Raw genomic sequence first — 68,791 nt, forward strand, 5'->3', positions numbered from 1 at the left:
AAAATGTTTGTCACAAACTATTCTGTTGATGACATTATACATTCATTTATAAAATGTAAGGATAAAACTAATACAAAATTCATAAGAAAGACAAAATATAGATGAAAACTGAGAGTAAAATAACATAATTAAGCCATTGTTTGATAGAGGGTTGTTCTTTTTAACTGGCTTCAACTTAAGGGTGAAAAGCACAAACCGTACACAATAAAGAGAGAAACTAATGGACTGTTTGCTCACTGGATTTGGACATGCTTCAACCATAAAACATTTTTGCTTCGATTTGAGGGGAAAGGGACTCACTTTCTCTTTGATCACCTCTGAGCTTTGAATCAAAAGATGAACAGATGGCCTATTAATTACTTGCTAAAGAGCTTTGTGATTTTGTTCTTTTTCCAGTCCTCTTGCAATGCAAGTGGGTCACGTTTTGAAGAGATATATGTACTATACCTAATCAAAGGTAACAAATCATAAAGACACGAAACTGAGGAGCAGCATATCCAAAAGAAGACTTAGTGTGAAATTAAAAAACAAAAATTCCTGGGTGGGTCAAAGCATAAATCTGATAATTATTGCTTTTGTCTAACTTATCTATAAGCCTAAAAAAACCAAACGAAATTATAATTTCCACCGAAATACAAACATTTTGACTCAATGTTTACACCTCCAATGAGACTTTTTTTCAGGAGTGTAGCCATATATTTCTAGTATATTATTTTTATTATTGATTCAAATTCACATACCTATTGATAGATAAAGTAGTATGACATAATTCAGAATTAACTATATTTTTATATATCCGCTTAGAACATTTTCTTAATTATATTTCTGTATATGAAATAATAATTTTGAGAGATATATCACACACTCTTAGATAAATTTAAATAGTTTAAGAGATTTAATCCTTATATATACTTTCCACTTGAATAGGATTAAAAGATAGCAATTAATAAAAAGGTATTAGAGTCATGTATTTAACATATTGTTTCCTATATCATTTATGTGTTTTGAATCTTCCATAGTATTAATATTTTAAGGGTTATATTATAAATTTTAGAACTTTTATTATTTAAAATTGTTGATTGATTATATCTACAAACAAGAATACTCCATGCGTTATCCATACCCAAAGCAAAAATTGGCAGACTCACACGTCCACATCTCTCCTTTTTCATTCATTCAAAAATCAAAATCAAAATCATTGAACAAACAAAGTTCATATTTCTTCTCTCTATAAAACGTGTTAAAAGTGACCTAGTTCCCTACCAAATCCAAGTCAAGTTCCACTACCTCTCACCTCACCACTGCAACAACACCCTTGTAGCAGAAGCAATGGATTACACTCACCCTGCTTCATCTGATGCAGGATCCTCTTCAAAGACAAACAGAAGCAAGGAGAAAAAGGGTGCTAAGAAATGCAAAGGAGTGAGGCTCTCCACCGATCCTCAGAGCGTGGCAGCAAGAGAACGAAGGCACAGAATCAGTGACAGGTTCAAGATCTTGCAGAGCATGGTCCCTGGTGGAAGCAAGATGGACACAGTGTCCATGTTGGAGGAAGCCATTCAGTATGTGAAGTACCTCAAAACTCAGATTTGGCTCCACCAAACCATGATCAATTTCTTAGATGATAACGACTCACTCTCCCCTATGTACCTTACTGATTTCTACTTCCCTTCTGACCCTTCTGAACAGTTCATTTTCCCTCAGCAAAATCCACCACTTGATCATAACATGCACAACTTTCCTCATCTTCCACCACCACAATGCAGCTTCCATGGTGAAGACACCACCTACTTCGATGCCTCTTTCAAATATTGGCCAGCTTAATTAGTCTCTTACTTTCTCAACCCTCTTTGCTTCTATGTGTTTTACTTTTATATGGGCTATGCCCATAGTTGATAGTATGAAATTATCAAGTTCTTATAATTTTTAATACGTTTATGACATCTCTCTCTCTCTCTCTCTCTCTCTCTCTCTCTCTCTCTCTCTATATATATATATATATATATATATATATATATATATATATATATATATATATATATATATATGATAACTTGGGAAAGCTTAGTGTAGACATTACATTTAATGTAATGTGTAATGTTACGTGGTGAATTCTTAATTAATGTTAGGGTAATATATGCAACAAACACTTTGTTCTTGATGCATTCATGTGAAATGGTTGTGGCTGTTTCACTATTAGTCTATGTGGAACTCTTTCTTTGAGAATAGGGTTCTTGCTTGTGGTATAAATAACTTTTTTAATATTTTAAGTAACAATCGATTTTCTTTCTACCTCTCTTCAGTGTACTCACTTTTTTCTTTCCAATTTCCTCTTCTGTTTCTGTTGCAATTGTTTATAGCAAATTTATTTTACGATTACAATATCTTATTTCTTATGGGTCTGTGTTGTTTTGGCAAGTACCAGTTTAATAATAATATCTGACATGCTTTGTTAATATTTTGGATTATTATATGTAAAGTTGCATTAAGTGCTTGAATTTCACTGTTATAATCTTTTTTAACTCGTATAATGTTTTTTTATTGAATAATGAGAACTTGAAATGATAGCTTCCATTTTGTAAAGCTTTATTATTTCTCTGTACTAAAACGCGTGATATGCTTTTGGTTCGGATTTTGTAATTTTGCTTCTAACGAAAAGGGTGGCTAAATTTCATGTGTTTCTGAAATAAATATGATAAAAGGAATCCAAAATTTGTAACGAACATAGCCAAGTAGAAAGAAATTATACAATATATTGAGAGTCGTTGCGGGGACAAAGGTTAAAACACAAGTAAAAAATTTTTTAACTCACGCATTTGCATTCGGTTTAGTTGTAACCGAAACAAAAAATGATGCGATGACATTTTTGTAATTATCGTAAGTGTATATACCTAGGTTCACAAAGAATCGATGCCTTAAACTGACTAGTGATATTTTTGTAATTACCACAAATGTATATGCCTCGGTTGTTTAAAGAACCAAGACATAAAATAGCTGAAATTTTTATTTTTTATTTTTTGAGAGGGTTTAGGCATCCGTTCTTTATAGAACTGAGGCCGTAGACCCTTATTGCCTCGGTTAAAAAAACCCGAGGTAATAACATGTGTTTAGGGTTAAATTTCCCGAACAGAGCCATTTTCAGACAGAAGTTGCGCCGCTCCTCTCTTTTCTCCCATTTTCTTTCGTTGGCGAGAGCGAGGCGCAGCGGAGACGCGACAGAGACGTGGCGGGGCGCAAGGGCACGGTGGCCGTTCTTGTTCTTGTTCTTCTTCTTCTTCTTATTTTCTCAGTTCTGACCCTCCCTTTTCTTCTGATTTCGATTGGGTTGTTTTATATTTGATTGATTCTCTGTAGGAGTAGTGGTGTTTGATTGATTCTCTACAGATGGTGGTGGGAGCGCGCCGTCCTCGTTCTTTGTTCTTCGCAATTAGGAATCTTTGATGATGGTGGTGTGAGATGGAGCGGTAGGCGTTGATTTTGCCTCTACTGACCTAACGAATGGTGAAAACAAAAAAAAAACACAAAAAAAGAAGAAAAAACCCCTCTACTGCCTCGGTTCAATCCAACCGAGGCAAAAGCACACACCTTTTTTCCTCGGTTCAGAACCGATGCAAAAAGCCTACCCCTTTTTGCCTCGCCTGTATATGCCTCAATTGTGAAACCACTACCTATAAACGAAAATAACCGATGTTGTTTTTCTTTACTATACTAGTGAAATTAGTTACATTTAATTGATCAAAGATAAAACCTTATGTGGCTCAATCGATTGAGTATCAAGCTCTACGAAGAATGAAGAATGAAGGGTCATAGCACATAAAAGCTTACATGGATGGTGTGAGGGAAGGACAATAGTCCCTTCAAGAATTATCAGGGATTTGTTTTGTGCTTCCCGAACTTCACTAGTTGTAAACCAAAGATAATTAATTATATTCTATAGAGATGGAGTGAGCAAATTCAGTGTTTCTTTATGAGATGGATGTCATAAGACGAATATATAACTCGTTAGAAGTCAGCTATTTATTCCTTGTTAGAATGTCAATTGAGGGAGAAAGTAAATCAAGAACAACTATTGATGAAAACCAAGAAGCAAATAAAGAAGAAAGCCATAACTATAATGGAAACTTAGTGGATATCAACTATTTAAGCCATGTGGACCATGAAACTGCTAAGAGTAGTTTTAGGGCGGTTATAGGTTTATAATGTAACTTGTTCAAATTTTGAATTCAAATCTTGTAACTGTCCAAAGAGACTTAAAAAATATAAATAGGTTTATTTTGTATTTTAAAATGGTGTCAAATTGTGGAACAATACATACATTCTAAAACATTGCAAACGGAAAAAAATGGTTAATCTAGTGTTGATTATTGTAATTTGGGTCACCACTTTTATTGATTTATGTTACAATAAGTTCCTTTACTTTCCATGATAATTTACTTTTTGCAATTTACTTTATCGTTCTTGCCATTTTATTGCAACTTCTTCTATCTCCACACCTACCACTTCGAGTTTCACCACTTTTACATTACACTTCATCCATTGTTGTTGTACTTCCATTTTCATATTTATCAAAAAAATAAAAAGAAACAAAAATGTAAACTATTTATGTACAAGATTCTCATTGAAATCCAAGTAAGAAAGATATCAAATTTATTAAGTGTTTGGGTGAAATAGGTTCACAAAAATCAACAATCCTTTTCATTGACATTGAGATGTGAAAACACTTCATTTAGATTTAAAAATGAGTGTATGCTTCCACTGTGAAAAATAACTCATATCAAGTTGATTTAGTTTTGAACAATAATAGGAAATTAATCAAGACTAAATCCTTAAGAAACAAATTGGCATGCCCGATGGGACATACTTTTGTATCAAAAGAGGGTTAGTTCAAAATTGAGTAGTGTATCAAGTTGAGAATCAAACGAAAAAAATGTCGCAAAACACACAAAGTTCCAATATGTCCACTAATACAAGACATCCTACGACTAGTGTGTAGAAATACGCAGTAGAATGTTCGTGGGTAGATACAAACAAAGAGGGGATGAATTAGTTTCTTTAATAAAAGTTATGCCTTTTAAAAGTTGTCCCTTTTTTTATAAATTGATTTTATAAGCAAAATAGTTTACTTCAAACAAGAACAACAAGTTAAAAAAAGTAGGGATAGAAAAACTTCCATAAGTGATTTTATACTAGTTTAGATAAAAAGATCCTATGTCAAGTTGTTCATCTGTCTAAAAGAGTGATTACTAATAACTAATAAATACCCATAACTTACAAATGACTGAGTAAAGTAAAGGTTAGAGTTCACCTCTCTTTAAAGTACAAGAGAGGGCCAACAGTTCCTTTTGACACACAAAAGGGTGAAAAGCTTAAGCATGCAACAATAAATGTGAACTCACTTAAACAGACTAATGGAAGCACTTATTTCTACCAACACAAAGATTTACAAGCTCATACTTGAAGCACAAATAGTTTCTTAAGATAAACACTAAACTTCTCAGAAATATTAAGTAACTTCGAAATTTCTCATAAACGAGGTATTTATAGGCCCAAGTTTGAAATTAGGTAAGAAGTTGAAGAGTTTTTTCATAACTATAGATAATCGATTATTCCAAGTAATAATCAATTATTTATGAACCTTTTCAAAAGTAATTTTTCCTAAGATAATTGATTATTCCAAGTGATAATCGATTATCTGCTAGCCTTTTTAAAAGTTATTTTTTTTAGATAATTGAGTATCCTATGTGATAATCGATTATTCAGATGCATTTTTGAAATATGCCTTTTCTTTAAGGTCTCTTAAAGTTGTAATGCATTGTTCTATGCTAAGTCTAGTAAACTTCTACAATTGGCTTATTACAAAAGCTTTAATTTGATCAATATATTGAGGAATAGTTTCTTCTAATCTTCAAATACTTCATCAAAACTTCTTTACACTAGTGGAAAAATCGCATTTTATGATTGGTAAAATTGACCTATTATGACTGGTGGCCTTACATCATAGTTCTGGGCATCATAATATGTTTGGGCATTTTATTACGTAGTAGAAAATTACTTCATAATAGGTTCAACATATTATGAAGTACTTTTTGTCACCTATCATAATAGGTTCAGTGTATTATGATAGGTTTTCACTTATCAGTCATAATACAACGAATATTTTATGATGTAGCTGGATCTACCTATCATAATATGTAGTGTTTTATGACGTGGATCTTTTCACCTATCATAATATGTTGAATATATTATGACAAGTAATTGTTCACCCATCATAATATATGTTTTCAGAATTAACTTTTTATTACATACATTGTTCACCTACCATAAAAACTTGTTTTGTTTAAAAAAAATTCATTATTACATTTGACATATCCAATCAATTTACAATCAATTTCCAGTATTATCATCTCATGAATCAATTTATAATCAATATAACATGAAATAAACATATTCAATTAAACTAACATAATGAAATTCATTTCAAACATTAAAATATCTAATAATATTTAATAGATAATTTGTACATCAAACCATATATTAAATCCAAATATCACATTAACCTACACTACATTGTAGTTAAGTTTCTACAATTTACTAACACTTAAAATAAAAGAAGCTCACTTGGTTTTAATGTCTTCAATGTCTTCAATGTCTGGAGCTTCCACTGGAGATGAATCATTAAAGATCTACAAAAAAAATAATTAAGTTAGAATAATTTTGTAATGAACAGTTAGATAAGTATTTAGTTAGTTCTTTCTCTCGATGCAGAGGTGATGCAAATACCTTCAATATGAACAAATAATGTTAGAATCAATACATGAATGCAATATGAGAGTATTTTCATGGTTTGTGAAGGTTGAACTTACAAATTCCAAACTTGTAAAACTGTTGTAGAGAAAAAATCATTACGAATGACAATTTCACAAATATCCCTATAATATACAAACAAAATGGTGGTAGCAGTCAAAACCATGTTGTTTCGAAACTACCTACACATGAAAGTAGACAAATTCATATCTCAAATTCGGTAATGAGATATAATATGACTAGGTGAGATTGTGGCATATGTATGGCAATTATCTCATCTAATATTCAAATGTATAAGCAACATAATATTCAAATGTATAATTATGTAGAAAGTGGTTATATAGTATTTAAAGATTGAATCACACGCATTTAGGACAACTAAATGTGTACAAGTGCAAATGCATGTTTGGCATATGATATTTGGTTGTACTTTCCTTAAAAAGGAAGAGCTTACACATGTCATATGATATACAGTCATTCCTTATATTATATAGTAAATCCAATAGTAAGTTGATCTTTACTTATTCATTCACGATATAATATTCATGTCACATACAAATTATAAGGTTTCAGACTTGGAACATTCTACTTGTTAATCATACATTAGCTATCAAAATAAACTTAACCAATTAAGACAACCAATTATGTTATGTACCTTCTAAGTCCTTATGGTATAAACATCAAATTTATTTTACAACAAAAGAATTGCCATATAATAAACCCTTTTCCAGATTCAATACTTCATATTATGTGTCCATTATTTTATACATTCCAGCAGCTTAACACCATATTTACCATTTGAGTCATTCTCCCTGCACCTCACCACCCTCATCCTGCACCTCCAAAAAAAATTATAATTCCAAGTGTGCCCTTTCGCAGTCAACGAGGAGAGAGAAAAAAATTGTTTAAAAAGGTTAATAAAATTTGAAACCCTAACACTTTAACTCTTCTTCTTCTTCCCCTGCCGCATCTCACTCCCTGCCGCATCTCAGTAAAACCCTAGACCTACACCCCCTCCTTCCTCCCTCTTTTTCTCTCCGTCCTCTGTCTCTGGCATCCGACGCTGCTTTGCTCGCGTTCCTCACTGGCGTCCAGGTTAGTAGCTTCCATCATGTAATATATTTGTTTCCTATTATGTGCTTGGTTGGGTTCGTGGGTCGTGATTGGGTTCGTGGGTCGTGATCGGATCGGAGGTCGCTGGAGGTGATCGCCGCAGTTGGAAGTGCGGAAAGGATCAGAGCCGCAGTTGGAAGTGCGGCAAGGATTAACGCAGTTCGAACTGCGGTCAGCAGAAACCGCAGTTCGATCTGCGGCAAACGTATAACTGGAGCACAGAACCGGACTTCGATCTGCGGCAAGGAGAAAACAGAGAGCGGATTTAAAAAATGGCGTTTTCAGACTTAGTTTTTTTAATTAAATATAGATAATATATGTGATCTCCAGTTTGACACTGTTTCTTCATTTGAATTTGACTGTTTCTTCATTTGAATTTGAATTGAATCTGTGGTTGAAAAAATCTTTTGATATGTTCGTCTTGTTGCGATATATATTGGTTATGATATTTTTTTTGAATTGTTTATATTTTTTTTGAAATGTTTTCTTCGCCGGCGCACAGTGTCTTCTTCCTCTTCCTCCTGCCGTGACGATGTATCTCCAAATCTTACAATTCAATCCAATTACAATGTAGTAAACCAAAAATTACTTGCTGCCACAGTGCAAAACCAAGAACAGTGCACCTAAGGGACCTCAGGGTTTATAAAGAAGGAATATTTTTGTGCTTGTGGTTGGGAGTTAGAAAAATGGTTGGGGGTTAAAAAAATTTAATTTATTAATTACCGTTTTGACTTTTTATTAAATGAAGGGTAAATAGGTAAATTTGGGGGTGCAGGATGAGGTGAGGGAGGTGTAGGAAGATTCACTCTTACCATTTTGTTTATCTTTCATGTTTATTTAAAAGAAACTTTTAGAAGTTCATATTCATACAAATCACGGAATTACTCACATTTGCTATACCGAGTCAAATCAATCAAAAGTATGCCCATTTAAGACTTAACCTATAATTCTACCTTAATTCATAGATTACAATTTATTTAAACTTATACAAATGACTTATGATTTTCTTGCATTACGTTTCGTAAAGTTTAGTTAAATAAAACCATTTTATTTTGTTTTCTAATATTACCTTATAATTTATAATTAATTCTCACATGATTGATCGTTTTAATTCATTCATAAATAATTAAGCTAGAAAGGTTATAATTAATAACACACAACACGATAATATGTAGTAGTATTTAAGTTTTAAAAAAATTATAATTATAAAATTATACAAGATTTGAGCTCTATAACGTCTTGATTCATTCTATAAATATAAAAAAAAAAATAGCATTCGGTTGGGTATCCTAAGCATTGTGAGTTGGATAAAGAAAACAATAATTGAAGCAAGGTTTAAAGTATCTTTTCATTATATTTTACGATTCAAAATAAAATTAGGATAACCATGATTGAAAGCATAATAAGAAAGAAATGTTGAAAAATCAAAGATGATTATAAACATTCACGAGGGCTAAAAGTTAGTATCTGATGTGGAGATAGATGACGCTTGTATTCAAATCTATTTCTAAACAATACACATATGCATTGTTAATCTTAGATTCTGCACAATGACTCACCTTAACAACAACATAAACACCAAAGAAACTTGTATCCCCTATAATTAGTATCGAAGGCCATCATGCTTTCCGCAACTTCAATAATATGCCAACTTGTTGTGCCAACGCAGAACTGTAACAAGTAAAATTTACTTTGTTATGTGATCATGAGGAGGCAGAGCAACTAGTTTTTTATTTTAGGGTTTGAAAAAGTGCTCAAGTGGTGTACCCCATGTGCTTATATGTATGCTTACAATAACTAAGATTTCAACAATGCTTATAATACATGCATGAGTTGGTCTTCAGTTATAGCTCATAAGCTAGCTAAGATTGGAAACCAATGACAGATGTTAAATGACAGAACAAACAAGAAACAAATGACATATGTTAAACTTTCCAAGACAAGATACCTGTATGTTATCACCCCATGGATGCTTCCTTGCTCCTTTCTCAGGGAAGTTTACTATCTAGACAATAAGAAAGCCTTCCAAGTTCAGGATACTATCTATTAGAATGGTACTATCCCACAACTAATTATTTTTTTCAGAAACAGTTCATACCACAATTGATGGATTTCTAAGAAATGACATTGACAATGTTGCAAGAAACAGACAGGTGATCGATGCTATAGAAAAACTTTTTTTTAAAAGAACTTAAAACAGAAGTAACCAGTACAAAGAGAAAAGGATGTAACAGTGTGAATAACATGAGCCATTGAATAATATGTTTCTTGGACTTCCTTCTATAGGATCCAATAATATTTAAGTTCATAAAAGACTAGCTTAACAACAGTTCATTAACTTCAGACCCAATTTGACCCCAATAAAACCAATTGTGTCAGTTGTTATGCCTAAAACAGTTCATTGGATGCATCCTACTCTGCAATTCTATAGCACCAATAGCAACAACACAAGTAATAATGCAAGAGGGTACAGAGAAGGTTCAATCTGAACCTACTACACCTGCACATACTTCTAAAAGTTTTGCCTTCCCTTATTGCTATGAAACTAAAACCTCTTGCAGCTTCTATTAATTAGAGGTTCCATAATTTAATCCAAAATATAGGTACTAAAATATTAAACTAGCCACAAGTGACAGGAAACTCTGAATTTAATCCTACATATTGTCAAAAAATGGAAATGGGTTATTTTTTTTATAACGTAAAATAGTATTAGGTGTTTTTCCAGAACAGTAGCTGCAAATCAATTATGGCTTGAGTGTTGCGTTCTAATTCAATGACCAAGAGACTATCAACAAAAATGTTTAGTTTCACCCACAATCCGGATTCAGTGACAAAGACAACATCAATTCCTAGTTCACATTCCAAAATTCCCATTTTACTACTCTACTAAAACAAACCAAAAAACTACAATTATACAAGACAGAAAAAATAGAGACCAACCGTGATTCTGGAAGGGAAAGGCACACTTGTGAATTGAAGCAATTGTTAATAAAAGGTTTGACGAATAATTCTGATGTATTATTTCAAAGAGTAGAGTACCATATATATACATTCAAAGATCCTATAATTCTTTATCTATTAAAGGAATGACAGGTGCACAAATTATAATAATATCTAAATTATAACTAACACAATATTTGATTATCTAATATCCTTTAATAGAATATTTGGCATATCTTAACAATCGTGAACCTTCGAAAACCTTTCAAGTGGCCATAAACATGAGAGAGTGAAAATTCTCAAAACAGAACAAGCTTATAGAAGTGAGTAGTGAGTGAAGAGACGTACCTGAGAGAAACCACCTGGAAGAAACCCTACTCTTGTGAAGCCCTAGCAATATGCGACTTGCACTCTTCTCTCACAGTCTTGTCACTCTCCTCTAAGGGCTGAGATCGATGACCGGAAGCTCGCATTCCTCGACGGCCACCAGGAGATGGCGTGGAGGCTCCAACGAGTGTGCCCAACGTGGAGGCTACGAGACGTGTAAGGTTTCCAGATGTGTGCGTATGTTCTGTGCTCTGGGATGAGAGAAAAAAATGTTGTGCGGGACGAAATTGGAAGAAATGAAATGGGGACGAGAAAGAAAAGTTGTGCGGGACGAGATTGGAAGAAATGAAATGGGGAATGTTGTGCGCTCTAGGACGGCGAGATTGAAAGAAAGAGGGTTTTGCACTTGTTATGATAGGTGTTTTAATATCTATCATAATATGTTTTTCTCATAATTTTCATTTTGCCACCACGCCCAACATATTATGATAGGCAGGCTTTTACCTGTCATAATGTATGTAACTTTTATTACGAAAATGTCACTACTATTCCCATTATGATAGGTTTCTTAAAATACGTCATAATATATCTTAGTTTTATTACAAAATTGTCACTGGTCAATGTATTATGATAGGTGGATTTCACCTATCATAATAGCCTGTCATGGAGTCCTCTTTTTCCACTAATTTTGACTTCAATTCTTCCTTGTTGCTAACATTACGAACTCGAATACTAAAGGATAGGCCACAACTGTTCTGGCTAGTCAAACAGTTTGCTAGAATGTATCTTCAATGCCAATGCAAAGTTGTCCTCTCATTACTTAAGTCGATCCACGTATGAGTACAAGAGGAGAACATGTACCCTTAGGGGGAAATTTTAATGGAGTAAGAATTATTATGCGTGTACCTAATGAAAGGTATCCTCGGGGTATGTCGACATCATCACCAGTGTTAGGATCCAGTAAGATGCTTAATCTAGGTGGAAACAATGATTTTTATACTATAAGAATAAGAATATCCAATGCGTCGTTGGAATTATTGAGGAAGTATATAAACAATAGCAATTATGATATGGTCAATGTGTTATCAAGCCAGATGACTATTATCCTAAATCCTTTTGGTTCAAATAATAGTCGATAGTTTTCAAAGGTTGGTCGATCAAATGGCTTAAATAGAGGATGACTTGGAAATCGCATGAGAAAATAATGTTGAGAAGCATAATGTTAATCAAAATTATATAAATCGACAATAGATTGCTAATTAAAGCATACAATAGCTAAACAATAATAATATTGACAATTTCATCAAAATAATTTTCATCAAAATCCAGGTAAGAATTTTCAATTGCTTAGGCAAGGTCAGAATCCCAATAATTTATTAAACAACTTGAGACTTTGGAGGAGGAATGTCGATAATATAAGGGATAACTTTGGTTATAACTATAATCAGAATAATGTTCACTAATGAAAAATCTGAATTTTAAATCATCTGAAGCATATTAAAACGTGGTGACAAAGCTGTAATTTTTGAGACACTATATGCCTCGATTCTAAGACAATCATTGCCTAAGGGAATATACTTCCTCGGTTACTCAGGGGACCGAGGAAGAAAACCCTGTTGCACTGCAAATTAAGCTTTTGACCTACAATGACAAACCGAGGCAGAAACCTCTGCAAACTTCGTGTTTACTACAAACTCGGTTCTCTTACAAGATCCTTCACCCACTCAAACTTGGCGTACTCGAACACAACCCCTTCCAAAAACCTAACCACTCCCTCAAGCCCAATCTTGCGCTCGAACTGTAACGGATTCCCCTTCGACGTAGCCTTCACAATCTCCCGCGCCAGATCCAACGTCGTTCTTCCACGGTCATCCGTCACCTTAGGATCCGCGCTCAGATCCAGCACCACCTTCACAACATCGGGCCGTACATACCGCGCCGCCATGTGTAGCGCAGCGAGACCGCCACTATGGTTGGGGTGGTCCAAGTTCGCACTAGTTTCCGCCAACAGCTTCACGCACGATTCCGAGCCAAGTTCGGCCACGAAGAGAAGCGTGGTACGACCTTTAGCGTCCACAGCATCGACATCACGATCGTTGCTGGATTCGATGAGGTTCCTCAGCGCAGGCTCATCGACCTTCTTCATGGGGGTCCACCACAGGGTTTCGTACTCGACGATGACGTCTTTGGCTATGAAGTCTGTAGGAACCTAAGACGGCTTGTGGTCGTCTTTCCACTCAATGAGGTACTCCATTCCGGCGACAGCGTCAAGGGCTCTACTATCGATGTTTCCTTTGACTTCACCATAGGACTCCTCTTTGGTGTCTTTGGAAGCTGCTTGTTGTATGTTTTGGAGTATGGCGATGACAAGGCGGAAGCGCGAGGGGTTTTGGCGGATCGGGAGAAATGGTTGTTGTTTAAGGAAGTGTTTAGGGTTTGAAGTGAATTTAGTTTTGAAGTGAGAAAGAGAAGCTGGTTTGGGGATGAAAATAGCTTCCATTAATAATCTGATGTAATGGTTTTGCTATGGTGTGTTTGGAAGGGTTGAAGATGAACATTTGGCAGTGGGAGTGACGATGGCTTGATTATTTTTTAGGTGGGCATCTATCCAACTGTTAAAGCACCTATGGAGTTTTCAGCTCAGGTATATATATATTTACCAGATTTGTTTTGTTTATGTAGAATCATTGATTCATACTTTAACTGAACCCACTGAATATGATAAATGATAAATCTCCCAAAACTTTCTGCTCCTTTCGGTGAGTGATATCTATTCATGTCTTTTATCATTTATGGTCACCGAAAGATGTCTAAATGATGTGGAACCGTGAAATTTGCAAACATTTGCATATATTTCATTTGTTGTGAGTTTACCACAAAAGTTAGCATTTTTTTATCCCCTATTAACTATAATTTGGGAGACATAATATTGTTGGATTATAAAACAGGAAAATCAAAGAAAGTGAAGGAAATGAGGAAAACAGATGAGAGATAAAATTGAGTGAAAAATATCACTTAATTTAGAAGAAAACTAAAATTATTTCATTTTTTTTCAAAAAGAGACAAGAGGGTACAAATCATAATTGCCAAACTGGAAAAGGCCAACATACTGCCTTAGTTCAAAGAGAACCAAGGCGAAAAGTCCTTTTAAAAAAAAGAAAAAAAAAAGAAAATTGTACTGCTTTAGTTACCTTTGAATTGAGGCAAAGAGTCCATTCCTTTTGCCTCGGTCCACAACCGAGGCAAAATGGGTAGACTTTTTGCCTTGCCTGTATATGTCTCGGTTCCGGAATCGCTGCCTATGTGCGAAAATAACCACTATCATTTTCCTTGATTGCATTAGTGATTGGAAATCAATATTGGCATCAAGAATAATAAATCTTAAGATTTATAATCAACCCTATTTACCAAGGGGATATAAAGTACCTAAATTCTTTAAATTCACTAGGTAGATAGGTGAATGAATTATAGAACATCTTACTAGGTACCAAATCAAGTGTGGTGATTCAACCATGAGCGGGAGTTTGAAAATGAAATACTTTCCTAGTTCCCTAATAAAGAATGTGTTCACTTGGTTCACAACTTTTCCCCCAAATTCAATTCATAGTTAGTATTAGTTGGAAAGGAATTTCCATGAACAAATTTTCATGGGAGAAACCCAAGGGAGCCTAATTAATTTGATGAATGTTAAAAGGTATAATAATGAAGTTATAGACTATTATTTGAATCAATTCCAACATTTGAGTTAGTAAGAATGACTACATCAAGCCTAGAATTCTCGATAAGGAAAAGATTGGTAAATACACCTTTGAGATACATGGTTCACTTAGCAGATCGAGTAAGGAGAATTGGGCAAATTAAATATGAAAAAGAGAAACATAAAAAAACTCACAAAACAATAAGAAAAGAACAAATATTTTATATGGATACTTTTCTAAATAATTCAGATGAAGAGAATATGAGTCATACTGAGGAAGTTCACTTAGCCAAACTTAAAGTAGCACGACTATATATATGCAAGTTATTGGGAAAAGGTAAGGTAGATGATAAAATAAATAAAAATAAAGAGAACTTATATGCTAAAAAGATGATCAAATATTAGATGTTTTGTTAAAAGATTAAAAACTTAAATTCAACAATTGTCATAAATTTCCTTTGCTTGAAGAAATATGAGGAAATAAATATTGTAAATTTAATAATGATTATAGGAATATGACTAATAGTTGTGTACTTTTCAAGGATATGATACAAGATGCTATCGAATAAAGTTGGTTGAAATTTAAATTAAAATTCACGAAAATGGATACTGACCCCTTTTAAAACCAAATGGGTTATGTGGAGCCAATACTCGACACTACTGATGGTTTTAGGATGAATGTGGAGTGATTATGAGGATGGTTGACATTACTAAAGATGTTAACCCAAGAAATGTAAGGGTATTTGAATTTGAAGATAATTTCAAATTCAAGTTAAAGGAATTTGAACTCGAGAATGATATTTACTCGAAATCTGGAGAGTCATTGGTAGAATACTTGACTCGGAAGAAAGAAAAAGATGAAGACATACGATTATGCCCAAGGTGCAATGTAGTGTTTGACAACGTACCCCCTAACCATGGTCAAGAACATATAAGAGAGTTGGCTTCATATGTAGAAGGTGGGCCCAAGCTCTTATCCTCATGGGTCATCAATGAGTTCTTAGTAGATTAGGTTTCTTTTTAGGCCTAGTAGTATAGGGTTTTCATTTTGGCCTTGTATAAAGGGCTACATACTTTAGGTTTTCATTTGGGCCATGTAGTGTAGGGCTTGGAGAGGACCTAGAGGTGGGGCACATTTCGTGGTTGACTACCAATTAAAGATATGCCTAAGAGAGAAGGCTTGTTCTCCAAGGTTGAGGACTTCTTGGTCTTTAATCCTTGAGAGAGTAGTGACCACTTGGCATGCTCCTAATGAAGATGATTAATGGTCATGTGTCATTCTACTAATGAAGAGGACATTACCTTAGTAGTGACCATGTGTCCTTCTCCTAATGGAAAAGATTTTTACCTTGGTCTCCAAGTTAGAATATTAGGGTTTTGGTTCTACAATTTGAGACACCTTTAAGGTTACCTAAGCTTGCAAATAGATGTATCTCCCCTATGTAAATTCACCTTTGATTTGAGTAAAGTTATACTGTTAACTTTGTGTCATACTACCTACTTAGGTCACTAGAGTTAGATTACTCCTTCCTCTAGCCACCCTTCCTTGAGAGTTGACCCAACCTCTCTTGAGAGCACCTAAACACCAAACCATCTACACCATAAGCTCACCAAAACCGAGACAATACCCAACCATACCCATAGCATGCGCACATCATCTCACATTGGGCTCACTTGCCTTGCTTCAGTCATATAGCTTAGAGGGGAGCCTATCATTATCAAGAGCTTTGGTTCTACAAGTTCTTGGTCCTTAATTATTTTATTGAATTTTCGTGTTGTTATATGTTGTTCATTACTTGTCTTGCTTTTCCACAATTTCATCTTTTACATTTTCATGGTTCTATTTCTTGTTATATTTGATCCATTCAACTTGCCTCAAGTTCCATATTTTGAGTGTAGTTTGTGTTCTTTTATATTTTTGTAATTCTTTATTCGTATTTTCATTTGATCACACATGTTAAGTTGAATCATTTTAATTTTTAAATCTATCCATGTTGTCTAGAGTCTTCTAAAGGTATTGGAAAGCACTAGAAGGAGGGTTGAATAGTGTTTTCATAAGTTTTTCGCAACTTGCAAACAAATCATGATGTAGATAACACTTTGTAAGGTTGTTGAACCTAATTAGTACGTTGTTGAGGTTCGTGTCCAAGTTTGAATATAGCGGTGACCTTAGGCGGAGTGACATGTATTGTCAGAAAGAGAAAACATATGAGATGTTAACAAAACTCTATATCGTTTATCAACAGACTAAAACACACAAGATGTTTACGATGTTGTCACTGCATCACTTATTATAATGGGTGGATTACAATCGGTATTGTTAGAAGTCTCACATCGATTATATATAAAGTCAATTCAGAATACATAATTCGGTGTAAACCTCACCTTACAAGTCGATTTTATATGGGTGATTTAGGCTTAAAATTCAATTCTTAACATAGTATTAGATTCATTAGTTAGGCCTACCCACTAGTTCAAAATAGGTATATTAGATCGGTTCTAGAGCACTGATGTAATATGTTGAAAATAGATTAGATCGATTCTAAAAGATTTAAGTCAAAAACAAAAAATCACACTCAGACACATATGCTTATTCAGCAAAAGATCTGCAAAATCCAATATCTCACAATAGGAAAAACCCTAACAAATCATACCCTAACATTCTAAAAACAAAACAAAAACCCTAATTAAATAGCAAGAAGTTTAAGTGAATAAGGAAATGCATGGAATCGACCATATTTGAGAAAATTAGGGATAAGAAATTGTGAAACGGAATCCTACCTTCATATAACTATCAAATCGAAATCAAGGTGGTGGAAGTTGACGAGCGTAGAGAGGAAGATTGAGATTGGAAATTGGGAAAAAGAGAGAACATAACCTGTTTGATAGAGGCATCGCAACGACGATTTGGAGTGACCTGGAAGAGAAGAAGAAGTTTGTTGAAGCGCGAGTGGTAGTAGTACGACACGACAATGATAGTGGTAAGTGGATTGGAAGAGAAGAAGAAACAATGAAGACACAATGGAAAAGACATATTAGATAAGTCCCCTATAACCGAGTTAAAATACTTCTTAGTATTCACAAAATTGTATTTTTGTTTTGAATTAAATTGGTTTCGTTATAATCTTATATTATGTTTTAGTATCACAATTTTCCACTAGTGATCTTAGGAAAATTTGTTATTTATTGAATCTATTGTTCCATATACTACTAGACCACTATCAAACTACTCATTAAAATTTAGTCCTTCACGATGTGTATATACCTCAACATGACACTAGTGCAAAAAAGATTTTTTATACCTCCTAAAAAAGGTTTTTTATACCTATTTTCAAGCAAGTATAGAAGCAGGGGTATAGAAAGTTTTCAATTTTTTATACCTGCTATTGAACCGTGTAAACAGTTTTACTTTTATAAAGGTTTTATTTATAATAGGTATAAAAGTCTGATATTTACACCTGGTACTCTAGGAACAGGTATAAAAAGTCCCCTACGGATAGAGAAGAAAAATGCAGTTACCTAACGTAATATTTACCTAACAAAGTTCCTAAATATATTTACTTAACGTAGTTACTTAACATAGTTACACATAAAATAATTCCTAAACTCAAAATGTAATATTGAAACATTTAATCATTTACAAATGGTTAAAAAAATGCAGCCCACCGCTTCCGAACATCCTTTCTGACATGTTGCTCCATTGGAGATGTGTTATCAAATATCTACACAATGAATAGTTTGAGTCAAGTTATAATATTAATGGCTTAATATTGTAGTTATAAAATGTACGCAAGAAATAAATTATTAAAAAACTTACAATATTAGTGTACTTTTAATTGTCAAAATGCGAGGTTTTTTGTGCAATGAACATAAGAGAACTACAAGAAACTGTTGAGGAAGAATTAGTAACAATTGTCAGTGATCCCTACAGATTCAAACAATAATAGTGTTAAATAACATTTACATAAATGAAATTTTATTAATAAAAATTATATACTTAGTGTTGCAAATAAGGTGCTAAGTACACTTCCAAAAGTGACTTATTATTATATGGACATTATAAGGACTACATTGGCAATATAAAAGAACAATTGAAAAGTAAATGATTCGTGAATGCCATAAGATTTCTAGTATAACTAACCAATAGGTATGTACCAAAAGCATTATAAAAAGCAAACAGAAAAAGAATGCTTCATGAATGCCACAAGACTGCCAACAACTTCTTACATGTGTTTATTATAGAATAAAATTATAGTTTCCTACATCGACTATTTTATTTCTGCAATCTATTAGTGTCCTTTCATCAGTTTAATTATGTTGTTATTCTTGTCTGCAGCTAAAATGTGATAATTGATTATTTTTTATTTGTTTAAGATGGGATTAATGATAATTTTGACAACTGTATGAGCATTTTTATTAACCAACTTGCATTGGGTTCTGTTCATACATTAAACTTAACAGTAATGCTAGGCCTAGACCTTTTCTTTTCTATGCCAGTTGGCTTGGCTTTAGATTTGACTCAGTTGTATTATCTCTTTTTTCATTCCCATGTAACCTGATGGCCCTGGACTAGGTGAAATCTGTACTTGGGTAGCTTGACTTTCTTGACATTATGCTTTCTAATAAGTAATCTCTTATGATTACGATTTATTTTATTCTTTGTGCTTTCTCTTCTGAATTGCTTCAACAACATCATTGGAACTGTAACATCTGATTCAGTGAGAGCAGCCAACCATTTCCTTCAACTTGAGTGCACCATTAAGCACAGAAGGCAATTCATGAATAATAAGAACGAAGCATAAACTATAAAAGTGGTTATAGGTGAAAATGTAAACGAATAAAAGACCACATAATGCTAGAGTAGTAACTCACCTCGTGATGCTCAATGTATCCACTCTGTGTAAGGTCAAACAATCGAAATGCAACTGTCAAAAAGAAAAATCGGCACAATCAAGCTCAATGTACATAACCAAAAAAAGCATAACAGACAAATAACGTTTGATTTGTGCAATAAACAAATGATGTCCTACATTCAATCACAGATGCTAATTTATGAGATGAGAGAGAGAGAAAAAAAGGACAAAATATATAATATGCAGATCTAGTTGAATAGGTAACAATTTTAGAAGAAGCTTACCAAAACCAAAAACTAAAATATAAGCTATTGGCTTCCTTATAGATACCAAATTAATGTAACGCACATCACACAGACATGATTACTTCCTATCATAAATTTTAAATAACTTCATAAAAAAACAAGTATTTAGAGCTAAGACATAAATTAAGTTCAGTCAACACGTGTTACTCTTGCAAAGATCGCAAGTGCAAAATACTGCTATGCAGAACATTCAGTCACTAAGGTCATGTCTTTATACCAATACAACAACTCACTTCAAATATTAATTATCCCATACATCATTCATAATCGGGGAGCTGGTTGCAGTAAATTAATTCTCATTGATAGGAAACATTATAATTTGAACTATGAACTTACTACGGCCAATATGGAAATCATTCACAACTAAAAATGAAATTAGAACAATTTGCTAGCACTCAAGATAAAAACCATTAACAACATAATTTTTCCCGTTTATTTTACTACAGAAACAACAGTAACTCACCACTTCATCCCCATCATGAGTGAATTCCAGGAATGATCCCACCGCCCTGACAGAACAGTCATAATTCTCAACAAACAACAAAAGGATACAAAAGTAATTGCTTCATATGGACAAAATTAGATAGATAAAAGAGATCAACTCACTTGAGGACGGCAACTCTAAGACGGTTGCTAGTCTCGTCCTACAAGCACTTGAGTAGAAGAGCTTGCAGATCTGAAAAATACGGCTGAAAAGCATTCCCAATTGTTTCAGTTAAAGAGCTGAAGAGAATTAATGCCACCTTACATCCCAAAAAGCAACAAACAGAATTTGGTTAGATGCTAAACTCGTCAGTATGCAAACAACATCTAGTTCAAAGCACTGAAACAAAAAGTAAACATAAAAAAAGGTTAACATCATCCATCTTATCTAAGCCACTCTAAAATCCCACTCCACTAGCATCACTAAATCGTCTAAATAGATAATTCAATTGAAGAAGATTATGTTTAAATCTACTGCATAATAACCAACCTTTTGGCCGATGATTGAACCTTTTCAAATTATTATATTCTACACCGGGGCTAATTATTTCTTTACATACGCGCATCAAATATTGGTGTAATGTATAGATATTAATAAAATTCAAATGAAATGCAAAGAAATGTATAGATATTAATAGATGTACCCACAAGATAGCTCACACAAACCACCAAGAAGTCAATTATTATTCAGAATTGCAATGCTGCTGCTGTGCAGAAATCAGAATGCACTACTGTCATTGTGTCGAACAGTAGAAAAGCAACTTTTGCTACCAATTCTCACACAATTATTGATGTACCAAACCAACAAACATTTATGCAGAGAAAAGCAACTTGTTTCAGAAAAATAAGTGCTGAAATTGGTGTTTGAAAAATCAATTTGTACCAGATTGCTTAACACTCAGTTTTGCAGCACAAGCAAGTCCAAATTAATTGTTTAAGTGTATAAGTGCTGCCAATTGAGGCTAAATAACAGTAATTCGAATTTTCACTAGTGGAGTTCCCCTTTTATCACCAATTCAAGCAACTCCAACACCAATTTTGAGTTGTAATGGTACAAATGAGTTTTAAACAATCAATAACAGTCAGATTCAACAAATTAAACTTGAGTGAAGCACTCAAACTGCATTTTAAGATGTCCAACAATGAACTAAGTGTTGAACCAAAATTGACATTGCAGTAGCTTCACACAAATCAAGAAAAAACAGATCGGCCAACTGTCAAAGAGAGCTCTGCTGAAGTTTTCTCAGTTTCACCAAGCTTTGCCTAAGCAAATCATCACTTATTTGGTGTGTACATGATACTGGCTTAATCAAATCAGATGCATCTCAGCTGAATTTGCAATCAGATTTTCATCAGAAAAATATTGTGAATCACCTATAAATCTGAATCTGCTGCCACACATCTTACACCCGAACTCTTGAATGAATTTGTCATGGCTCATATGGCATGTAGATGATGGACTTACACACAGATATTGGAAATGGCCTTGATGTTGAAGTACAGCTTATAACAAGCCAATAGAACACAGTAAAGCATTTAATTCAAGTTCCCATGTTATGGAGTCACAGATTCTACGCTTTCATTTGTATTATTCAGCCGGAATCAATGACTTTCACTGTTCAAAATAGCTTTATCAGACAAAAATGGTAAATACCATGGTGGAACTAAGTCGAAGGTTGTCATTAACAACCCCAGTTTTATCAGAGAAGAATCGAGTAGGAGCTAATGTAAGACAAAGATCATGTTTCATGAAGATACAGTTTAAAGTAATTAACGTATACATATTTATGAGGAGATGATTATGTAAATTGTTGTTATGCAAACATAATAATGAGAGCTGATTTAACATTTACAAATTATCTCAGAAGCAAGTTTGTATGGACTTCTTTACTAGTGTTATTCAACAATTATTCATAATTCGAAGGATTAGAGAGTTTTTCTATATGAATTCATGTTTTAAAAAGTGACAAGTAACGTGTGTTTTGGCTTGTTTTTTTAGTTCAGAATCTAACTTTTGTCTTCTAACGTTAATGTGTCATTCGGCCTTAAATTAATCTTTCCTTCATCATCTATTAATTTGGAATTCAATGTCTCTCTTTAATTACCTAAAATTATTATTTAAAGCAGAAAATTACAATTATACCCACTAGTAAAAAAACAAGATTTTAACTCGCGCATTTGACATACTGGTGCGGTGACATTTTCGTAATTATCGCGCAAGGTATATGCCTCGGTTCAAAAAGAACCGATGCCTAAAACTGGTGCAGTGACATTTTTGTAATTATCACGCAAGGTATATGCCTCGGTTCAAAAAGAACCGATGCCTAAAACTGGTGCGGTGGTAATTTTGTAATTATCGCGCAAAGATATATGCCTCGGTTCAAAAGGAATCGATGTCTAAAACTGGTGCGATGACATTTTTGTAATTATTTTTTATTTTTTTGAGAGCGTTTAGGCATCGGTTCTTTATAGAACCGAGGCCGTAGACCCTTATTGCCTTGGTTAAAAAAATAACCGAGGTAATAACATGTGTTTAGGGTTAAATTTCGCAAACAGAGATAGAAGTTGCGCTGCTCCTCTCTTTTCTCCCATTTTCTTTCGTTTGCGAGGGGGAGGCTTCCTTCCTCTTCTCTATTCTGATGGAGGCACGACGAAGGGATCTTCAATGGCGTGATTGAGGTGCGGCGAAGACGCGGCGGGGGCGCAAGGGCGGTCATTCTCGTTCTTCTTCTCTTTGTTCTGATTCGCAGCAAAGGAGGAAACTTCCTTCCGTCTCCTTTTTCTGATTTTGTTTGGATTATTTTATGTTTAATTGATGCTCTGCAGGAGTGGTGGAGTTTGATTCTCTGCAGGTGGTGGTGGGAGCGCGTCGTTCTCGTTCTTTGTTCTTCGTAGTGGAATCTTTGATGATGGTGGTGTGAGATGGAGTGGTAGGCATTGATGGATTGTAGCCAAGGGCTAACAACTCATATGGCGAATGGTGAAAAAGAAAAAAACAAAACCTCTACTGCCTCAGTTGGATTTGAACCGAGGCAAAATCACACACCTTTTTGCTTCGGTTCAGAACCGAGGGAAAAAGCCTACCCCTTTTTGTCTCGCCTGTATATGCCTTGGTTGCGGAACCGCTGCATATAAGCGAAAATAACCGTTGTCGTTTCCCTTTAGTGTACTAGTGACCCTATAAAAGATAAATAAATTCCCAAAATCTAATGTTACAAAATTAATATTTTTGAAGACATTGAATTAAAAATTATAGTAAGTGACTTGAACTTTTTCTAAAAATGCGAAAATGGACAAGGAAAGTATAAACTAGTATGATACTCATTATTTTTATACAAAATGATATAGCATAATATACAATAAAAATTAAAACCATGTAGTATTGACAACAATCTTATGAGTGAGATGACATTCTGTTTTTCGATGTGATGTTATGAATATGATGGGTAGTTCTAAGTAAAATATCAGTGTGATACCTTATTCTTTGAACAAATTCTAGAACTTGCTCAAATGGAGAAAAGAAAGTTGTTGTTTCGATAATCATTGCCATTGTAGTCGGTGCTGTATGCTTAGTGCTATTCTGTTTTGAAAAGAAAGTTGTTGTTTCGAAAGAAAGAAGGTGAGGTATTATACATTGAAATATGAATTCTACGAAATATCCATAGGGGAGTGAGGATATAGCGAGATCATATAGCGAGGATAAATCTAGAAGTTTCCTAAATATATTTGTGATCATGTTTACAAGGTAATCAAAGGCAAGCAATACGCAGAGGATATTACAAAGAAGAATCCAATCACTAAACATCAAAGAATTTTAATTAGCCACAATTTTCAAATTCAAAGGAAAAGAATAACATCTAGGCAGCAGATGCAATAAACAAATTTCCTCCATTAAAGTAGCAATAACATAAAAAATACCTCTCTAAGTTGTAAGAGTTGTTCCCTGGTAGCACACGCTCACGACCACCTTCTAACCGTAAATTGAAGCGGCAAAAAGAAACTAAAATACAAAATGTTTGCCTCAGAGCCTCAAGAGAACTTTTAATCGATGCAAAACAGTGAAGGAACCAAGGAACCCTAGAATGGACCGATTGATCGATGGAAAAGGGGTTTTAAACGGTGGAAAGGGATTATAATTGGTAGAATGTGATTATAATCGGTCGAAGATGAGGAAATGAGGAAATGCTGGAGAAACCCTAACCTAAAAGTGTGGAAGATGCTCTCTGATGGTGAAGGATGAGCTCTCGAGCCATTGAAAGTGAGGAAGACGACGCTGAGAAATGTTCTCTGATGTGCGAAAGAGAAAAAGACAACGCTGAGAAATGTTGCTTTACCCAAACGTAAACAACTTCAAACGCGAAAAAGAAGATGAGAAACGCATAGTAAATGAAAAACGCGAACAACTTCAAACGGGAACAAGAACTTTACCCAACCACCTCAACAATGGTAATTGAAATGAAGTTTTGCACAAAAAAGAAAGTATAGCGGGAAAAACAAATTGAACATGTAAAATAATCTATACCTGTTATAATATTTAATTGGTGTAGATCAATAATTTATAGATTTTATACCTATTTTTATTATAACCTATGTAAAAAAGTTTCTCATATTTACAAAACTATCATTATTCCACTTTCTATGACTTCTAAATTTTGACACGTATAAAAAGTCACTATAAAAAATATAATTTCCACTAGTGTGAGATATATATATTGAAAAACATTAACTAAAAATAAGACTAATTGACAATATATAATACAAAATCACGTCTTACAAAGTAATTTTATAAAATTAACATTTTTTAACCTATATATGAAAAAAAAACTTCTAAAATGTCATTGTTGCAGTAATTTCTCCATATGATACTATGCTTATTTTATTCACATTCAAATCAGCCTCATCTCCACTCTTTGCACCACTCCCAGGTATTACCAGCTCATACTTCCTTCTTAATTACATTGCAATAGAGTGTCGGATATTTATGCATGCTGTAGTTCTTCCAACCAGTTATCCTCCAAAAAAGAACTATTCTACTACCATTTCATATTCTTCATATACCACTTCCTCGTCAAACCAACTCCCTTCTTTTCTATCTTCACTTAAGTAAATATTTTCATCGCCATAACTCTCCTATGTTATTCAACTTTATACATTAAATGTATTTTGACTCCAAAACATCCTTAAAGAGGCCTGACCTTCCACATTAATTGTTACAATATGCTTCAGATTGCTTCACATTTCATGATTGTAGCACAAAACTAACTTGATAATTTTGATAAAAATATATATACGTGACACTTTTTACATTAGTCATTAATTAATATCAAAGTCCCACTTTCTATATTAATAAAATTTGTAAAATAATCGATGCATAATATGTAAAATAAGTCTTTTAAAGAAAAAAATGTATCACTTTGTTCTGTTAAACTGTGAGTATTTCCTAAACAAATGTACTACATAGTGTTCTGTATTATAGCCCTTACAAAGATGTTAAATACTTCTATTTCTAGCCCACACGACGGCAACTTCATTTTTATTTTTGTTTTTGTTTTTTTTTTCTATTCTGATTGTATTTTCGTGTTGAGACGATTATAAACAAACATTTATCTTCAAATTATTGAAAATTAATTATGGACAGATAAAGACGAAACAAAATACTCTGGGATTCTATTCTTCTATGACGAGTTAGATCCTTGAAGAACGCTGGAGCACCTTCCACGAATTCAACCACGCGTCGTGTTCCCAGCGATTCTTCTCCATTTTCTCTCGACGTCGCAACACGTTCATCTTACACACCCACCGCTTCCGGAAACTCATCCATCTATAAATAACCTAAGTAACATGTTCCATAAACAACCAAGAACACAAACGAAGAAAAGAAAAAGACAGGTTTCTATTTGTTTTCTTTAAGATTGTGACGACTATGGCTAGCGACGGGAGCGAGGAGTTCAGGCTAGTGTCACCGGCCTTCAGCAACGAGGGGAAGTTACCACGGAACTACACGGAGGAGGGGCAAGGGGCAAAGAAGAATATATCCCCACCGTTGGAGTGGTACAACCTGCCGCCGGGAACGCAGACCCTGGCGCTGGTCGTGGAGGACATTGACGCGCCTGACCCCGAGGGACCCATTGTGCCGTGGACTCACTGGGTAGTGGCCAACATTCCGGCGACGGTGAAGGGGCTGCCGGAAGGGTTCTCCGGGAAGGAGATGGGTGGGGAGTACGCAGGGATCAAAGAAGGGAACAATGACTTGAAGGTGCCAGGTTGGTGTTGCCCTAAGTTGCCCACGCATGGTCACAGAACCCAGTTTAAGCTTTACGCTTTGGATACACAGCTTCACCTTGGGAACAAGGTACTATCATGTTCTTAGAAATTCTAGAAAAAAGTAAAGACTTATTTAACAATTTCTTTGGGTTAAATCCAATTTTGATTTCGTGCAATTTTATTTTTCTAATGACTTTTTCAAGTTCTAACACAGTTGTATTTTACTCTAATAATAGTATATGGAATTATTATTATTCTTTTCTATTATTCTAACAATAATTTTATTTTCTATTAACATGCTGAACTAAAAAGTTTGTTTCTTAAACTCTTAAATCTTGAAATATTTAAAATAGAATGTGTAATAAAAGCTTATTTAAGTTCGTTTATTTAAACTTACTTTAGAATTCATTAAAATTTGTTTAGAGTAGTTCATTTTGATGATCTTTTTTCTTAATACAATAGTTTTTACTATTGAGAAATTGTTTTAAATAAATATCATTTTAATTTTTGTGATGCACTTTCATATTTTGTAACCTTTAAGAGATTTTCTTATAATGAATCTAGAAGCTTCTTCTTATTTAAGGTTTTAGGTTATCTTGTTTTTCTTATATGTGAATATTTTCTTGCAGGTGACGAAGGAGAAGCTATTGGAAGATGCCATACAAGGACATGTTCTGGGAGAAGCAACTTTGATGGCTATATTCTAATATGTAATTTGTGGGTGAACTGTCTTTAGCTAATATGTGTACATTTTGAAATGTGACGTTAGCGAGATAATTAAACTTCCTATGTTTAATATTTTTCAGCTTCATCTCGAGTTCTGTTACGAGATAACTATTTTTTCTAGACTTGAAAATTGAAACTTTCGTTATGACATTTCTGACACCTTCAAATTAAAAATTCGATTACACATTTAAAAATTTAAATAATTTAGATTTTAAAACACCCTAAGGTAAGAATAGTGTTAGGTGTTGTACCCAATTCTATAAAACTGCACAGAATATTTTAAATATATAACACATCTTCATAATGGTATCCTTAGGAAGAAAACCGGAGGAAAATATATATTCTTTACCAGAAAAATATATAGACATTTTAAGGATCTTCTTAAAAGGCTACGCGATCGATATTTTTAAATACTTTAATTATTAATAATTTAAAAATACTTTATTTATTAATAAGATATCTAATATGTTCTATATTTTTAAATATTTCTTATTAAAATATTTTAAAATTTTCTTTAATAAATAAAGTATTTAAAAATTATTAATAAATAAAATAATTATTTTAAAATATAGTGAAGTTTTAGAATATTTTATTTATTAATAATGTTAGAATACTTTATTTATTAATAATTTATAAGTATCCCATATTTTAGAATTTAGAATACTTTGATGATATTTAATTTATAGAAGTATTTTTATAGAGTTAGAATACTTTAATGATATTAGTTGATGAAATGTTTAGTTTATAAAATAATAATTTTTTTATAGTTAAAATACTTTGGTAATATTTTTAATAATTTGAATTTTTATAATAACAATCTTTTTAGATATTTTGACAACTTTCATATATATTTTAATTTAGATATATATAATAATAATAATTTATTATTATTATGTTATTTTAAAATATTTTGACACTTTTAATTAGATATGTATAATAATAATTATATATTATTATATTTTTAAAGATTATTGTACACTTTTTTTAATGCACACATATCATGTGTTATATTTTATTTAATTAAAAATAAAAATGAAAAACAAAAACTAACTACTATATTATGTATTATATTTTATTTAATTAAGAAAAATTAAAATGAAAAACAAAAATGAAAATGAACATTTTCTAACTACTTTGGTCACAACTTTTAATTGTTTCAATTTAATCTCCGTAGTCGTTAAGATTGTGGTACACATTTTATCTTTCAGCATTTACTATTTGTTTTTTTGTTTTTATGCAATTTAATAGAGAAACTAAAGGAATGTTTTTACTACTTTTATTTAGTAGTGGAAATTATTTTATGGAAAATATAAAATTCTTTAGAAGTTAATGTTTTTAAAATAATTAAAAGAAATAAAAATAATTGCTTAGTGGAAATTATTTTGTGAAAGATTTTTCATAAATTAATATTATTTAAAATAATTAAAAGGAATTGTTTAAATAATGATTATAGTAAAAGTTTTAATTCTTCTCTAAGAAATTTATAATCTCCATAAACTAAATAAACCTTTTACTATCTTTTCTCTTCACTTAAATTTTCCAAAATCTATTATTCTATCTCTCCTCTCCATTCAAATTCACTCAAATTTTTCAAAATTTATCATTTCTCATAATTTATTATTCCATCTTTCTTCTTCACTCAAATTTGTATATTTTTAAATTTTATATATAATATAAGATTAATCAAACGCAAATCCGGAAATGAAAAATTTGTATATTTTTAAATTTTATATATAATATAGATTAATCAAACGCAAATCCTGAAATGAACCGTCTAAATAACTTCTTCTTCAATCAATAAAATACATTAATTAAATATTAAATATCAAAAGGTATAAAAATAAAATTATTTTTTATTTTATCGGGTTCTTACATTTATCATTTTCTCATGTAAAAGATCCTAACTTTAAGATATCACCGCTACCACACTTCCTTATCTACTCGCAACTCTCCCACAAAATTGTATAATTTCTATCAAATCTCAAACTCACTCTAAACTAGTATATCTATATTACTTAGTAAAATATATAATTAAATTATCTAGGCAACTTCTAAATAGTTAAAATAGCATCACACAAATTCATGTAACCTTTACATTGTAAAATAGTCACAAAATCATATTAACATACCATATGAATCCGAAACCGTGTCCAGACCCATATTCACTCATCTAGTAGCATAGAACACCAAAACATCTAATTTCATACTAAAATCACACAACAAAAGAATTAATCTAAACTGATACATGAAACCGCACTTAAGCAAACATAGCATCATATATATACTTAAAATTTTACACCTATCATACAAGGACTCAACAGTCATTCCATTCCAACCTTTTCTAGGTATTACCAATAATTCACTTTTGTTCATAATATTTTGTACAACCTAATTCATGAACCTCAAACATCGAAGGTTATATTGTCTCTAATCAACTATTACTCCAGTTAATACCACATAAACACCTTAATAACATATCACTTATCAAGTTATAACTCATTAAAATAAACATTTCATCAAGTAACTTTTAAAATGCATTCTGTTAATTGAATGAATAACATAACATCACAACAAAATTTATTTGATTCATCATATCTAGCCGTGAACATGATGTCATCAATTTCTTTCATAATTATCATATTCAAACCCTCAAACATCAAACACGAACAAGATTTACCAATTCATATCACTCATGCAACAAATGTAGATAACTCAAGTAGGGTTATCTCCGCACATTTCATATAATCAAGAAGATCCTATACTTTCTAAATTATTTTAGTGAAATACTGATAAGTGTGAAAAAGAATTGTTTTTACACTTATAAATGATCTCAATCTTCTAATTATTCATGTTATTACTCAATGAAATGTTGTAATAGGAAGTAGATTATTTGTAAATTATTGTACAGGAAAGGATGTATAATTGGGAGTCTGTCAGCCAATTCTCGCATAGCGCAAGCCAAAACTCGCACTGCCAGGAAATGGAAATTCGCATAGCGCACCATTACTTGTGCGCTGCACGAATAACATCAGTTGAGAGGCAGCGGTTACACGAAATTTGCATAGCGCACACACACTTGTGCGCTGTGCGAATTAATGAAGTTATTGGTTTTAAAAGACGTGACATAAAGGCAAAAACCATCTTTTGACACACGAAAATAGCTAGAGAAAGACTGGAGAATTCAAGAGACCTGTCAAGACATCAAGACTTCACTTTATGCAAGGAATTGCTGTAAAGAGTACGTTTGAGATGTCTAGGATAGGCTAAATTTTCTGTTCATTGGAATTGGTTGTATGACGAAACATTGATGTAAAATTCCTGTGCAATATATGTTTTTGTTCATGTTCTTTTCTTGACTTGCTTTTGATTATACGGAAGTATTAATCTCTTTAAAAGTTCTTTTGTACTGGAAAGTATTTTTAGAACCAGAAACGTAAGAAAAGAAACTAAAAGTAAATTACGATAGGAATAGCTTCTGTGCTTTTGATCATTCTCACATCTGAACTTAATGCAAAATTATCTGATGAATTAATTAAGGAATTAATAATTCAATAGATAATTTTAGAACTTGTTTTTAAGGAATTGAAACAAGATACTTTCATGTGAATGCTTGAACAGAGAATATATGTTGTCCATGATCTTACTGTAATGTTAGTCAAAGACCAATTCCAGTGACCTTTTATCGTATTTTTCAAATCTTATTTTTGTTTACGTTGTTAATATCATGCTTAAATACAAATTGAAATCACAAATATCATCAGTAATTGATCTTGATAAATAATTTTAATTGATTAACGTAACTCAAATTCCCTTGGGAGAACGATACACTTTTACTTATCCACTGTATTACTTGGAACGATTTGGTATACTTGCCATAAAGTTATCAAATACACCATACTTCAAACCATCATAGGATCAAACTCAGGAAGTTCTAGTATCCAATATACAACCCTACCACTTGGTAACGACCAAACAATTATTGTGAAAGCTAAAGATAAACCTTGCAAACAACAAACAATAAGTTACAAGGTTACACCACAAAACCAAACACCACAACAATCAAAAGACAAGGCACATAATATTTCACACTTCGGAGGAACACAATTAAAGCTAGACAAGCTGACTCCCCAAAGGCCCTAAAAGTTTTTTGAAAACATGGCTTTCATACCAAATATAACACCCTGATTTCTGAGATGACATAAGTTATTAAAAATCGGTAAAATTCAAAATTCATCATAGCACGTAAGTACTTAAAGAAAACCTTATCCAATTACATTAACTCAAGTAATAAAATAATGAAGGATATACTTCAATTATATTGTCTTAACTTGTAAAAAAAATAGCTTTAAATGAATCTCGATGTTATTACCCATCCTCTCTCGAATCACTCACGCCTTTGGAGCATCTGTCACATTATCTGCTCACATATAACACATTATACAATTATCCTTGCTCGTGCAACTCTTTTGGGAGAAAAGCTAACTCTCGAGCATTTGGGAGAATGACATAAAACACCCAAAAGTTAGGTCTTGCTTGAGAAAAGAAGTGAGAGAGAGCGCGAAGTGAGATGAGAAAGGAAGAAGAAGCTCGCGAACCTGACTGGTGGAGCTGAAGACGTGACTAGAGGGCGATCCTACCCGGAGAAGAAGCTCACCAAAGCTTAAGTTAATCAGAGGGCTGGTGATCAACATGGACAAAGAAGGTTAGCCATCTGATTAAAGTGAAGGAAGCGTCGAAGAGAAGCTTCAAGAGCTGTCAAGGTTTCCCGTTTCCCCTTTCCTTCTGTCTCTGACCCTATAAAAGGGGTTTTTATAAATAAAAATGACACACTTTACACTTTCAGACTCTGCAATTTTACATTCTTTAGTTTAGGATTTTTACTCTTTAGTAGAGGTAGATTTCTTGGCTTTTGGATTTCATTGAGACGATCGCGAGGGTGACAAGCCGCGAGAATTTTGGTGACTTCTGGTAGTGTGTAATTTTCTTCTTCGTATTAATAAAGTTCAATTTTGTATTCTTGTTTGGGTTTTGATTTTGTTCTTTGCTTGTGATTTTTGTAATTGTTTTGTTTTGATAAATTGATTTGGACTCTAGAACTCTACATTTTGTGATTCCTTTTTGGAATTAAATGACTCCACATTGAGCATTCGTTTTCGAGATGTCTTCTCGATTCAGAGATGAGTCCAATGCATAAAGATTCATTCAAAGTTGTGTTTTTATTCTTTTCTTTCTATTATTTCTAGTATGTGTGAATTCAATTTTGTAATTGGACTATGTTTGAGAATTTTGAAGGAAAACATCCAAATTAATAGGACCCCGAGGTGGGCCTAGATTTTCAAGAGGTCTTCTTGAGAGATGTTAAGCTTCATAATTGTCAAACTAAGTTCAATTTCAGTGTTGTGTTTTTGTTCTTGTGAAAGTGTGCAATGGTTGAATAATTGAATGAGAGTTGCAATTTGAAGTTCTGAAATATGAACTAAAAAGACCCCAAAGAGGGCTTAACTTTATCATAATGTCTTTTTGAAGAGTAATTAAGACTCTTTCTTTCAATCTATTGTACATTTGCCTCTGTTCTTTGCTTTTGATAGTGATACTTGAAGTTCAGTTTGAGTTTTTTTGTTCTGGTTGTTTACTTTGAGTATTTTAGAATTTATAATCTGCTTTACTTCTGTTTCAGCCTTTACATTCTTGTTGATATGATGCTTTTCAATCTTGAGTTTTAAGTTCTGTTCAATTTGGTTTCATTTCAGGTTTCTTGAGAGTTTAGCATAGGTTCATCAATGATGCATGTAGGTATTGGTAATTATAGTGTAGTTTAGGTGCATTTCCTAAATTGTTCTTCATTTTAGTTTGAGCTTTTATCTGCAACTTGTAGGTCTAGTTACTTGTTTTCTATTTTTGAAATTGCAACTCTATTTCATAGACTAGAAATTCTTATAGATTTTATATTGTTTTTAATTTCATTCTTTCATTTTTAATTTCTCCACCTTGTATTTTAGTTAGTAGTAAATAAAATAACAGGAATTAACTTTACACTTTAAACTTAATTGTACCGAGTCCAAGGATTGATACCTAGGTTGTCCCTATACTTCATTAGTGGGGAAACTTAGTTTGTTCTAGTTTTGTTCGACCAAAATTCAGTTTAACACTTGATTAAGCTCAGACTTAAACTTAAGAACTTCCTCAGAACCAATTTCGTGCTCTCAAGAGTTTAGGTTAACTTTTACTTGTTATAATCGATTATCCTTTATGATAATCGATTATTACCTTACGAAATAAGTTATAAAACTTCGAAGTGCTTACAATTGAAAAATAATTCTATACAAATGATTTCTACAAAGAATGCTTTTAACAATTATTGTATTTGTTTCTCCAAGTCTTCAAGTATATCATCATCAAAATCTCTTCAAAGCATCAATGTTTCTCATTGGTAATAAGGATTACTAATCAAGATAATTAAGAACACATATAACATACAACCATAAACAAATAAAACTAAGTCTCCTCGTACTTTGGGCAATCATAAGGCTTTATCTACTTTGATTTAGAGTTTCTAGGGTTTCTAAACACCAAATCATCCCTTAATTAATTTCTACACCAATTAAATAAAGGTAAAAGACCTTTTTTCCTCTAGGAAAAAATATAAAAATAAAAAAATAACATAACAATTATGTTCTAACAAAAATATACACTCAAGAACACTATTTTCCAAACAAAAATCCAAAGTCTCAAAACTACTTTATTTTTAAAACCCATATTTTCTCATATCTTACGTTTAGGTTAGTATTCTTGGCATGTGTCAAGTGTCAGTTTGTGATTTTTTTGACCTTCTTTTTAATTGTTTTTCATTTTTAAATTATCTTTTTATATATTTTTTAATTTCCCTTTTAAAAATTGTCACATGCCAATTAAGGATATTGCCATGTGGTAGATCCAATTAAGACCAATCAAAATGTGAAGACCTACTTGAGAATTAATAATCACAATCAAACTTTATCTAACTTGTTTAAGTAAATTTATATATATTGTAAAGTTAGTTTAAAAGTATTTCCAAAAATATTTAATAAAAATGTCAATTTTAATAAAAATAGCAACATAAAATTTATACAAAAAAAATTTGTCCCAATTTGAAGAAGGACATCATAGCTCCATTTTTGAAAATATTGAGATTAAATTGAGTAAAAATAACAAATATAGAAATTAAATTGAGACTTTATATCATGGCACTGTCACGTCACACTACTATAGCCACGTAACACAACTTTGAATTGAAACGTGAAAAAAAATTCCAAAAAAATAAATAAATAATTAAAAGTATTAAAAATTTATAAAAAATTAAAAAAAAATACAAATTGACACACGACATTGAATTTAACATCGTTTGTACAATACTAATGGAAAGTACCAAATTCAATCATTTTTAAACAAGTCAAGACCAAATTGAGATGAAAAAATTGGAGGACCAAGTTTACACTTCGACAAAAACAAGCACCAAATGAATAATTAAACCTTTTTCTTTTAAAGAATATGAAATGCTTCAAATATCTTATTTGGATAAGGAATTTTGAAAAAAAAAATGAAATTCTACAATTTCATTAAAGTTATTAGATTACTTTAAAATTAAAGAATTTAAAATTTCACCTAAAACTTAAGAATTTTAATTTTTTCATATATTCAAATTTATATTAAGGTCTTTATAGCTTGGGTTGACCTAGGTTTGGATCGATTTGACTCGATCTAGTTTTGAGTAGACTCGACCCCACCGCACATGGATGTTAGAGTGGCGCAACGGAATGGTTAACGCGTTCAACAAACCAAGAGGGGGTGAATTGGTTTCTTATCTCAAATCGTTCTCTTAATAATTTTTTCAAATAAATATAAAAATTCCTTAAAACAATTTAAACAACTTAAAAGAGTAAGGAAGAGATAAAATTGCACAAGTAATTTTTATCCTGGTTCGGATCATAGAGATCCTACATCTAGTTGTTAATCTCAACTAAGAATTAACGCTTCACTAGCACAAACCAACAAATTGTTACAATCACAAAGAAAATAAAACAGTTTAAGGTTAGAAAACCTCTCTTGTTACCCCAAGATATGAAACTCACTTCCCCTGTGACCCACAAGAGATGAACACCTCCTCTTAATCGTCAGAAAGGATGAACACCTCCTTTGAATGCTTCACGAAGGATGATAGGCTTTTAACTCAGCAACAACAACAACATTCAATCACACTCCCTGTGAAAGTTCTCGCTCTATACCAACAGCAATAAGACTCAATCACACTCTCTGTGAAAGTTCTCACTCTATGCCAACACGCAAAGTTCTCAAAGTCATAACACAAGGGTTCAGCAAACCCTAAAACACTTATCACCGTACACTACAGATAAGATTTTCCGAAATACACTTATTTTGTACTTTGTATTATGTATTTTAGAATGAAAGTCTCAATCTAATTTATAGAGATCTCATTCAAGGATACCTCCAAAAATTCGTTGTCAACTAATTAACGTGTGATAATCAATTATCCAATTATGGTAATTGATTATGCATTTAATGAATGCACAACAGTAAAAAACTTGCTTAAAAATTCTCATAAATTCTCGTGATAATCAATTATGGCAAGTCAAAATTGATTATTGATAATCAATTATTATAAGTTGATAATCAATTATTTTGAGTATAAAATGAGGTTTTCTGATTCCAAATAAATGTGGACATACCTTAACTCGGCTGAATATGGGATGCCCCAACTCTGCTCAACTTGAGCTTGAAGTACCTAAAAAACACTAGAAGGGGGCTTGAATAGTGTTTTGGAAAACATTTTTCATAAGTCATCTGATGTAGCATGTTGTCTAACGTATGCAATATTCTTTTGAAATTTTACACGCCCGACTTGAGATATATGCATTGATAGGATTGACACGCTATTCATAATATTTCTACTATAGTGTTTGTAAGAACTCCCTTTAAAAGTAAAGATTTGTTTACCTTTGAAGTTCTTCTATTTTCAAATATAAAGCTCAATTGCAAGTTTTCGAAGAGGATTGTTTAGTAAAGAGAAGAGAGAATAACACAAGAGATTTTATACTGGTTCGCTCCAACTGAGCTACGTCCAGTCTCCTCCACAGAGGGTTCCACTATAATCTTCATATGATTAGAAAAGTGTATTAGCACCACTCTTGGTACTCAACTATCACACTGAGATTTTCTTTCAGTATTCGCACCACTCTTGGTACTCAACACCCTGTCGAGATTTCCTTGAGTATTTGCACCACTCCTGGTACTCAACGCCCTGCCAAGATTTCCTTGAGTATTTGAACCACTCTTAGTACTAGACTACCGCACCTAGATTCCTCAACTCAAAAGAGTTTAGTTGTAAGTGTTTTAATTCTCTACAGAATTGAATTCAATGATTACTTACAAGTAGTTTATACTAAATCTTTCTACTAGAGGATTTGATTACAATACAATGCAGTCTAAATACTCGCATGTGTTTTCTCTATGATCTTATAGTAGTAAGAGATTTGATGCTTAAGCTTGAGAGTATCTCTTTCTCTTTTCTTTTCTCTTCTCTTTTTCAGCTAAGATGTATTCTTTTCATGGAGTTATTTTTTCTGTTTTTTCTCTTTAGGATGAATTTGTCATTGTACGCTTTGTGCTCTTTGGCTATCCTCTATATATAAACTTCATGAATATTCGTATCCTCGATGCTTGTGTTTTCTCTTTCTTCTTATTGATAGGGGAAGCTATGTGAAAGCTAAACTCATATATTCCATATGTGAACATAAATGTTTTTATAGTTTCTTGCACACATTACACAAAATTGTTGTTTATATATTTGTTTGTGCTTGAACTATATGTTATGCATATTCATTGTGATTATATATGTGATTATATCTGTGATATGCACATTCATTGTTTAAGAATGAATCCTTGAATATCTTGTTTTTGATGATGTGCATAATGATGAATATTGTATAATGGACATTTTTGTTAATGGACATTGAGAATCTATTCTATTGTTATCTTGCACAAAATGGCATAACAAACGTTTGATATTATTGATGGTGTGTGCTTGATACATGTATTAATGATTGGAAAAAAGTTTACATGTTTAAATAGATTGAAAATGTATTTGTGGTATGATTTAATCTATTAAGCAATCCATGTAATATGTTAAATTGTTTCAGATTCCTTGTATGCTTTATTGGAGGCAAATTGTTCTAACATAATTTGGTATAAAATGTGTATAACTAATTAAGTAAGAAATTTAGCCAATACATGTTTTCAAAAGAGTGAAAATTTGATTACATGTTTTCAAAAGAGTGAAAATTTGTTTTGAAAGAAGTTTGAAATTGAATTTTGCTTAAGTGTTGGACACAACCGATTACATGAGTTGTATAATCGATTAAGTCATTTTGAAATGATGAATTCAATTTCTATCAATTCAATATTGTTATAACGGTCATATTGCATTTATTTTTGGTTGTTCAGAAGTGTTTAATCAACTGCATGCATTATATAATCGGTTAAAAGTCAAATTTTGAAAACATAGTCGATTACATTAATAGTGTAATCGATTAAATTTGTCAGGATTTTGAAAATGCTATAATAGTTTTCTATCATAACTAAAATTTTGTTTGAGTTTTGATTACAAGAGCGTCCAAGAATCATCCTGAAGAATCAAGGATCATATTTGGGTTTATACATCAAGATTCTATCTAGAAGTGTGCTTAAAGGTTGTTCATCATATATGCACTATTGGAGTTCTTACTGTGAAGATAAAATTTATCTTTTTCAATCTGTAGATTGAGTTCCTATGTTGTTGTGCCAAGGGGAGAGAATTGTGATTGTTCTCATTGAGAGTTCGGATTGCTCTCAAGGTATTATTAGAGTTGGGATTGCTCTAAGGTGACAAAAAGTGGGTGATCTTTCTAGGTTGCTATAGTTGGTATTGAGTTAGGAAGGAGAGTACATTAAGAGGATTGTTCTTTGTATGTGTTGCTTGTAAGAACTCTATCAATATAGTGGAATCCCTTCAACTAAGGTTGTTGAAGGAAGACTGGATGTAGGCTTGGCTGAACTAGTATAAATTTGTGTGTTAATCTTTCTTTTCCTTATCTCTTTTATTTGTTGATTTACTATATTCGTCATATTGCATTCCAAGAAACATCAAAGATTTCGAAAAGATTTTGAAAGAACATATTTTTAAAGTCAAACCGATTTACCCCCTCTCTTGGTTGAAAGTATGGGCCTATCTTTTTCTACACTTCTTTTCACAACAGTCATTGTGTAAGTCAACTTTGTCAAAGCAAACATGCTTTTTCAGTCCTTTGCTTGAAGTAGGTTGTACATCTTTTTAGACTTTGCTTCAAGGGAGGAACATTCTATCATTATCTCTTTTATTTATAACGTCCACATTTGATATTTGATTTGTAGCACTGTGGATGCGTGTAGAATAACTTATCTTAAAATTTAGAGTAAATTGTGCATGCAACAGATATAACTTTTCTTATCACTTTTGTTTCTTTTGAACTTGAGCATTTAATGTCATTTAATGCTTTCTCAGAGTTTTTTTTATTTCCTACCATTAGGTAGTATTTTTCATTTAAGCTTCTTAATTACATATACCAAACATATATTAGGCTTTCTTTTATTTTTAACAATTATGTCTTTAATGTTTTAGTCAAAGACATTGTCTTTACCTGTTTTTGTTTTCGCTAGAAGCCAAATACCTACTTTAGGTATTTTAAGCGGTGAACGTTTAGCTCATATCTTTCTTGGATGCCTTTAGATAAGAAATCTTCTAGTCATGCGTCTAGTTATTACAGCCTAAGTGTTTTTTCTATTTCCTAGGACCTAAGTGTTTTCCTATGATTTCTATGTTTGGGGTCTAGGTTCTACTTTTTGTTTGTTTGGAGTTTAGGCTTTAAGTCTTGTGTTTTCACCCAAGGATGTTTTCTTATTATTAAATCGTTTTAATGTTATTTGGTTAAACTTCAAAACATGGGATCGTTTGTTTGTATAGACGATTTTGCCTTAATAGAGCTTAGATGGAGACTTGGTTTAACCTATAATCGAATTGACTCGACTCAACATAAACCTGAACTAACTCGACTTGACCTTGGCCTAGGCTAACTTAGCTCGACTTGACCCTGACCTAGGCTAAGTTATCTCGACCTAGACTTAGTCAGCTTCATTTAACTTAGAACTTAACCCACTTGGATCAAACTAATCCTAAAGTGATTCAACTCAACCTAAACTTGGATTGGCTTATTTGGCTGGACATTATCCCTAACTAGTGATATATTGTTTACATGTTTCATCATATTTCATGTTGGCAATATTCTTGTTTACATATATTGAGAAAAAGTTTTTCAAATATAAAAAATAAAAGAATGAAATAACTTTAACAAAACAATTAGAGAAATGAAGATTCATTACAAAAGTTATTAATACTGATTAAAATTGTAACATCCCATTTTAATAGTATAAAACTACCAAAAATGGAACGTTACATAGATGCTAAAAGAACCACTAGATAAAACAAACCTCGCTCAAAGAAGAAGATATACTTTTGTAGATCTATCTAACAACTCATTTGTTTCTTCCCCCATCTCTAGCTGGAACAAATGAAAAGGTGAATCCCTAAGCTTACACCATTAGGTGATCATCGCAATAGAGAAACAACATACAAAGAAAGACACAGAAAAACAAGGGTAAGCTAGATAGAAAACAATACATCATAAGTTTCAAGGATTTCATATAATAATCATGTCTAATTTAATCCAATCCAAACATCTTAACATACAAAGACCTAAACTGATTGTTCGGACTTAGAATGATTGTCGAGCTATGGCGGGTCGTGCACTCGTGGTGGGCTCTAATGCTTTGCAAAGTCATTGTCAATGGGTTTCACCCTACCACACTCACGAGCTTAGCCTGTTATCACTCACCTTGGATCATACTAGAAGCACCCAAGACTAGGAAAAACAAAGGTAAGCTAGATAGAAAACAATACATCATAAGTTTAAAGGATTTCATATAATAATCATGTCTAATTTAATCCAATCCAAACATCTTAACATACAAAGACCTAAACCGATTTTTCGGACTTAGAATGATTGTCGAGCTATGGCGGTCGTGCACTCGTGGTGGGCTCTAATGCTTTGCAAAGTCATTGTCAATGGGTTTCACCCTACCACACTCACGAGGGTAAGCTAGATAGAAAGACACAGAAAAATAAGGGTAAGCTAGATAGAAAACAATACATCATAAGTTTAAAGGATTTCATATAATAATCATGTCTAATTTAATCCAATCCAAACATCTTAACATACAAAGACCTAAACCGATTGTTCGGACTTAGAATGATTGTTGAGCTATGGCGGGTCGTGCACTCGTGGTTGGCTCTAATGCTTTGCAAAGTCATTGTCAATGGGTTTCACCCTACCGCACTCACGAGGTTAGTCCGTTATCACTCACCTTGGATCATACTAGAAGCACCCAAGACTAGGACCTCCTGCTACTCCTCATGACATGGATCAATCTTCTCTATGTGAGAGTAAAAGGCCATTGGAGTTTCAGAATAACCCCCAAGACTGAGCTTCCTGCAATCATTCTAAACTTACACAGGGCACCACCATGTAACCTCTCCATGAGGATCATGGAATTACGTCCATCAATCATACTTTGAAACCACATACTTTCATTTGTAACATAACTCAGATCATGATCAATCATATAACTTAATACACATTCATACATGCTTCCCAATGGATCTCAAAAATTCATTTAAATCAAACTAGAACAAAGAATTCAAGAATAAACTAAAACTTGAACCATTCGCTCAGCGCACCCTCTAGCATAGCGAAACCAGAGGTTTCTAGCATAGTGACCCAATCTCGATATGCGAATAAACTTCCAGTAGTACCAGACCTCAACCCCGTCGCATAGCGCCCCAAATCGCTATGTGAAAGTCTAGGTAGTGGCCCAGACCCCCTAGACACTCGCTATGCGCCACCTTTCGCAATTCGAATTAAACTGACAGTGATCCCAAACCACCAACATCACATAGCGACTAGATTCGTTATGCGAATCATCAGGCAGAGAGCAACCCTCTCCAACCATTCGCACAACGCACAAACTCATTGTGTGAATGCCCTGGCAGATAGCATCTCGCTATAACGACTTGTTGTGCGAAATCATTCGCTCAACGAGTTTGCATAATCTGCATAACGTAATTTTGCATAATTATGCAACTCAGACACCCTTTACCAATTCTAACTATTTTTCTCAACTTCTAACACTCTTAGATTGTATTATACACCTAATTAGACTTGACTCAGTGATTCTAAACCTTCCTACTATCAATCTAAAGTGTTTATGGATCAATTCCTACTCTAGAACATCAAATTCATCAACTTAGGGACTTAAATCACAATCTACCACTTTGAACATGTTTTTGACCATTTTGGTGACTCAAACAAGTCACATTTGACCTACCCAAACTATCCCAACAGACCAATTGAGCCCTTAACTCCTAGTTCTCATTTTCACTACCTCACTTCCTCCAAGTTAACTTAAAACAAGATAATTCACTTAAATCTTTATCTAATCACTCTCATAATTGATTACTCGTATCTAGTATGATCAATTATAGATTATACATCATTCAGTATAGTTCATAAACACCATTTCACAATGTCACAATCAAGCAGTCAAATTTTCGTGCAACTCAATACACTCAAAAACCTAAAATCAATTAAATCAGCACCACCACACAGAATTCATCTCACTTACATGTCAAACTACTAATTAAAGCAATAATCTAGCTCCCCTTACTTCTGATCAACAACACAGCTCATAGAAACTCCAACAGAAGCTTGCGTCGAAAGGAAACTCTACAAAAACCTACAATTCACCGATTCGTGATAGAAAACCAACCTTAGAACCTAAATTTAGCTAGAAATTGAAGAGAAAACAACTAGATACATGCAAACAAGAATCGTTACATGATCACAGTCCAAGAATGCATAGAGGAAAAAGGGAAACGACTTACCGACTCAAAACAAGAAATTGATCGGTAGAGATTGTTTCCCTTGACGCAAGGATCATCTAGGCACTTTCTAATCATCGAATCCAAGAGTGAGAAATGTTAGAGAGATTGTAGAGAATTCTAGAAAAGTAGTTTCTAGAGAGATGGTACATTTTAAAATAATGAAACTCGTTTATAACAAAACTATTTATAATAAAACCGTTTAATATTAAAATAATTGAGTCTCACTATTTTTAGACTACCACCACTTTTAAAATACCATTTTCTCATATTTCACAAAAATAATTTTTTAAATTTAGTGGTAGTTGAATTAATTAAAAAACAAATTTCACTAAATTTAAATTGGCTTATCCATTCTAAACATTTAAGAAATGAAACAGTTTAAAAAAAAATAAAATTAATTTAAATTCAATTTATTTGAATGTTTTAAAAATTATAAAATTCTTTATCCAACAACAAGTTATCCTATCATAATTTTAATTTCAATTGTTTCCTTAATTTAATTAATATTAAAGAGAAACAAATAGTTATAATAATAAGGAGAAAATTTAATAAAGCATAAGGATACATTGAAATATAAGAAAACTAAATTAATATGTAACGAATTACTCATTTGTAATTATATTAGAAAGAAAAAATTTAATTTCCTTAATTTTTGTAAAACATATATAAATTACTGTTATAAAGAGTTATGTATTTATTAAACATCTAATTTATTAACTTAAATGTTATATATTATATTCACAAACATTCATAGTGTGATTAACGCGGTATATAAAAATAATTTGGATACTTACAAACGCTAGAAAGAATATATGAAATGTTTTTACTTCTGAGTCTATGATTCTCTAACTTTGACCCAAAGGCTATATTTATTACTTTATATAAATGCAATAAATGAATTTTTTTAGGTAAAAACATTATAAATTAAATAAAATATTCAATTCAGAAGTTTAACGCGTAGAAGTTTAACGCGTTCTAAATCATTAATGTTATTTATTGGATAGTATATATATTGACTGAGATTATTGTATCTTTATGATAAATCATTAAAACATTCTTTATATTTTTATGTGTAAAAATTAAACATACACCATAAGTTTTAAGTAATGTATAATAAAAATTTATGACTTTATTAAATATTGTATTTATTACTTTTAATATATATATATAATATCTAATAACGAGAATTATTCTTTTAATACACTACTTTTGGAGTGGTAAACCGTAACAGCCCGATCTCTAAGATATCACTGATTATTAAAAATCGGTAAAATTTAAAATTTATCATAGCGCAAAAATGTCGTGAAAGAAAACTTTAACCAATTACATTATTTCGAATAATAAAATAATGAAAGAAATACTCCAATTATATTGTCTTAACTTCTAAAACAAAATAGCTTTAAATGAATCTCAACGTTATTCTTTATCTCTCTCAAGTCAATCACGCCTCTGGAACATATGTAACATTATATGTTCACATATAACACATTATATGATCACCGATGATAATTTCATTCACAAACACATAAACACAAACATGTATGGGGTAAGCTACCGATAAAACAATCATAATTAATAAGATACATACATACTGATTATATCAACCATAATCAAGCACACAACAAGATACATATCTTGTGATTATACCAACCATAATTAAACACACAACAAGATACATGCCTTCTGATTATATCAACCATAATCAAGCACATAACAAGATACATACCTTCTGATTATAACAACCATAATCAAACATCATATATATAATAGTAATAACAATAGGATTCCTAACCTCTATCCCAACAATTAATCACGATAAATTACTAAATCCTCAAACCCCAATCCTCAATCCTCGATCATCACATATCTAGACCGCATTTTATTCGTTCACCAGCACCTACGTTGTCTACACCACATAATCCTATTACTATCAATATAGCATTCCTTGGAGCATCATCGTCATAGATACACCACACTCATGACTATCCCAGTCAAGAACAATACCATGATCATCATCGTACCATAATATCATATTATGTATTGATGTTGTGTGAGAAACTGTGTATGGATAGGGGATGATTATTGACATGGTTCTGTATGTCTCTCTTTGACCATGAGTGGGTCAAACGTAAGTTTACGTTTGAGCACAAGCGGGTCAAACATAACTTTCAAATTTTACGTTTGATGTGTAAGCATCGAATGTAAATTTACTTTTGTTATTTTAACATACATAAATTTAAATCTCCGAAATCTATGTATATCCCAGGTTGGACATGAAAATCCAAAAACACCAGCATAAAAGGCCTATTCTATGTTAATGGTTGTTACATTTGAATTCTTTAACAAATCAACACTTAATAACTATTATAGGGGTTAGACGGTTTGCAATAGTTGTTAGGCATGTGTGTTTCTAATAAAGTATTTTAGGAAAACGTTTTAAACAAAGGAAGCAATGAGACAAGTATTTTTATACCAATTCACTCAACCTGAGTTATGTTCATTCTCCCTTAAGACCTCTTAAGGGGTTCCACTAATCTTTTTCAAAGATTATACATGTACAAACCACTCCTAGTGTACACCGAGTATTATCAACCACTCTTGTTTCTCAAGTATTATCAACTACTTTTGGTTCCCCTAGTCAACCTGACTAGTCTAAGTTTGACTACTCTTAATATCAACCCTAGACAAACTGTCTATAACGTTTAACTCAACTAAGTTAAATAATACAAGTGCTTTAATTTACTTATGAATGTACAAACACAATCCGTGTTTTTATTACAAGTACAAATTCAAATAACTCTCACAAAGAGGATAAATACTAATACAATGAAATCTGAGAACTTGTAAAGTTCTTTCTCTTAGAATGAAGAGTTTTGGACGATATGAATTTTGAGAGCAACACAATAAGTATTAAATGATCTTTCTTGTATATGTTCTGTTTCACTTTTATCTCTTCAGCAAATCCTCTTTATATAGCATTTTTAGGTAATTAGTCAAAGTCAAGTATATGCTTTATGTTGATTTTTCTTTATCAGTGCTTGGTTTCATAGGTAGCTTGTATGGTCTTTAAGAGCTAAAAGTGTTACCAATAAGGAGTATTGGTAAAACCTGAAGATGTGTTTTGATGATGCTGCAACTTATAGATTTTGGATGTAGTAGGAAAATATTTAAAAAAAGCAACTTGTAGATTTTGAATGTAGTAGGAAAATGTTAAACATTGTAATTTTTACTAGTATAATCGATTATGGTTAAGCAATAATCGATTATCACAAGTCATACTTGAATAATCGATTATCACTTCATATAATCGATTATCACATTTTTGAAAACCTGTAACGGACTTGAATAATCGATTATCACTTACAATAATCGATTATTCATGGCAGTTGAGAGCTGACCTTTGGCACTCAGTGTACTTGGCTATATAATTTGATTTGGAGAAATAAGAAGGCAACGTTTTTTGAACTGAGAAAGCTTAGAACACTGTGTGTCAGAGGAACGTTCTTAGAGAGCTTTTTGTTCATTGTTCCCTTGCTTGGTCTTGTGAAAGGAGAGGCTCGCGTATCGTGTGTCGATAGTCGGAGCAGACTCTCTTCAAGTTTTCAAGGTACTCTGCCTGGTCTTGTGTAAGGAGAAGCTTGTGAATCGTTGGTCGATTGCTGGAGCGGTTCTCTTCAAGTTGGTAGAGTGGTTCTTTTCATTTTATTCCTGTTCATTATCTTGTAATCTGTTAAACCATTTTTAGTGAAAAAGGTTAATCACTATTTATAGTGATTAACGACTGGACGTAGAATCTTTTGATTCGAACCAGGATAAAAATTCTGTGTTGATCTTCTTATTCCCTACACTCATATTATTTTACGTATATCAACTGTTTCATTAATTTTCTGAAAGAAAATTATTTTTACTAAAAGGACAAAATTAATTTTAATTGTGATCGAATACGCTTTCCGCTCTCTGAGTTTTAATTCCGCTACGCTATACTCTTTGAAAAATACCCCCTCCGATACCATCAATTGGTATCAGAGCTTGCTTTGATAGTTTTCAAAAAAAAAAAAATATTTGCGAAAATGGCCGGTCACAATCAAAACCATGTATATGCTGAGGGTGCTTCCATTAACAGACCTCCATTGTTTACTGGTGATAACTATGCTGTTTGGAAAGTGAGAATGGAGATTTTTATGGGGTCTGTTGATAGAGGTATCTGGGAAGCTGTACAAAATGGCCCTTATATTCCTATGAATACTGTTGATGGTGTAGAGATTGAAAAACCTTATTTTAATCGGACTGCTGAAGAAAATAGACGAGCTTAGTTTGACATTAAAGCTCGCAATATAATTTCATCTACTGTTGTACTTGATGAATTTTATAGAATTTCAGTGTGTAAGACAGCACAGGAAATGTGGAAAGTCCTCAGAGTCACTCATGAAGGAACAGAGGACGTGAAGCGCGCTAGGAAGAACACTCTCATTCAGGAATATGAGATGTTCAGAATGCAACCTGGAGAAACTATCTCTGACGTTCAAAAACGATTCACTCATATTGTGAATCATTTAACAGGGTTGGGTAAGACTTTTGATACTGATGAACTTAATGTGAAAATTCTGAAATCTCTGGACAGGTCTTGGCAACCAAAGGTGACTGCCATCTCGGAATCTCAAAATCTTACTCAGATGTCAATGCCAATCTTGTTTGGAAAGCTCCGTGAGCATGAACTTGAGCTGAGAAGATTGACTGCTGAAGAGGATCAAGGCAAAAGGAAAACTCTAGCTTTGAAGTCTGAAATATCTAAAGGAAAAAGCTCTAAGAGGATCAAAGAAGATGATTCTGATGATGAAGAAAACATGAGCTTGATGATAAAAAAATTTGCAAAGTTCATGAAAGCAAAGGGAAAGGACAAGTTTCACAAAGATAGGAAAGAAAGTCCAGAATCTCCATCAAACGTAAAGTGCTTCGGTTGTGGAGAAAGAGGGCACGTAAAATCTGAGTGTCCAAAAAGCAAGAAAAGTGAAGACAAGAAGGAAAGAAAATTTCAAAGGAAAAAGAAAGCATACATAGCTTGGGAAGACAATGCATCTAGCTCAACAAGCTCAAGTGATTCAGATGAAGAAGCCAATATTTGTCTAATGGCTAACTCAGAAGATACTGGAAGCCAAGTAAGTGATTCCAGCTTTGAATCTAGTGAATTAGACATGCAAAAGGCCTTCTGTGAATTGTTGATTGAATCTGAAAAACTTGATGCTGCACATAAAAAACTTAAGAAAGAGCATAATGAATTAAAATTGAATTATGAAAAGTTGCTTGATGATGAAGTTGTCTTAAGAAATAAAGTTAGTTCTTTAGAAACAAAATTATCTGATGCAAATGCTACTATTGAACCTGTTGAATGCTTGTCTTGTAAGAATCATATGTTTGATATTGATATACTTGAAAACTTACTTGCGAAGGAAACCAAGAATAATTCACATGCTAAGATAAACCTTAAGAAAAGCAATGTTGAAAATAGAAATATGCATCAAATAAATAAGTCCAAAGTAAGAAGAACTCGTAGAGTTTGGGTTGAAAAAGGGACTTTTATTAAAAACAAAGTAAGCAATGCTTGTTGTTTTTACTGTATGAAGCATGGACACACATCAAACAAATGCAACATTAAACATTTTGGTGTTCCAAATGGTAAATATGCATGGGTTAAAGTTGTAAAATGATTTATACTTGCATGAACTAACCTCAAGGACCCATAATTAGATTGGGGACCTAAAACTCTTGCTAATTTGTTTTGTAGGAATCTACTAAGTCAAAGAAGTCATTGTGGTATCTTGACAGTGGATGTTCAAGACACATGACCGGTGACAAGAAAAGATTCATCTCTTTTGAGAAGAAAAAGCAAGGATTTGTGACTTATGGAGATAACAACAAAGGTAGAATCAAGGGTACCGGAGACATTGGAGGAGGAAATACATTAACTATAAGAGATGTGCTATATGTTGAAGGCCTCAAGCATAACCTCTTAAGCATAAGTCAATTATGCGACAAAGGTCTCAAGGTAACTTTTGAAAGTGATAAATGCACTGTTTACTTTAAAGATTCTGCTGATATTGTTTTGCAAGGTGTTAGGCATAACAATATTTATTTGATTGATATTGAAAGTGCATCTAATCATAGTATAACATGCTTAGTTGCTAAAGAAGAAAATCCTTGGCTATGGCATAAAAGAGCTGCACATATTCATATGCAACATTTAAATAAATTGATTTCAAAAGATCTTGTGATTGGTTTGCCTAAACTGAAATTTGAGAAAGACAAATTATGCACTGCATGTCAAAAAGGTAAACAAACCAAATCTTCATTTTCATCCAAAAGCATGATTTCAACATCAAAACCTTTAGAACTTTTGCATATGGACTTATTTGGTCCATCTAGAATTAAAAGTTTTGGTGGAAATTACTATGCTCTTGTAATTGTTGATGATTACACAAGATTCACTTGGACTTTCTTTTTAACTCTGAAAAGTGAAGCTTTCAAAGCATTTAAAATTTTTGCTAAACGTATTCAAAATGAAAAAGATTTGAAAATCAAAACTTTGAGAAGTGATCATGGTGGAGAATTTGAAAATGAGTCATTTGATAAATTTTGTGAAGAATATGGCATAGCACATAACTTTTCTGCACCTAGAACTCCCCAACAAAATGGTGTTGTTGAAAGGAAAAATAGATCATTAGAAGAATTAGCTAGAACCCTTATGAATGAATCTAATGTGCCAAAATATTTTTGGGCTGATGCAGTTAGTACTGCTTGTTATGTGCTAAACAGGATGCTTATTAGGCCAATTCTGAAATTAACTCCATATGAACTGTTGAATGGTAGAAAACCAAATGTATCTCACTTGAAAATATTTGGGTGCAAATGCTTTGTCTTGAATAATGGAAAAGATAATCTAGGCAAATTTGATGCAAAATCTGATGAAGCAATTTTCCTAGGATATTCTTTGACCAGTAAAGCATATAGAGTATTTAATAAAAGAACTTTGACAATTGAAGAATCAATGCATGTTGTCTTTGATGAGATTGTGGACCTTGAGGAAAACCCTCTTGAGTCAAACAAACCTATTGCAGGTGATGAGGATTATTTAAAGGAAGCTCTTGAAGAGATGTATCTAAATGAGAACTATCCTCCACAACTTCAAGAAACACCTCAAGCTGTTGATTCTAAAAGCTATCAACAACCAAGAGGACTTTCCTTGGACAACATCATTGGAGACATTTCAAAAGGAGTAACTACTAGACATAATCTTAATAATTTTTGTCTAACTGTAGCTTTTGTGTCTCAGATAGAACCCAAGAATATAAAGGAAGCTCTTCAAGATGATAAGTGGTGCGTTGCTATGCAAGAAGAGCTAAACCAATTTGAAAGGAATGAAGTCTAACTTATTCCAAAGCAAGATGATTATCAAGTCATAGGAACCAAATGGGTATTCAGGAACAAGCTTGATGAGGATGGAAACATCACAAAGAATAAAGCAAGGCTAGTTGCTAAGGGATACTGTCAAGAGGAAGGTATAGATTATGATGAAACGTATGCACCGGTAGCCAGGTTAGAAGCAATTAGATTATTACTTGCATATGCATCTTTGATGAAATTTAAACTATATCAAATGGATGTAAAAAGTGCTTTCTTAAATGGTTTTATAAAAGAAGAAGTGTATGTTAGTCAACCTCCTGGCTTTGAAGATTTTAAATTCCCTGATCATGTTTACAAGTTGAAAAAGGCCCTTTATGGTCTTAAACAAGCACCTAGGTCTTGGTATGAAAGACTTAGTACCTTTTTAATTGAAAATGAATTTTCTAGAGGAAAGGTTGATTCAACCTTATTCATTAAGAAAGTAGGAAAACACATTTTAATCGTGCAAGTTTATGTAGATGATATCATTTTTGGGTCAACTGATGATTCTTTGTGTGAAGAGTTTTCAAAAATAATGCAAGGTGAATTTGAGATGTCTATGATGGGTGAGTTAAACTTTTTCTTAGGACTACAGATAAAACAAATGAATGGTGGAACATTCATCTCCCAAACTAAATACTGTAGAGAAATTCTTAGAAAATTTGGTATGGATAGCTGCAAGGAAGCTAGTACACCCATGGGTACTTCATGTTATTTAGACAAGGATGAAATTGGAAAAGGAGTGAATGAAACCATGTTTAGAGGCATGATAGGATCCTTGCTATACTTAACTGCTAGTAGACCAGATATTATGCAAAGTGTTTGTGTTTGTGCTAGATACCAAGCCAATCCTAAAGAATCTCATTTGACTGCAGTTAAGAGAATTCTAAAATATCTTAAGGGAACTACTTCATTTGGACTTTGGTATCCCTCTGACTCCTCACCTAGTTTAATAGGATACTCTGATGCAGATTATGGTGGCTGTAAAATTGATAGAAAAAGTACTAGTGGAACCTGTCATTTCTTGGGATGTTCTTTAGTGTCATGGCACTCAAAGAAACAAGCATGTGTAGCTTTGTCTACCACCGAAGCTGAATATATTGCAGCTGGAAACTGTTGTGCCCAAATTTTGTGGATGAAACAACAATTAGAAGACTTTGATATCTTCCTTGACAAAATTCCTCTAAAATGTGACAATACTAGTGCGATAAATTTGACCAAGAACCCCATCATGCATTCAAGAACTAAGCATATAGAAATTAGGCACCATTTCTTAAGAGATCATATTCAAAAGGGGGATTGTCAAATTGAATATGTTGATACTTTACATCAATTAGCTGATATCTTTACTAAGGCTCTACCTAAAGATAGATTTTTTGAGCTTAGAAGAGAGTTAAGAGTGTTAGACATATCTTAGAATCAAAATCTATGCAAATTTTTGCATTTTTTGTAAACTTAACGCTTCATAATCGATTATCACTAAGTTATAATCGATTATTCATGCATCAAATTCAATTCTGGAAAATCTTGAGCAGATAATCGATTATCATGCAATTCTGGGCAGTAATTATTGAACTGATAATCGATTATCACGAGCCATAATCGATTATTGCGCTGACAGTTTCAAAAATAGAGCCGTTGGAGCATCCCATAACGGCTATAAACGACCATAAACGGCTAGTTTTTCCATTTTTCTTATAAATAGCCCCCCATAATCGATTATTAGACACTCCTTTGCACCCAAATACTGCTAAAATCAAATCTAGAGCTCAAATCTTCTTCATTTCTCTTCACCTTCTCAAAATCTCATTTTCCCATTCTTCCTCCATGGCTGACTCAAGAAGGCACCGTCGCAGAACAACTGGAGCCTCCTCTTCTTCTCAACCACGTCTTGCAAACATAGATGGATGGATTTCAGATCAAGGGAAACATGCAGACTTTGTTAATTCTTGGCAAGAAAGGAAGATCATGGCGGTAAAGTTTATTCGTCTTGACTTTTTCCGCTTCTATGGCTTTCAATTTCCAAACACTTTTGCTGAGCAGGGGTTAACGCATCTGTTAGAACAAAAAGGATGCATTTATCCTGATCTTATAAGAGTCTTCTACTTCAACTTGCGCTATCGAGATGGGATAATATCTACTAAGGTCAAGGGAGTACGCATCATTTTAGATGATGATGTATGGACTAATGTTGCTCAACTTTCCATCTGGGATGATGCTGTCAAAGTCCATTTAGGATTTGAAGATTTCAACAGAATGATGACTTTTCAATCCTTCCTACGTCATCCTGAACGGCAAACAAATAGAAGGCAATTACTGGTTGGAGGTTTTAAAGTTGAAGAAAGGATGATCAACTACTTGATTGTCTGGATTTTATGTCCTAGAGCAACCAACCATGCTCAATGCTCTGAGCAGGATTTACTTCTGTTGTATGGGATTCTAAATCACATACACATCGACTGGCCTGCTCTCATTGCTGACACAATGGTAAAAGCCAAGAAATCCCATTCATATCAACTTCCCTATGCCCTTCTTGTTTCTAGGATTTTAGAATTCAAAGGTGTACCTGTTGAAGGAGAACTCGTTCAAAATATTGAAGCTGTGGGATCAGAAATTGGAGATACTACCTTTCGTCAAATGGGATTCATTACTAGAGGCAGAGTCCTTATTCACAAAGATGATGACCATCCTGATGTAGATGAAGATGATGATATGGACACTCATATGGCTGACCCAGTAAGTGCTGCTGCTCCGTCTGATGCTGGACCATCCAACATACCCTCCTCTTCCTCAACTTCTATGGAAGAACATTTTGCAAGGTTATCTAAACAATTGGAGGATATGAGTCTTGCACAAAAGACTCACTTTGAGGAGATTTATGAGTGGCAGCGATCTGTTGATGAGTACATGGTTGATCAATTTCTTGATCTTGATGTTCGCCTATCTAACATCGAGGGTCATCTTAATATCCCACCTCCTGAACGTTCTCCTAGTCCTGAATTCTAGGTTTTAGGCCTCTAAGTTTGATTGTTATGTTATTTTCTTTATGGTATTTAGTTTCTTAATCTTTATGAATTTCATGTAATTCCTTTCTGTTCTTAATATAATGAGCTTTTATTTTTTGCATATATTCCATTTTTGAGGGGGAGCTCATATTAAGGGGGAGGTTATTACATTATTCTTTTTGCTTATGATCAAAAAGGGGGAGAAGAAATATAAGGGGAGGATTAAAGAAAAAAATAGTTTTTAATTGTACAGGTACTGCTAACTGTGGTTGTCCATTAGTTTATATATGTTGCAGGTAAACCTGAGTTGCTTTTAAAAAGAGAGTTTTTGATCATCATCAAAAAGGGGGAGATTGTTACCAATAAGGAGTATTGGTAAAACCTGAAGATGTGTTTTGATGATGCTGCAACTTATAGATTTTGGATGTAGTAGGAAAATATTTAAAAAAAGCAACTTGTAGATTTTGAATGTAGTAGAAAAATGTTAAACATTGTAATTTTTACTAGTATAATCGATTATGGTTAAGCAATAATCGATTATCACAAGTCATACTTGAATAATCGATTATCACTTCATATAATCGATTATCACATTTTTGAAAACCTGTAACGGACTTGAATAATCGATTATCACTTACAATAATCGATTATTCATGGCAGTTGAGAGCTGACCTTTGGCACTCAGTGTACTTGGCTATATAATTTGATTTGGAGAAATAAGAAGGCAACGTTTTTTGAACTGAGAAAGCTTAGAACACTGTGTGTCAGAGGAACGTTCTTAGAGAGCTTTTTGTTCATTGTTCCCTTGCTTGGTCTTGTGAAAGGAGAGGCTCGCGTATCGTGTGTCGATAGTCGGAGCATACTCTCTTCAAGTTAGCAAGGTACTCTGCCTGGTCTTGTGTAAGGAGAAGCTTGTGAATCGTTGGTCGATTGCTGGAGCGGTTCTCTTCAAGTTGGTAGAGTGGTTCTTTTCATTTTATTCCTGTTCATTATCTTGTAATCTGTTAAACCATTTTTAGTGAAAAAGGTTAATCACTATTTCTAGTGATTAACGACTGGACGTAGAATCTTTTGATTCGAACCAGGATAAAAATTCTGTGTTGATCTTCTTATTCCCTACACTCATATTATTTTACGTATATCAACTGTTTGATTAATTTTCTGAAAGAAAATTATTTTTACTAAAAGGACAAAATTAATTTTAATTTTGATCGAATACGCTTTCCGCTCTCTGAGTTTTAATTCCGCTGCGCTATACTCTTCGAAAAATACCCCCTCCGATACCATAAAAAAGCTTTGAGGAAATATTTCAAGAATGTCCTCCTATCTCTCAACGTCTTTCTTTTCTTTATTTAAGCGTTATGGTGATTAGAAATCCTGTTAGGAATTCTATAGCGTTTGATGCTTTTTATGTCTATACATTAGACACGTTTGAGATATCAGATAATTATATATCATTTAATGGTGTTTAGTGCATTATACTAATATATTAGATTATTCATTTTGTCAGACACTTAGTCACTTAACACATTTGGATATTAAATCTTAAGCATCAATGTTTAGCTTAGCGTTTACTTGGATTATGTTTCCACTATATTAGACATTGTTTGCATTTAGAAAGATTTTACTTCAAGTATTATATTCTTTATAATTGTTTATCTTGTTCAATATTGTGGATAGATTATTATATCTGGTAGACACTTATTTGGTTCAATATTACTCCTTAGCACATACAAATGTTAGACGTTACATTCTATAAATAATATTTCATTGAGTATTTGTTTGTTAAACTTCCAAACATGAGTTGCTAGATAGACTAGTCTTTCTAGACGATGTTGTCTTAACAAAAGGAGCTAGTGGTGCCTTTATCTATTAGAGATTTCCCTGCTCTAATAGAGAAGGCCGAAGTAGTAGGAAAAATGAAGAATGATGGTAGAGTGCAAAGGCTACAAGTGGGTGGATGATAATGTTGTCGTTGATGCGATAAAATTAATATTATTACACTATAACAACTTTAGTATTGCTAAGATAGTAGTCAACTAAATAGAAAGGATAAAGTCAACCCTAAGTCGTCTCCCAACGAACATGGAATTGATTCTTCAAATTAGTTCTTATAAAACTATACAAAAGGGTTAGTAAAATAAAAATGATAAAGATGATGAAGATCAATAAAATATTAAAGAAAAAAATAAAAAAAGATCAAAAGAAATAAATTGGTAAAAAGATTTAAAAAGACAAAAACAACTATAATGAAAATAGCTTGATTTCACTGTTTTTTCAAAATAGGATTCATCATTGCTTATCTAAAGATTATTGTTCAATTATATATTGTCTTAGATTTTCAAATTAATCAAGTTAATTCTCAATTAATTTGTTGGCATTCTGATTATTAACTAAAGTACATTCTCAATTAAAAGTAAGAACTTTGTAGATTAGGCATATTAAATTGAACCAAAGTGTATTCTCAATTAAATATTACTATGTCTAATCATGTCTATATTTTGTCTTTTATATCAAGTAAAAAGCTAATTAACAAAAGTACATTCTTGATTAATTGTTATTAAAGTTTTCACCACTAATCAAAGTACATTCTTAATTTGTAGCAAAACCCATATCACATGAAAATTTCTAAATTGAATCAAACTAAATTGTCAATTAAAATTAAAAATCCTTGGACTCATATGATTGATATGTTATGTAGATTTAACATCATGCTTACTTACTATAATGTAAAAATCATTATTTTTACTTGATTGAGAAGCAAAAGACAGATAAAAATAAATTACAACAAGAATAAAAAAAACAAACAAATTTATTCATCTAACCTTAGAATCCAATTAAGAAATTACAACAGAATCAACCCAAGGGGCTTAGCAAGCCATGGAATGTGGAAATAAAATGAAAAAATAAGAAGAGATGGTGGATAACATGAGAGAAAAGAGAGATGACGAAATTTGAACCCCAAAGGGTTCCTCACGTCACCTAATGTGTTTCCCTAAATCTCTTTATATAAAAATTAGATTGGACTTTGTTTTAGGTTATTTGTTGTTGTAATATTCTTTATGAAAATTTAATCTTTTCTATTTATCTTTTAAATAATTCGATATCTTCAAGATATATTTGATTTTTTATGGATATCTAAAAATATATGAGAAGATATTTTCTAGATAAAAAAAGATTTGACAAATATTATCTTTTGATATTTATTGATATAGTTAAATAAGATAATTATTTAATAATATCAAATAAAATATCTTACGATAATTATTTAACAAGCCCTTTTTGTAGAAAAAATAGAGAAAAACACAAGATATTTTTGTTGTTTCTTCGATCTTCTTGCATATCCAAATTTTTTCATTTTTTTCTAGTTATGCTTAGATTGACTTCTTGTGGTCTTGATTATTTGTTATTCTTGGATTTATCTTTAAGGTGTCATGAATCTTTAACCAATTTATTTTCACACCTTAGTGAGCTCAACTTAGTGGTAGTTGTAAGGCCCGTAATAAATAAAATATTTATTGATGTTATTATTTTATTTATTATTGTGATTTATAATATTATGATTAATTGTGGTGTGAAATTATGGTGAAGATGAATAGGAATTTATTTAAATTTAGTTTTATTATTAAATTTTCAGAATTTTTGAAGAAAGTCTTGTATAGTAATGTTTGTATTATTGTTTCAACAAAAATGAGTCGGCTTGGGGAGAGATGAGTGGGCTAGTGTGTGGATGGACAGTGTTGGATTATGGGTGGGGCCCATGAAATTAAAAAGGTGGTGATTGGATTGGATAAGTGGTGGGTTGTGAGTGTATGGTGGGAAGGAGAGAGAAAGACCTTCCTTTGGTGTTTTTTTTTGGAATGGTACGAGAAAAAAAAAAGTGAGAGAGAAAATAAAAACTGTTTTATTCTCTCATTCTTTACGTAATAGGGTAGAAATAAGGGGTTGATCTTTTATTATTTTTTTATTTAGGGCATGCACACTAGGAGGATGAAAGATTTTATAAACAAATGCACACTAGGAGGATGAAAGATTTTATAAACAAATTTGTAAGCAGATTCAATTGAAAGGAGTGAGGAAGCGTGGTCTGGGCTTTAGAAGATTCAAGATTATAAAAGTTATCTTAGAAGAAAGGGGTTAGAGGCATCAACATGTAAGAAAAGAAAGGCCTCATATTTCAAGCCAATAAAAGGGTGTGGTGTGAATTAGATTAACCCTTTTTTTATGATCTTTTCGAAATCTTTGAGTTTTTGGTTTTTTTTAAATCAATAAACAAATAGTAAGGAATTAACAAGTAAAGAAAGAGTAGAAAAAAATTAACACAAACAATTTATACTAGTTCGACTACCACAAGTGTACATCCAATCCTCCTTCAACAACCATAGTTGAAGGAAATCCATTATAATTGATTGAGTATACAGAAATACAGAGATAATTCTCTCAATACACTCTTCTCACCACTCAAACTCAATATAGTAACACAAGATATGAACAACCTCAATCTCTTACAATAACCAAGAGAAATCACAACCCTTAACTCCTAACAAACTCGCATAGGTACAATACACAAATTATTTATGAACAACCTGATCTCTAAGACATATTCCTCAAGTGCATATTCAATTAGAACCACTTTAACACAAAGTCTTGAATGAATCTTCATGAGGAATAAACCAATGTAGTGTAGATTATCCAAGAACGTCTCTTGAAACCATCTGTAATCAAAGCTCAATGAGAATGTTAGTATTTGAAAATTGTAACCTTTATTGAAATAGGTTTAAAGTCATATTACATATATATATATATATATATATATATATATATATATATATATATATATATATATATATATATATATATATATATATATATATATATGATATTCAAATCCTATCCCATTATAATTGATTATGTTAATTGCATAATTAATTATGTTTTTTCTCTATTTTAACAGATTATCCTATATGGATTATCGATTATTTAAACACTTAAGCCTACTTGATAACGATTGAATATATTGTTATTTGTGATGCTATTTTGATACTAAAATAACCTTTTTAAACTTCGAAGCTTGCTTAAACTCTTGTTTTAGTTGAATTTGGTGAATAAGTGAAGAGAGATTATACTTTATGAATTTGATCACTAATTTCCTCAATTTTGTAGGTTACTGGTATGAATTGGAAGAGGAACAAAAGTGTGAAGGAGTTGGAACCCAAGAGGGACAACATAACTGAAAGAAGGATGAAGAAGGACCGTAGGGTGCTTGGTTGCCCTTTTTAGGGGCCCTCAACGTCACAAGTCTCGCAAGGGCGCCTGGCTGCCCCCATTTGGGGCGGTGAGCGCCACTATCCTTGTAAGCACGCCTGGGCGCCCTCTCTAGGGGCGCTGAGCACTAGCAAGTCACACCGCAGGACGCCAGGCTGCCCTAAGTCAGAACACTAAGGGCCATTATCTTCGCAATCACGCCTAGGCGCCCTTAGTTGGGGCGTTGAGCGCTAGCGACGTTGGCCCATGATCCAATGTTGATTTATTTAAAGGCTTTTGCACTCTAGGTTTCATATCTTTTGGTCGGTTGAACACAAAAAAGCTGATTTCGACCCTTTGGAGGGAGATTGGGCATGCAAGAGCTTTCCTTCTCACTTTCTAGGGTTTTCATTCATTCATTCTTCCATTGTAAGTCAAGGTTCTCCATGACATCTCCTTTATTGTTGGGGATGATGTAACCTCTAAAGTTTCATGTATTTGAATATGGTTTAAACATTTTATGCTTATTTCCTTGAATGTTAGTGATTTTCTCTTGTTCTTAATGCTTGTTATGTTTTGGCCACTCATGACTTGATATTTGATTTATTTGAGTATTGGAAAATATCTTATGAATCATGGTCTAGAGGATTTCACCCAAAGGGAATATTGCCTAGGGATAGGGGTAGAGCGTTTGGTTGTCTTAACTTGCTTTTGTGGAATTGATTGTTAGGGTTTTCAAGGGATTGTTGTATAATAATCAATACTAGGCTTTTTACATCGAGAGATCGGATTCTAAGTAATTTAGAAAGTGACATTAGGATTCTAATGAAGAAGATGAATTCTAATATGCATGAAAGTGAAGTAGGTGAAATCTAACCCCAACAACATCATCATCTCATATTATCAACCTTATCTATTCATTCTTGTGTCAAGCCTCAATTGATCAATTTGCATTCATATTTACTTTTATTGCATTTGCATTTAAACACCAACAAAATAGTTTTTAAGTCTTAATTAATTAAGGTATTACACAATTGTTATATAAACACGAGTCTCTTGGGAAACGATACTTGGTCTTACCAATTTATATTACTCGATACGATTTGGTACACTTGCCAATGTGTTAACACTACTATTGATTCATTTAATAGTCTTAATAGATTAGGCTATTTATGTAATGGATTAGACTATTTCTCTGTTTTAATCGATTATAAAACTTGTAATCGATTATTTAAACAGTTAGTCATATTAGTCAACCATTAGTCAGCCTTAACATATTATCTCACTTATATAACAGATTATGGTTTTTCTCTATTTCAATCGATTATAACAGAGCAGTTTGTTTCTGTTAGCTTTTTAAGTGATTTGGCTAAATCTTATCATATTATATACCTGGTGTAATCAATTATTTATACCATACATTTCATTATCAATTTGTTTTAAGCTTGATTCATTCAACATTAATAACTTCAATCATCTTGCACAAACATGATAAAAATCTAAACAATTGTTATACCATTTGTTGTGCAAGAAACCATTAATGATCATTTAATTGTTTATCATCAAAAACTAAGATATAAAGGGTTTAAGCTCCCCCTATCAATAGTTTAATTTTCATAAATGTATGTTATGTGAATTTGCGAAAATTTTTTATACCCGTGACATTCTGGAAGGGGTATTATACCATCTGCATTAACACACCTCAAAATACCCAAAGAACATTTATGCAACTGAAAAACTATTTTTAACATGTTTTTGTATCTCATGCTAAATAAACTCAATTATAAGAAATCATAATTAAAATATTATATTGAAGTACAAAAACCAATTAAGAATCCAAGAATAAAGGCTAAATAAGGGCATAAATATGCACTCATAAGTTGACCATCTAGAAGTAAGCCTAGCCATGAAGAGAGAGAAAATCATATTTCAGGACTTAACCTTAGAGGTTTGTAAACTCTAGGAATTTGTACTGCTATAGATGTGAAGGACTTCATGTCATGCAAAAGTGTGCTCAGATGGTGAACTTTAAGAGTTGTAACTCATGTGGACAAGAAGGACATTATGGAAAAGATTATCCTAACACCAAGAGAGTTGGAATACCTGTAGGGGATGTTTAGTAATAGCAAGGAGGGAGTGGAAATGTTAGACCTACGACAATAGACAAAGTTTATGGAGTATTTGGTGCAAAGGCTTCAAGGGTAGTTAACTTGGTTTGTAGTGAATGTTTGGTTAATGATAGGAGTCTACGTGTGTTGTTTGACTCAGGAGCAACACACTCTTTTATGTTGAAGGTATGTGTGGAGAATTGGGTTTACTAGTCAAAGATTTGCAATATGATCTCAATCTATTGACTCCATCCTCTAGTGTTGTGTCTACATCTTTTTGTGTGTATTGAGTGCCCTGTGATTATAGAAGGACATGGGTTCAAGATCAATTTGATTTGTTTACCTTTGCGAAATCTGGAAATAATCTTACAAAAAGATTGGTTATCTATTAATCGTGTTCTTATATATTATGATCAAAGGAGCGTTTTTTTACAAATTCAAAGGATCTAGATGTATTTTTGAACCACAAGTTTTTGGAGAGTTGAAGGAAGGACCATATTGTTATGTAATCTTAACAAAGATGGAAATTGAATAAGAGAAAAGGTGAAGTCAGATAATAGTGGTTTAAAAGTATATGGATGTATTCTCATATGAAGAAGTGCTTTGGTGGCCTTCAAAGAAGGAAGTTGAGTTCTCCATAGACCTAGTGTTAAGGTCAAAACCAATGTCATCATCTCCATACCGAATGGCTCCTACTAAGCTAGTGTTGTTGAAAAAGAAAATAGAAGAGTTGTTGGAAAAGAAGTTAATCAGGCCAAGTGTATCAGCATGGGAAGCACCTATTTTACTAGTTATGAAGAAGGATAGTAACTCTAAGTTATGTGTGGATTGCAAGCAACTGAATAAGCTTACCATGAAGAACAAATATCATTTACCAAGGATAGATGACTTGATGGATCAATTGCATGAGGGTAGTGGTGTTTTCCAAGATAGATTTAAGGTCGGGTTACCATCAAATCCTTTTAAAGTTTGAAAATATGTATAAGACAACTTTTAGGTCGCGTTATGGGCATTATGCGTTTATTGTAACGCCCTTTGGAGTCACAAAAGCATTGATGATATTCATGAACTACATGAATAGGATCTTCAAACCTTTCTTAGATACATTTGTTATGGTATTCATCGACGACATACTTATCTACTCAAAAACTTAGGAGGAACATGTAAAGCATTTTAAGAGACAAGCATTTGTATTTCAAACTTTCTAAATATGAGTTTTGGATGAGAAATGTGTAGTTCTTAAGGCATGTGATATCAAGGGATATCTGTTGATCCACCTAAAGTGGACATAGTTCTTTAGTGGGAGCATCCTAAGAATGCATCTAAGAAACGATGTTTTATGGGATTAGTTGGTTACTACAACAGATTAATTGAAGGATTCTCAAGATAATAGGACTCTTGACACAACTAACCATAAATTCCAATTGTTTGCTTGTATAGGAAAATGTGAAGAAAGTGTCCAAGAACTCAAGAAAAGGTTGGCAAGTGCACCTATTTTGGTAATCCTTGACACAAATTAGCCTTTTGAGGTTTCTTGTGATGCCTCATACCAAGAGTTGGGATGTGTACCCATGCAAGAAAGGAGATTAGAAGCTTATGCTTCTAGAAAACATATGATTCGTGAGAGGAATTACCCTATTCATGACTTATAGTTAACTGCACTTTGAATTTTTCAACAAAATAAGAAACTAACAAGACTATGACAAAAAAAAATTGGATTTTAAAAATAAAATGACTCAACAATTGAATTGAACCAATGGATGAGAAATGTGTAGTTCTTAAGGCATGTGATATCAGGGGATATCTGTTGATCCACCTAATTTTGATGGAATTGAATTCAAAATGGAAAACACGAACTGACACACAAGGAAAACCTACGAAACATATTCAAATCAATGGAATAATACAAACACAACAAGGCATAACAGGATTCAATGTGATAACACAAAAATTTGAAAGAATTCACTTAGCTATATCTTGGACTTGAACCATAGCTTTGAATACCATACAATGACTTGATCTAGGAGTGCTTGGATAGTCCATCACGAGCAATGTAGGGAGCCAAGCTACACGAACACAGAATCAACTTCACAGGTGTGGGTAAAAATAAGGTTTCATGGTGTTTGAAAGTTGATTTATGGTGAGTGTATGGTGGATTCCAATTCAAAAGGCCCTTCAACAAAGGAAGGAAGCTTGAGGTGAAGGAGAAGAGACTAATCACAAAGTGACTTAAGAGCAAGAAGGTGTTGGAGTGATCCCAATAACATAATAAGTTATTGCATTCATGATGGACGAACCTCCAAGGAGATGACGAATGTGTGTGTCGCGAGATCCTTCGAAGCTTCCTCCAGAAAAGAACGCAGCGGAAAAAGACAAAATCTAGAAGAAGAACAAGAAACAAAGGGTTAAAATCGATAGAAACCCTAGAAATGGAAGGAAACCCAATATGAACCGATTAATCGATTCACAATGAAGATTGAACGGTGGAAAAGGGTTTGATCGGAGCAAAGGAGTGTTTAGTCGGTGGAAATCGAAAACAAATGGTGAGAATGGCAGGAAAAGACAAAATGATGAAGAAACCCTAGGTTTAGATGTGGTCAGGAGATGCGAAAAGAGAAAATGCAAATCTGAGAAGAAAATGTGAGTGTCGAAGCTTACTGTGATGAAAGCAGAAGGCTCGCAAGGATGAGCTCGAGAGAGAGAAATGGACGCGAGACGTGGTTCTACGAGAGAGAATTGGTGAGAAAGGAAATGTTCCTCGTGGCAGTGAAATGAAGAGGTGGTGATGTTGTACGCGAGACAAAGGAGGATGCGTGGCCAAGAGGTTTTGATGCCACTATGCTAAAGCGGATTGAAGTAACGCTGATGATGTGTGATGAGAGAGAAGCACGGTGGAATGGAAAATGAAAGTGAGATAGGTGCTTGGAAGGTGGCTAGAGGTGGTCTTTGGACTCTCTAGCCTATGACTTTCAAGAGGGAATAGTTTCTGATTTAGAAAACTCAATTCTCATTAATCTCAAAAGTGCCAATACAAGAGAGGAGCTGGGTATTTATAGTAACCCATGCTCCTTACAAGCTAAAATACGTGCACAATAAAATGTGAAAACTACAAAAAGAGAACACTGAAAAAACACATCAGGCAGAATTCCATCAATTCAAAAGTGATTTACAATAGGGGTAGGGTGTTGAATTTATAGGTGATTCAACACCCTTGCACGAGAATGATACTCTGCTGATCATTAACTACTATTCACGGATCACATGACACGTGGACGAGGCATTTAACATGTGCTACAAATTTGAAATGGATTTTATAGTCTTTGATCTTTGATCAGATGATTGCTTAGAGCTCCTCACCAAGATGGATTCTATAGTTTTTGATCCTTAAAAGCATAAAGTTGGAGATCAATATTTGATGGATACTCCTCTAAGCAATTTTGGTGCAAGGCAAGAAGGAAGCTTCAAGGTTGTGGAAGCTATTATATATGACTTAGTGGCGGTGATTATGTGATGGTGTTTAAGTGCTCTAAAGAGAGGTTTGGCCAATTCTTAGAGAAAAATAGAGGAAGCCTAAAGGTGAGCTCTAGCCTAGCTGACTTTTGGAGACAATTCGAATGACACAATTTTGAAAAATTTCTTTATTAATCTCAAAAGTGACTTTTACAATGGGAAAGTTCCTCTACTTATAGCTTAAGAAAACCTTAAAGGTATCTTACAAATGAGAAAGAACCCCTAGGAGACAATCACAAAAGGGCTCATCATGATCATGCAATCATGAGTGACTTGCCAAGTGGCAACGCCATGCTCTCCTCATGCATGAGATGCATAAGGGAGCTTCATCCTACCTTGAAGAGAAAACTTGCGCCTATTTGAGGAGACTTAAGACCAAAGCAAGCCCAAGTTAACCCTATACGAACATACACTCTATGACAATTGGCCCATAATACAAGGTCTAAAAGAAACATACTCTACTAATTACAGTAATTATAGGTTCAAGAGAATAAGAGCTTGGACCCACCTACCTCAAAAGAAACTTACTTTTCTTGTATATGTTTGATCATTACTCTTGTAGTTGATCCCTTAACTAAAGGTTTTTCATCAATATTCTAAAAAAAAGGGGAAGAGAACTTAAAAAAGATTTTTGGAAAAATAATAGTTTAATAAAAATGAACTTCAATTATCATAATCTATTTTATAATTTTGAACCTTTGATTATTAAAATATTAAAATATTATCTTTTAAAACCATAACTCTTTAAACTCTTTTATAAGTTCTTACGACGAGATGAAGTCATTGATGAAAATGACTGTATTATTTCAAAGGAAATAATTACGAAAACGATTACACGTAAAAAGAATATATGTTAATGAATGATATTAAAATCACAAGTAAATTTTTAACATAAAGTATTTGAATGCTAAATATATGACACTATGTACATAAAGAAATATTATGAGAAAAAAAACTATTATAGTTACATATACTTGATTTTTTATGACAAAGGATAATACGATTAAAAAATTGACATAATTATTATTATAATAAAAATAAGTATTCAAATGTACAACATATATCTAGTTAGAAAATTAACTAATATATTATTTATCATTATAATTATACAATAAATCTTCTATTACAATGGTACTTGTTTTTATATAACGAAAATAAATTTTTTATTGATAAATTTTAAAGTAAAAAATAATAAAAACTGTAAAAAAGTTATGTACAAGAAAAACAATTATAAAAATTCTTAAGATTAGCGGAACACATTCACTTGAACAACATAAGTTAAAAAATTTATTTTGAAATTTAAAAATATACCTTCTTAGGATAATTAAAAAAAAGAGTATAATTTAAAAATTGAACATTATACTAAGTATTGAAATATATGTTATTAGTAAACTTTATAATGAAACAATAAAAATTAGATGCAACTAGAATGTATGAAAACAGTGATTAAAAAGCTGTACTATTAATAGTAAAGTAAATTTTACAAATCAAAAAATAAATGAGATGAGTTGTAATTACAATGATAAAATAATATTCTTTTTAAAGAAAAAGTCATTATACAAATAAATTAAATATTGTAAGATCCATGAAAAATATTTACCTTAATTGTAACAATTTTATTACTAGTAGTAATAAATTTATTTGTGAATGGAAAATATAATTAATAAGTTAACTATAGAAATTTTAGTAGCTTAAATGGTATAAAATTGTGGTGATTTCAAAAACAAGGGTTCAAACTCTTTTCTATCTTTTTATAAAAAAAAATATTAAAAAAGAATTAAAATATTGATAGTGGATAAAGCACCTCAGATTTTAAGGCATTATTGAGGAATTCATTATGTAAGTAGTGATTAAGATATTAATATAATAAAATAATATTAAAATAATAAATAATATTAAAAAAATGAATGAATAGTAAAATTTTTGGACTATAAATAGCCATGAGAGGGGAGACTATTTTGCACAAAGAGAGGAAGAATCAAGTGAGAAACCTTGAGAAATAGAGAAGAAAGAGTTAGGAAGAAATTTTTAGTTGCAAGAAGAGTAGAGGCTCTAGAGGGTTGTTGGGGAAAACAAATTCGGACCAAGAGAAGTCTGGAATAGAGGTAGGGGAGTTAACCTTTATAAGCTTTTATATTATGATTTAGTATTGTTTTATTACTATTCATGTCTTGAAATTCTGTGTGAATACTGTTAATGCTTACTATATATCTATCTATATTGAATTTCTGTGTTAATATTATATGTTATTGTTTTGAATCTGTAAATAAGAAATTTCTTAAAAGCTAGTTGAGGAACACTTTGGTTAAGGAAAGACTTGGTACTTAAGTTGTCCATTGTGACGCACCTCTCTTTCCTGGAAGTCTACTCGACAAGTTTTTAACTTAGATCTTCTTGAACAGATTCAATATTGTTAAACTATTGGGCAATATATCTCGTTGGAATGAAAATGTCTGATGGATTCATGTTATTGTGGTAGATATGGAATTATGAATTATAATTGTGATGGTAGGATAGAGGAATCTTAAAAACTGGAGTGGGTACATCCCTGATCATAGAGCAACCCTCGTCAAAATCCAGTAAGTTGTGACTAATCATATATACTGGCGTTTATGGTGAGTTTGATTCGTCAAACATTTGATTCTTCTCCGGTGACCATTTATGGTGATATTTTAATATTGTTAATTTATTTTGTGATATATTCATTTTGTATGATTTCTGCGATGATTGGATTTATTATATTGGATTTGAATTTATGCATCTGAACATGATATGAGTATTATGGGGAGATTTTGTAAGGGTATAATGTGAGTTGAGGAATATGAGCATGGTATGAGTCTCGTGGAGAGATTCAGTAATGATTTGGTATTTGTCTATATGTTGATGTTGAGGGTCTTGTCATTGGAGGTTATCCTGATACTCTAATAATCATCCAGTCTCAAGTAGAGAAGGATGAATTATGTAGTGAGAGGGGTAGGAGGTCCTGGTCTATGTGTCGGTTTTGGACATAGTGTTGAGGACTAACCTTGTGGATGATATGGAGTATTTTGGAAGTGTATTTGTAAGGAGAAGTAGAAGTCATCACAAGTGCATAACCTCCCGTGATCGCTCATCAACGTATCATTCGGATGAGTGTCTATTGAGTATTGTGGGATGAGTGTCTATTGAGTATTGTGGGATGAGTGCATATTGGGTAGTGTGGAATTAGTGTCTATTGTGGTATTGTGGGATGAGTATCTATGATGCGATTGTTGTATGATGGTATGAGGGTGTCTGACATAATTATTATATGAGGTTTGTTGAGTGTATCAAAGTAATGGACGAGTCTCTATGATACGATTGTTGTATGATGGTATGAGGGTGTCTGACATAATTATTATATGATGTTTGTTGAGTGTATCAAAGTAATTATGCATGTTTTATAAATGATTGGTTGCATGTTAGCTCACGCTACTTGTTTGTGTTTGTGTATGTGCGATGATCGTATAATTCATTATACGGGAGCAGATGAAGGAATGTCGTCTGATTCAGTGCCAATGAAGAGAGAGATAGAAGAATAAAGTAGAAGAATTCAAGTTATATATATGAGTTTGTAATTGAAATATGAGTTTAAAACATATATATATATATATATATATATATATATATATATATCAACTATGAATTTTCAAGTGTGAGATTATGGGACGTTACCTTAAATGTAATGCTAAAATATATAAATTATGAATTATCAAGTGTGAGATTTTGGGATGTTACAAAAAACATAATACACCACACTTGAATAAAATCACACAAAAAAAATGTTAAACAAATAATAATTAAAATTTAGATATATTTATTTCATTTTTTGAACTTCAATCTTGGATGGTGATAAACAAAATTTATTACAATTACATTAAATTATTATAGGGTAACAAGTTGAACGTGTTTATATAATTATATCTACATGATAAAAATGAAAAAATGAAAAAATAAAAGTATTAAAAAAATTAAAAAAGTGAAGAAATGTATATTCTACAAATGATTTGATAACTATTGAACTATATAAAGGAAAAAACTATAGATTTAAGTTTTTTCTACAATACATAGTAACTTAAAGATATATTTGATTAAACTTGAAATTGAGAGATAAACATTCTCATGTAAAAGAATAACAATAAAAGAATATTAAAAGGAGAAGACATAAACAAATGTAAGAACTACAAACTATTTGATTTACTCAAATTGATAACACACCATTTAAATATAACCGCAAAAAAGAAAAATTCACACTAAAATGTTATGATAAAAAGAAAAAATATCTTCAAGAAGTAAATGAACTTTGTGAATATAAAACAATCCAAACAATTAGACAAGTAGATATCATGGATTCTGAGTTATAAGGTTAAGGGTATTTTAATAATTTCCCTTCTCAAAACTAAAATAAACCCCAAAACTCTTGCTCACCTCCCTCATTCCTCTCAACTTTTTCTTTTTCATCTCTCTCACTCCAACATTTTCTCTGTCATCTCTACATCAGTCTCAATTCAAAAAAATCAGAAACACTCGCTTAATCCTAATCTACCTTCCTCACTTACCCACTTTGTTTCTCTCTCATCTCCATACTTTTCCTCACCCACACACAACAACCCGCGACACTACAATTTGGTGTTCCTTCTCTATTGGTTCATTTGTTTTCCAATTTAATAACAAAATAATTGGTGATGTTGATATTGATTTTTGATTCGAGGGTTGTGTTATATATTTTTCCTTCTGATTATTATTAAATTTTAGAATTTTGTTGTGTTACAAACTCCCCCTCTGCAGCACACCATCGTCAATAAACCAAGATCAAAATCAAAACAAGTTTGGCCAATTAAAAATAAAGTTAGAAGAATGTAATGGTAAATAAAACCTTTAACTTCACAAATC

General features: G+C 32.5%; 2 protein-coding genes and 1 pseudogene across 2 annotated transcripts; 2 read left to right on the forward strand and 1 right to left on the reverse strand.

Moving 5' to 3' along the window:
• The first annotated feature begins 1,283 nt into the window (after window positions 1-1,283).
• LOC124822609 (transcription factor bHLH140-like protein) lies at window positions 1,284-1,908 on the forward strand. The gene has a single exon (XM_047294631.2). The coding sequence runs from the start codon at window positions 1,330-1,332 to the stop codon at window positions 1,822-1,824; it is 495 nt and encodes a 164-aa protein (XP_047150587.1). The 5' UTR covers window positions 1,284-1,329; the 3' UTR covers window positions 1,825-1,908.
• Window positions 1,909-12,871: 10,963 nt separating this feature from the next.
• On the reverse strand, window positions 12,872-13,752 carry LOC124822608 (signal recognition particle 43 kDa protein, chloroplastic pseudogene; annotated as a pseudogene).
• A 12,611-nt stretch (window positions 13,753-26,363) lies between these two features.
• LOC124822606 (PEBP (phosphatidylethanolamine-binding protein) family protein) lies at window positions 26,364-27,591 on the forward strand. The gene is made up of 2 exons (XM_047294629.2): window positions 26,364-26,874; window positions 27,416-27,591. The coding sequence occupies exons 1-2, from the start codon at window positions 26,446-26,448 to the stop codon at window positions 27,491-27,493; spliced, it is 507 nt and encodes a 168-aa protein (XP_047150585.1). The 5' UTR covers window positions 26,364-26,445; the 3' UTR covers window positions 27,494-27,591.
• The last annotated feature ends 41,200 nt before the right edge of the window (window positions 27,592-68,791 follow it).

This window comes from Vigna umbellata, chromosome 11, assembly GCF_029865625.1.
Source record: "Vigna umbellata cultivar VRB3 chromosome 11, Vumbellata_1.0, whole genome shotgun sequence".
In the NCBI taxonomy this organism is placed as follows: Eukaryota; Viridiplantae; Streptophyta; class Magnoliopsida; order Fabales; family Fabaceae; genus Vigna; species Vigna umbellata.

Coding starts and splice junctions, on each gene's coding strand:
- LOC124822609 (XM_047294631.2), top strand. CDS start 1,330: ATGGATTACACTCACCCTGCTTCATCTGATGCAGGATCCTCTTCAAAG.
- LOC124822606 (XM_047294629.2), top strand. CDS start 26,446: ATGGCTAGCGACGGGAGCGAGGAGTTCAGGCTAGTGTCACCGGCCTTC. Junction 26,875..27,415: donor AGCTTCACCTTGGGAACAAG/GTACTATCATGT, acceptor ATTTTCTTGCAG/GTGACGAAGGAGAAGCTATT.